The following is a 72,089-nucleotide window of genomic DNA, read 5'->3' as shown; positions in this document are numbered from 1 at the left end:
GGCTTGTATAGCCTGGGTAACATCTGCGGGAAGTGCACCCAGCTACAGCTCCTTGAAAACCGTGTTAGGGAAATGGAGCTGGAGCTGGATGAACTACGGATCATTCGGGAGGCAGAGGGGGTAATTGAGAGGAGTTATCGGGAGTTGGTCACTCCTAAGGCTCAGGACAACGATAGATGGGTTACAGTTAGGGGGAGGAAAGGGAACAGACAGACAGTGCAGAGATCCCCTGTGGGCATTCCCCTCAGCAATAAGTATACCGTTTTGGATACTGCTGGGGGGGATGACCGACCAGAGGAAAGCCATAGTAGTCAGTTCTCTGGCACTGAGCCTGACACTGTGGCAAAGAAGGGAAGGGGGCAGAATAGAAAAGTACTCGTGGTAGGGGACTCGATAGTTAGGGGAATCGACAGGAGATTTTGTGGGCAAGATCGGGATTCCCGGAAGGTATGTTGCCTCCCTGGTGCCAGGGTCCGGGACGTCTCCGATCGGGTGTATAAAGTTCTGAAAGGGGAGGGCGAACAGCCAGAACTCGTGTTACATATTGGCACAAATGATATAGCCAGAAATAGGTTTGAGGATATAAAAAGTGATTTCAGGGAGTTAGGATGGAAGCTGCAGAGCAGGACGAACAGAGTAGTGTTCTCTGGTTTACTACCGGTGCCACGAGATAGCGAGGTGAGGAACAGGGAGCGGGCGCAGCTGAACACGTGGCTACGCAGCTGGTGTAGGAGGGAGGGCTTCAGATATGTTGATAATTGGGATGCCTTCTGGGGAAGGTGGGACCTGTACAAGAAGGACGGGTTGCATCTGAACTGGAAGGGGACCAATGTCCTGGGTGGAAGGTTTGCTCGAGTAGTTCGAGAGGGTTTAAACTAGTATGGCAGGGGGGTGGGAACCTGAGCTGTATACCAGAGGTGAGCGTTGATGCAGGTGAGGCAGTAGCAAGAGGTAGACCAGCTAGTGGGAAGGATTTTCCTGGGAAGGAACCAAGGGATCGGTTAAAGTGTGTTTGCTTTAATGCAAGGAGTATCAGGAATAAAAGTGATGAACTTAGAGCATGGATCAGTACCTGGTGCTATGATGTTGTGGCCATAACAGAGACATGGGTTTCTCATGGGCAGGAATGGTTGCTGGATGTTCCAGGGTTTAGAACATTTAAAAAGAATAGGGAGGGGGGAAAAAGAGGAGGGGGTGTAGCACTACTAATCAGAGAGGGTATCACAGCTACAGAAGCTTCCTTTGTCGAGGAAGATCTGCCTACTGAGTCAGTGTGGGTGGAAATTAGGAACAGCAAGGGAGTAGTCACCTCGTTAGGGGTTTACTACAGGCCCCCCAATAGCAGCAGGGAGATTGTAGAAAGCATAGGTCGACAGATTTTGGAAAAGTGTGGACGCAGTAGGGTTGTTGTAATGGGTGACTTTAACTTTCCTAATATTGATTGGAACCTCCTTCAAGCAGAAGATTTGAATGGAGCTGTTTTTGTAAGGTGTGTTCAGGAGGGTTTCCTAACGCAGTACGTTGACAGGCCGACGAGGGGAGAGGCCATTCTAGACTTGGTGCTCGGAAACGAGCCGGGGCAGGTATCAGATCTTGTGGTGGGAGAGCATTTTGGTGATAGTGACCATAACTGCCTCACATTTTACATAGCTATGGAGAAGGAGAGGATTAGGCAGAATGGGAGGATATTTAATTGGGGAAGAGGAAACTATGATGCGATTAGACATGAGTTAGGAAGCATGGACTGGGAGCAGTTGTTCCATGGTAAGGGAACTATAGACATGTGGAGATGGTTTAAGAAACAGTTGTTGGGAGTGATGAGTAAATATGTCCCTCTGAGACAGGCAAGAAGGGGTAAGATTAAGGAACCTTGGATGACGAGAGCGGTGGAGCTTCTAGTGAAAAGGAAGAAGGTAGCTTACATAAGGTGGAGGAAGCTAGGGTCAAGTTCAGCTAGAGAGGATTACATGCAGGCAAGGAAGGAGCTCAAAAATGGTCTGAGGAGAGCCAGGAGGGGGCACGAGAAAGGCTTGGCAGAAGGAATCCGGGAAAACACAAAGGCATTTTACACTTACGTGAGGAATAAGAGAATGGTCAAAGAAAGAGTAGGGCCGATCAGGGATAGCATAGGGAACTTGTGTGTGGAGCCTGAGGAGGTAGGGGAAGCCCTAAATGAGTTTTTTGCTTCTGTCTTTACGAAAGAAACCAACTTTGTAGTGAATGAAACCTTTGAAGAGCAGGTGTGCATGCTGGAATGGATAGAGATAGAGGAAGCTGATGTGCTGAAAATTTTGTCAAACATTAAGATTGACAAGTCGCCAGGCCCGGATCAGATTTGTCCTCGGCTGCTCTGGGAAGCGAGAAATGCAATTGCTTCGCCACTTGCGAAGATCTTTGCATCCTCGCTCTCCACTGGAGTCGTACCTGAGGACTGGAGAGAGGCAAATGTAATTCCTCTCTTCAAGAAAGGAAATAGGGAAATCCCCGGCAATTATAGACCGGTAAGTCTCACGTCTGTCGTCTGCAAGGTGTTAGAAAGGATTCTGAGGGATAAGATTTATGACCATCTGGAAGAGCATGGCTTGATCAAATACAGTCAACACGGCTTTGTGAGGGGTAGGTCATGCCTTACAAACCTTATCGAGTTTTTTGAGGATGTGACTAGAAAGGTTGATGAGGGTCGAGCTGTGGATGTGGTGTATATGGACTTCAGTAAGGCATTTGATAAGGTTCCCCATGGAAGGCTCATTCAGAAGGTCAGGAGGAATGGGATACAGGGGAACTTAGCTGCTTGGATACAGAATTGGCTGGCCAACAGAAGACAGCGAGTGGTAGTAGAAGGAGAATATTCTGCCTGGAAGTCAGTGGTGAGTGGGGTTCCACAGGGCTCTGTCCTTGGGCCTCTACTGTTTGTAATTTTTATTAATGACTTGGACGAGGGAATTGAAGGATGGGTCAGCAAGTTTGCAGACGACACAAAGGTCGGAGGTGTCGTTGACAGTGTAGAGGGCTGTCGTAGGCTGCAGCGGGACATTGACAGGATGCAGAGATGGGCTGAGAGGTGGCAGATGGAGTTCAACCTGGATAAATGCGAGGTGATGCATTTTGGAAGGTCGAATTTGAAAGCTGAGTACAGGATTAAGGATAGGATTCTTGGCAGCGTGGAGGAACAGAGGGATCTTGGTGTGCAGATACATAGATCCCTTAAAATGGCCACCCAAGTGGACAGGGTTGTTAAGAAAGCATATGGTGTTTTGGCTTTCATTAACAGGGGGATTGAGTTTAAGAGTCGTGAGATCTTGTTGCAGCTCTATAAAACTTTGGTTAGACCGCACTTGGAATACTGCGTCCAGTTCTGGGCGCCCTATTATAGGAAAGATGTGGATGCTTTGGAGAGGGTTCAGAGGAGGTTTACCAGGATGCTGCCTGGACTGGAGGGCTTATCTTATGAAGAGAGGTTGACTGAGCTCGGTCTCTTTTCATTGGAGAAAAGGAGGAGGAGAGGTGACCTAATTGAGGTATACAAGATAATGAGAGGCATGGATAGAGTTGATAGCCAGAGACTATTTCCCAGGGCAGAAATGGCTAGCACGAGGGGTCATAGTTTTAAGCTGGTTGGTGGAAAGTATAGAGGGGATGTCAGAGGCAGGTTCTTTACGCAGAGAGTTGTGAGAGCATGGAATGCGTTGCCAGCAGCAGTTGTGGAAGCAAGGTCATTGGGGTCATTTAAGAGACTGCTGGACATGCATATGGTCACAGAAATTTGAGGGTGCATACATGAGGATCAATGGTCGGCACAACATTGTGGGCTGAAGGGCCTGTTCTGTGCTGTACTGTTCTATGTTCTATGTTCTATGTTCTAATATTACAGGACTCGTCGGTAACATGGGTAATGCACTAGACCCCTATACTAATACATAATCCACCTTGCTGAGCCAGTTGATAGCCCACTGCATACTGGGTTTGCTGAGCTTAGAGCCAAAATTCGGCTAATTCTTGGTTGGCTGCCCCCAATGCCTTCAATGTGCTGTTTCCCAGGGCGGTCAGTCCACATATAAGGTAATTTTGTTTTTTTTTTGCAGCCACCACCCCTGGGGATCCTCCCAAGCTGATAGTTCCCAGGAAGCCGTATCCCAAGCAAGAGCCCAAGACAAATGGATCCTGCCACTCAGCGTAAAACTCCTTGCTGATGGAGCGTGTGACAATTCACCACTGAGTCTGTGTCATTGGGGACAAGGGACTGTGAGGGGTCCAATGGTCCCAACAGCAAACAGCACCGGCAAAGTTGGAGTGGCAGTCATGAGGAGCCCATTAAGGTGGAAAACGAACCCCTTCATAGCCCAGTAGCAGGTAACAGACTCACGTATTCCTTGACAGCTATTCCAGGGTGACTGACCCAGATCTGGATGGAAATCTGTGGAGTTAAAAGGAAATGTCCTGTAGTCCATTTCTTCACGGGTGCCATTACAATACCCCCAAGTCCACTGTTTGCCCGGTGTCACAGTTATTGGCTTAGATTCTAAACAGGGGCAGTTCAACAGTCCTCCTTTAGTTGTGCAAGTTCTTTTTATGCTCCAATGCGGCCAGGAAACATTATGTAGATGGTTCGTGGCTAGAGCATGCACGCAGCCAGTCCCAGTTCCATTAAAGGAAAAAAGGATAGCTTTTGGGATTTGTACAGTTCACCCCTTTCTTCCCATGCCTAGGTCTTGTGCCAATACAATCCGAGTGGCCATTAACAACCAATTTCACACACTTACCCTGCACACCTCTCGTCCAAGTTCCCCTCTCCCCTCTGCAAGGTTTACCGGAATACTCTACTTCATAGAGCTGGCTAGGGTTCCACGCAGGTGTTGCCACAAATAAAGCCTCTACAGACCGTGCTAGCAGGTAACATGCTGTCTGATTCCCAGCTGGATGTGTGCTTTATAAAACAGATTGTCCTGCTGCCATGCGTGGTCAGAATTATACTCAGACCAATGGTTAAATATAAGCTGATGAGGAAATCCATCATTTGCAGTCACTTAGGTAGATCCAGCGATTCTGTCCTTGAACTTTACGAGCTGTTGGAGTTTGAAGGAGAACTTGAAATGGTCCTTTCCACCTTGGTCCAAGCTTTCGACGATACCAGTCCCGAACAAGTACAAAATCTCCAATCTGCGGCCACGGAGAGTAAGCCTGGTCCTTAAGGTCTTGGTCCGGTGTCTGCGGAGGCGGCCCGAAGATGCACTTCACCTGCGAATTGAGAAACTTTGGAGATGACGTGTGTCGCAGGAAGTACCTTTGCATTTCTTCTCCCATCACATTCAGGTCAGTTTGGGTGGGTGTGCTGGTATTGGCACCCCAGGGTGTTCTGCTGGGTCAGCCCCAGGCTATTTCTGCTGTCGAGAGCCCAGTAGTAGAGTGGGCTGTTATTCACATGTGGTACAGAGCTAGGGGAAAAACCTTTAACCAGTTGAGCCTGAAGTCTGCTGTCAACTTGGTCAATTTCACTTTGAGTGTTCTGTTAGCTCTTCCCACTATCCCTGCCACCTGCGGGGTTGGGGGCGGTGGGGTCAGCACAATGGAATTGCTGCTGGATACGTAATGCATCACGCAGTTCCTTATTAATCTTTCTGACAAAGTGAGGGCCATTGTCCGAACTAATTTGTTGAGGCACTCCAAACCTCGGTATTATTTCAGTTAGTAATAATTTTACTACTGTTGAGGCTTTGTTATTTGTCATTGGAAAAGCCTCTATCCACCTGCTGAATACATCTACAATCACAAGACAATATTTTTAACAGGTTACATGCCGTAATTCAATAAAATCCACTGAACACATTCAAACGGTCCACCTGGCAAGGGTGTTCTTCCTGGTGAGCTTCTCACCCCCTGACCAACATTGTTTTGCTGGCATTTTCGACATGATGCTGTTCGTGACTGGGCTGCCTCAGCCAGTCTAGGGTGCCACCAGGTAGAATTGTAGAGGGGGTAGTGGTCCCGAAATGAGAACTCATCAAATTTCTGCCAAATCAGGAATAACAGTGCAATCCCAATGCTTCTTTGGGGACTCAGCAGTTTAATCTGCCTCCGGACCGAGTGGAAAGCCAGTCCTGTGCGTGTGGCCACCGGAGATTCACAAGTACCTTTTACCATCAGAAACTCGTGGGGTGGAAGTTTGCCCCTTTCAGTCCCGGCTGGAGCATTTGGGAAAGTAATGGGTCTTTTGAAGCTGATTATTTTCGCTGACGGAAGGAAGCTTCCACCAAAATGTGTATGCAATCTCCAACTGGTGTGCCACAGAACCATCTGTTTTGCAGCTTGTGAAAACTCACAACTGCAAGAATTGCCTCCCTGATCAAATTTTCATTGGCAAGATCCCGTTGAGCGTCACACACCCCGCCGTGGTTTGCTTTGACAGCTTGGAAACTATCTTTACCTCAGAGATAGTTGGAAGTGCAGATGCTGCAGAATCTCAGAAAACAAAGTGTGGAGCTGGATGAACACAGCAGGCTAAGCAGCATCAGAGGGGCAGGAAAGCTGACGTTTCAGGCCTGGGCCCTTATCAGATATATATTCTGAACAAGGGTTCAGGCCTGAAACGTCAGCCTTCCTGCCCCTCTGATGCTGCTTGGCCTGCTGTGTTCATCCAGCTCTCCGCCTTGTTATCTCAACTGTCTTTGTCTGTCTCCTCCACTTCAGCAGGATTTCAAACACACTTTATGCTGTCTCTTTAGTTTTGTGATTCCGGTTGTTCTGATACTGCAGCGATGTGCTGAGTTGCTTTGCTGCTGCCTCATTGTTTGTGGGATCTTTAGTAGCACGAGACAAACTCATCTTCTGAGTTCAGTTTACTGGTGCCCTCTACTTTGGTGCGCAAACAGAACTTATCTTGTTGTAAACTGTTTGCCAGTTTCGCACCCCTTACAAATAAAACTGACCCTTTCTATTTCCCCAGCTTCATCAATGAACTGCCCCACATAGTTTCCATCCATCAATTCCATTGTCTTAATTTGTTGGCTCTATCAGGAGTTTTTTTTTAACTTCATTGAGCTTCTTCAAAGCTGCTGCAACTTTAGTTCTTGTATGTTCCCCATTTCCCACTGTCCTGTCTCTCTACCTTGAACTTGTCGTGTCACTTTCATGTTGATTTTGACCAAAGCTGTCTGATGAATCCCTGAATTCACCTCCATGTGCGCAGTTGTGTCTGTCAGTGAGCAGGGAGCAGTGTTACACCCCTGTTATCTCCACGCCAGAATCAGGATTGAGGATGAAGCTATCGTAGTCATTTCTCAATCACTTTCCATCATTTTGTCTTCCTTTGCCTCATGTGCGACCCCCATGTCAAAGGTGGTCCCATGGTGGAATGGTCAGCACTGTGGATTTTGAATCCAGCGATCTGAGTTCAAATGTCAGTGGGATCTGGTCACCGGAGATTCACAAGTACCTTTTACCATCAGAAACTCGTGGGGTGAAAGTTTGCCCACTTCAGTCCCGGCCGGATCATTTGGGAAAGTAATGGATCTTTTGAAGCTGATTATTTTCGCTGGTGGAAGGAAGGTTCCTCCAAAATTTGTATTCATACTCCACCTGGTGAGTCACAGAACCCCCTGTTTTGCAGCTTGTTAAAACTCACAACTGAAAACATTGCCTCCCTGATCAAATTGAGCTTTAGCAAGAAAATAGACAGTCTTGGACATGCTGGGGTCAGGGACAAGTCAGTGATGGAGCTGGAGGAACACAGCAGCGCAGGCAGCATCAGAGTAGCAGGAAAGTTAACATTAATTGGATTGTTTTCTTCAGAGCAGAAAAGTCTGAAGGGTTACATGATTGAGGTGTGTAAAACCATGAGGGCGATGGGCAGGGTGAGCGAGTATTTTGATGTTGTTGACTCAAACAAATTTGATAGTAACAGCTGGTGAGTTTTAGGCTACCTTCTTAAAGTATTTTGTGGAGGGGTTAGTTTAGTTCATAACAATCTAGATTTTAGTAAAGATTCAGATGAGGTCCCAGATGGGAGACTGTTGGAAATTATAAATAGATCAAATGTATGATGCTCCTGGAGAGAAAAAAGTACTTTGGAAGGGTTTAAAAATATCACTAATGAGAACTCATGTGGAAGAGCAGAGAGTTAGAACTCCAAGACTAGCTGCTGAAATGGCTGATGGTTATGGATTGTTTCATAAAACAATGTTTGGCTTCCAGCATCAATTTCAATCTGTGAGGGATAGAAACTGGGGAAAAGAGAAACTCTCAAGTGGTAAGGAAAAGGAGAGCTCATTGAAGACAATAAAGGTAGTTTACCGTGGGGTAAAACAGAATTCCCATGGGTTGTGGGGGGGGGGGGCAGAGAAATTAAAAATCTCAGGCGTTCTCACTGTGATAAAGTAGGCCGCATTTAGTCACAGTGCTGGTGGTTTTGAAAAGGCACCGGGCAGATGAATGTGGAAAAACAAGATAAGTCAAGAATATTGTTGGAGTGGCAATAAAAAGAACAGTGGAAATTAAATACCTGCAAAAGAATGTACAACCTGGTGAGGGGTTGAGTTGAAAATGAAGTGGCGGATCTCTTTGAAGAATTTCCTTCAGTGGGTGAGGGGCTCTCAGACATGGCAGGAGGGACTGGGGAAAGAATTTAAAATTTTAAGAGACATGGGACCAAGTCAACAGTCAAGAGATATGCAGTTCAGAGGGAATATTGCCAGAACCAATGGGAATATGTGGAATTTATGTTGAAATGAGTTTTGTGCCATTCTATAAGTTGAGGGAGGAGAGTCCAGTGAAAAATTGTGAAGTGGTGATGTGAGTAAAAGAAAAATTCTTGATTCAGGAAATACAGTTACTCCTTAGGAATGATAAAGCTGGATCACAGGTGGGAGTGATACCTCCGATGGTTGAAAGGCCAGTGGAAAATCTGGACAATGAAATGCGACCAGAAGTATATCTGAGGATTTTTCCTGACCATGTGGTAACAAGGTCACAAAGGCACAGATAGAAACAGGAGGATTATTATTGTACCCAGCTCAGGCAGGTGAGAGGGAGATTGTTTGTCTGTGTTTGTGGTTATTTCATGGCCCAGCAGGGGGACGTGGAGATTAAATTGTGTGTGTGTGTGTGTGTGTGTGTGTGTGTGTGTGTGTGTGTGTGTGTGTGTGTGTCTGTATGTGTATGTGTGCGTGTGTCTGTACGTGTGTGTGTGTGTGTGTGTGCGTGTGTGTCTGTATGTGTGTGTGTGTGTGTGTGTGTGTGTGCGTCTGTGTGTGTGTGTGCGTGTGTCTGTACGTGTCTGTGTGTGTGTGTGTGTGTGTGCGTGTGTGTCTGTATGTGTGTGTGTGTGTGTGTGCGTCTGTGTGTGTGTGCGTGTGTCTGTACGTGTGTGCGTGTGTGTGTGTGTGTGTGCATCTCTGTGTGTGTGTGCGTGTGTGTGTCTGTGTGTGTGTGTGTGTGTGTGTGTGCATCTCTGTGTGTGTGTGTGTGTGTTGTGCAATGTATTACAGCAGAGGTGGATGGTCTCATGGTGTTTTTAATACTTTCAGGGAAATATGTGTTTGACTGGCCCGGACAATACAAGTGTTTGTTGACTGAATCTTAGAGTCTTAGATAGAGCCACAGAGTGATGCAGTACAGAAACAGGCCCTTCGGTCCAACAAGCCCATCCCAAGCATTATCCCAAACTAAACTAGTCCGACCTGCAAGCTCCCGGCCTCTATCGCTCCAAACCGTTCCTATTCAGATTTCCATCCAAATGTCTTTTAAACTTAGCAATTATACCCACATCCACCACTTCATCATATCGTACTGTTTTAGCTTCCTTGGCCATTTCAGATGTAGTTAACATTCAAACTCCTTGCAGTGAGTGTGGAATCACATACATGTCAATCTGGATATCCCTGAGAGTTTACATCCGTCAGTGGTATTTTTTTCTATTTTTTTTTGTTGGACAGCCCAGTATTTATTGCCCATCCCTAATTGCTCAGAGGGCAGTTAAGATTCAAACACATTGCTGTGGGTCTGGAGCCACATGTAGGTCAGACCAGGTCAGGATGGCATTTTCCTTTCCTAAAGGGCATTAGTGAACCAGGTGGGTGTTTCCTGACAATTAACAATGGATTCACGATCATCATTAGATTCCTAATTCCAGATATTTCATTGAACTCAAATTCCACCATTTGCCGTGGTGGGATTCAAATCCAGGACCCCAGAACATAGAATCATAGAATTCCTACAGTGTGGAAACACAGGCCCTTTGGCTCAACAAGTCTACAATGGCCCAAGCAACACCCCAGCTAGACCTGTCCCCCTACAACTGACTGAAGCTATACATCCCTGAATGCTACGGGCAATTTAGCATGGCCAATCCACCCTAGCCTGCACATCTTTTAACAGTGGGAGGAAAGCGGAGCACATGGATGAAACTCACAAAGACATGGGGAGAATGTGTAAACTCCACTCAGGCAGTCACCCAAGGGTGGAATCGAACGCGGGTCCCTGGCACTCTGAGGGAGCAGTTCTAACCAGTGAGCCACCATGCTGCCACTGAAAAGTAGCAAAGGAAAACATGAGTTCCCTGACTAGAAACATTACCTGAATCTTTAGATTAACAGTGCAGCGATAATACCACAAGGCTATCATCTCTCCTATTAATGAGAGACGTTTTCCCATGCGTAAATGCAAAGCAATGTGGATGCTGGAGATTTGAAACTCAGAAAAGAGAAACTCAATGGATCTGGCAACATGTGTGGAGAGAGAAGGAAATGCAGAGGAAACGTTTCAAGTCCGGTACATCTCTTCATCAGAGCCAAATTTCTTCAGTATTTACCAAGATTGTCCCCCATCAGCTCACTGAGCTGCTGCATTCCCACCCAGTGATTTAGTTTTCCTTTATTCACTCACAGGATGTGAGCATTGCTGGCTAGCATTTATTGGCCATCCCTAATTACCCAGAGGGCATTTCAGAGTCAATCATGTTACTGTCTGAGGTCACATGTAGACCAGACACGTAAGGATGGCAGATTCTAGTGAAACAGATGGGTTTTCCATCTGAAAATTCACAATGGATTTGCGGTCATCAATAGAATGTCTTTTCCAGATTCTTTTTGAATGTCAGATTCAAATTGCAACATCTGACTTCGCAGGACTTGAACACATATCCCCAGAACATTGTCTGTGTCTCTGGATGAACAGTCTAGTGATAAAAACACTTGGCTATTTACCCACTGTAACATTGCCAGTACAAGGCAGGGTTGGAGTTTGGAAATCAGAACACAGTGCAGGATAGCTGAGTATGGTGGACATCACCAATGAAAAGTTGCTAATAAAACTGATTGCCCTGAAGATGGATAAATCACCTGGACCAGATAGACTACACCAAAGAGTTCTAAAGGAGGTAGCGGAAGAGATTGTAGAGACATTAGTGGTGATATTTCAGGAATTGCGAGAGTCCAGGAAGGTCCTAGAGACTGGAAAATCACTAATGTGACACCCATGTTGAAAAAGGGAGTAAGGCAAAATACAGAAATTTACAAGCCGATTAGCCTAACCTCATTCGTGGGTAAGATTGTGGAGTCCATCGCAAGAAATCCATCAGATTTCTGAATATTTGTGTGTGTGGTAAAATAGGGCAAAGTCAGCATGGTTTCATCAAGGCGAGGTCATGCCTGACAAATTTGCTGGAATTATTTGAGGAAGTTATGAGCAGGGTAGACCAAGGAGAACCAATAGATGTTATCTACCTGACTTCAAGAAGGCCTTTGATAAGGCACCAAACAGGAGGCTACTGACTAAGATGAGGGCCCATGGTGTTAGAGGCAAGCTGTGACCATGGATAGATGATTGAGTGTCTGTCAGAAAGCAGAGAATGCGGATAAAGGTGTCTTTATCAAGATGGCAGCTGGTGACAAATTGTGTTCCGCTAGGGTCAGTGTTGAGACCACAACTTTTCACTTTAGACATTAATGATCTACATGAAGGAACTGCAGACATTCTGGATAAGTTTGCAGATAATGCAAATATAGGTGGAGGGACAGGTAGTATTGAGGAGCTGGGAAGGCTGCAGAAGGATTTGCACAGGTAGGGAGAGTGGGCAAAGAAGTGGCAGATGGAGAGCAATATGGGAAAGTGTGAGGCCATGCAGCTTTGGTAAGAAGAGTAAAAGCATGGACTATTTTCTAAATGGGAAGAAAATGTAGAAATCTGAAGTCACCCAAGGGCACAGACTGATAGTAAAGGTAAGAGCTTTTAGAATGGAGAGAGTGCCAGAGAGTGGTAAATCTATGGAACTCACTGCCAGAGAAGGTTGTGGGGGCCACGTCATTGAGAACATGTAAGACTGAGATAGGCAGGTTCTTGATTATCAAGGGGATCAAGGATTACAGGGAGAAAGTGGGAGAATGGGGTTGAGGAACTTCTCAGCCATAATTGAATGATGAATCAGACAGGATGGGCTGAATGGCCAAATTTCTACTCCGATGTCTTATGGTCTTATAGAAAATATGAAGGAGCTGTTAGTAATGGTCGGGTCTTTAAAAATATACCCTTGAATGAGATTGTGTTCAGAATCACAAGCCTTCTTAAGTCAGTAATATTTAAATTAAGACCGGTTATATAGTACAGTCTCTTTATAGCACCAACTGGAAAATATTTAAATTTGAAATACTTAAATATTTTAATATTTAAATTAAAATATTCAAATTGGGACCGGTTGTACAGTACAGTCACTTTACAGCACCAACTGGAATGTAACAAGATGAAGTTTATTCTATGAAATGTTTATTATATGTCAAGGTTTAAGCATTTTTGCAATGAAAGTGACACAAAATTTAATGCCACTCATTAACTCATGTCTGACCTTACTCTGCGTCCCCGCATAAATAAATGGGTTTATACAGGAACTTAAGATCTGAAGCATATACCCACTTTCTTCCAGGATGAAATTCGACTCATTGTAATTGGAACCCGAGAAATAACTTACATTTTTAATTCGGACATAGAGAAATTTTAACAGGCTCGGTATCCATAACAGGATGAAACTGCCTGAGATACAGAACAGCAGGATGATCGACTTTCTCCGATTGTTCACCTCTGTATCATTCAGATTTCCTGCCTGTTTTCTGACACAGAGTTTTTTGCGAGTTTGAATGGCCTTTAGAATTTGTCTGACAGTCACAGCATTGAGCAGTAAGATCAAAACGAATGGGAGACAAGGGACTGAAATGCGATGGATCCAATCATATGCAGCCCATGCAGGTGATGTATAAAATATCGCCTTACTTTTACAATACCATGGAATATTATCGATTGTATATAATGGTTCATATGTGAAATACCAGAATAAATTTTTGAAACAGCTCATGCCACAAACTGCCCCTATAACCACAGCTGCTACTTTCTCTGTGCAATATCTTGTCTTCAATTTCAGACATGAAATGGCCACAAAACGATCAATAGTGAATACAACAGTTGTCCAGACAGAACAATCCCTGCTTCCATGCATTAGCACCAAATTGACACTACAGACTGGGGTAACATACAGGACGCTGGAAGGGAAGTAAATTCCAACAATACGGATCAATATTGCAGCTGTAACAATGACTAGTAGGTCTGTCGCTGCCATGGATACGAGGTAGTATGTGATACATCTGGAGAGACCGCACCTTCCTCTGGACAGGATCACAATCACTGCCATGTTAGCTGCAATATGAAAAAGATGTATCATCCAGAGAATAATGGAAATGTAAGAGTGCGTGAGACCGTGTGAACAGAACCAGAAGATTTGACTTCTCAAATAAAGTTTTATTATCATAATTTTATTTGAACTTATAACATCTGGCACCGAATAACAAAACCAAATCCCTATTCTGTCAACAGTAGTTGTTTGATTCAAGCAATCAACCAGACAAACATAAGCAGAGTAAAGATATCACAATGTGAAATTATATAACATTGTTCATATTAAATATGAGAGTTATGGATAAAATCTGAATGCATTGAAGAGTTTAGGTAAGAAAATAACATCAGGAAGACAACATTAAATTTGAAGCTGGCATGTAGTGACCACCATTCGAAATCTATTATGACACACAGTTCTCCAGTGCAGGGGAAGCAATCCTCACGAGAAGGTTCAGAGAGAGGAGCAATGAGGAGGCATTCACTGAAGCTCTAATGCAAAGATTTCTTGCTGTTTCACGTTTGAAATACTAAAAATCCTGATCTGGTGCAGTCTGTTTCCATTGTTCTAAGGCCTCTCAAACTGTTTGATTAAGCTGCCTCCAATAGCTGGTTTGGTACCTTTTCCTTCCAGCCTCTCTTAAAAAAAACAGGAGAAAGTAACCTCTTAAAGTGACAGCATCATTTCAGCACATTACAAGTGACAAAATGCTGACTTGCAGCTGGTGGTCATCATTCACTCAAATTGGTGCCTCAAAACCTGGAGAAATATCTGCAGTCACACTATTAAGAATGATAAAGGAAATAACTGAACAGAAAACTTGGCACATTAACTCAAAAAATTGCAAACACAACTCAGAGATGTATGATTCACTGTAGAAAGAGGACATTGGATGATATTTTAAAGGGAATGTTGTTATAGACAGCAAGCTATTATGCACAAGTCAATATAATATTCAGTTGAAAGAGAGAAATATTAGCATATCAAAAGCGATGGTACAGTTGAACAATGGAATTGAAGCTAAAGAGTTACATTAATATGTTCAAAGCAAGTATCTTTCCAGGAAAGACTTTATAATGCTGAAAGGGGAGGAGTTACTCAAAACAGACTTGTGATCACAGCAATTTTGTTTTGAGGGAACTAAAATCAAAATGGCTTTCAAAACATACACTAAATTCCAGTACTGTACCTGGGACCCCGATAGCTGCAAGGATGGGATAATAGATTGCAAAGAGCAGACCATTTGGTGTAGCGTGCATGTTGGTAAGATACACTACTCCACATTCAGTGTGTGAAACATTTCTAGTTGACTTGAGTCTCCCAGGAGAAATTAGGTGTTTTCAATTTGGAAATTAGTTGCAATATTGCAACAACCGAAAAGAAGCTGTTTTGAAATGTCTGTGAGTTGACATCACATGCACCAAAGGTGAAATGCAAAATACACCTGTGTGATCCCAGTCACATATCCACAGGAAAATAATTCAGGAAAAATAGAATGGAAATGTTACTTTGCAAACACAGGAAATGTTGGAGAAACTCAGCAGGCCTGACAGCATCTTGTCAGAGAGTTAATGTTTCGAACCTGGTATAACATTTTTTCAGAACTAAGATTTTTTGTTGAAACAGATTCAATGAGTTACTGCAGTGTGTCTGTTGGATGGTACACATTGCGGTCACCCTGCATGGTGGCCCAGTTCAGTATAGGGCAGTCAGAGAGCATTTAGTGATAAATAAATTACGAGTTGGGAAAGGCTGATTGACGGTAATATCAAGATTATGTGAATTCTTGCCCTGACCAGCTTTAACATCAAGGCCACATTTGACCAGGTCTGGTTTCAAGGAGTCCCAGCAAACCTGGAGTGAAAGGGAATCAGGGAGAAAGGTCTCCACTGGTTACAAATCATATCTGGTAGATAGAAAAATGTTGTGGCTGTTGCGGAGATGATTATGGGCCAAAATTGCAAATGTAGGTAATTCATACCGAGCTGAGGTAATAAATGAGAAATTAACATTTGTTTTATGGATGAACAGGATGCCATCGAGGAGCAGAGTCCGTGTGTATATTTAAGACTGAGATAGATAGAACCTTATCAGAGCTTCAATCTGCATTGAAAAACAAGTAATTGCTAGAAATTACATAGACTGAGAGCAATGTAATGTTTTGAGTTCATCTTCGTCAGAGATAGATCCTTGATTAGTCGGGGAATCAAGGGTTTTGGGGGAAAGGCAGGAAAGTGGATGTGAGGAATGTTGGGTCAGACTTGGTTCGATGGAATGGCAGAGCAGACTGGAAGGGCCAAATAAATGGTAGATCCTATGGAGGACTGAGGAACAAAGGGACCTTGTGTGACATCTCCAGAGATCCCTGAAGCTATTAAAACAGGAAGACAGGATGGTTAAGTACTCATATCGGGATGTTAGTCTTCATTCACCAGGAAACAGACTACTGGAGCAAAGAGGTCTTGTTACAACTTCATTAAACATTTCTTGGGCCACACATGGACTACTGTGTATAATTCTGTTTGCCAAATGATTGGAAAGGACATGATAGCACTGGGGAGATTGCAAGGGAGATTCATCAGGATGTTGCCTGGAATGAAAACTCTCAGTTATGAGGAGAGACTGGATTTGCTGGCTGTGTTTTCCCTGGAGCAGGGATGGCTGAGATGGGATCTGAGTGGGTTATACAACGTTGTACAAAGCCGTACACAGTGTAGATATGGAAAGCTCTTCCCCAAGGCAGATAAGAGGGCATGAGTCTAAGGAGAGGAGCAAGCCTCTAAGAGGACACCTGAGAAAAATGCAATTTCACCCAGAGGATGTGAGATACACAGAACCTGCTCCTTGAGTGGGTGCTGAGATAGGTACTCTCACAGCATGTAACAGACATTGGGATGGGCAATTAAAATGCCCAGGTATCACAGGCAGAGGGCCAAATGCAGGTAAAAAGGATTCGTGTGGTTTGGTGTTTGTGAGTCAACAGGGACATTGTGGGATCAAGGGCCTGTTTTCATGCTTTATGTCGCACCCACACATACACCCACACACACACACACACACACACACACACACACACACACACAGAGCCTCTCTCTCTCTCACGCACAAATTTCTACATCTACTCTGTGGGATTTGCTGGCAATGGCTTTAAACTGCTGTTCTCTGCTTCTTGATGTTTCTGTCCTCTGGAAACTTGCCCCTGCATTTCTCATTAAAACCTCTCTTAGCCTCATCAAACAGAAAATCAAGGCCATCTTTACCTGCTCCAACTGACATTGTTCATCCTTTGGAAATGCTTTACTTAATCTCCTTGCAAAATTCACAAGGCCACGAGTATTTTCTCACATAGAATGGCCAGGATTGGTCATAAGAAAAATAAAAACTACACAGTCAGTGATTATGAAGGAAATGATGGGGCCTTGGTCTACCCTAACTCTGCCAGTGAGAGAGTGCTGTATTTAACATCGCCTCAACAGTGAGGTAGGTCTCAGCTTTGCAGTACTCTGATTAAAAGTACAGAGTTTAATGTTTATCTGAAGAGCAGGGATATCCCAGAACATAACATCACATTTTATTCTCTCACTGTTTCTGTCCTCGGCCCATTGCAACGTTCCAACGTGGCACAACGCAAGCTTGAGCAAGAAAAGCTTATTTTCCATGGATACACATTATAGCCTGGAGGGCTCAACATTGAATCCCACAAATTCAGAGCCAGACCGCATGATGTGGGTTCCCCATTTTTCTTGGCTGGCCCCTCACAGCCTTGTCTGGTTAACAGTGTTGTAAGCAGGCAGGATCTGTTTTTCAACCACTCACACGTAAAGTTGCACCCATTAAAGATCTCAATTTCTCTTCCATCAGCATTTTCCAACCCCTTTTTGTCTTTCACAAGTGATTGATTGATTTATTTATTTTATTGATTGATTGTTTATTATTTATTGAAGTATTATTGTTTCTTATTTATTGTCACGTGTTCCGAGAAAGAGTGAAAGGCTTTGTTTACGAGTGTTACCCGACTTCATACCACCTGTTCACCTCCTTCCTATCTGCCAAAAAAAAATTCTGACGCCTTTAACTCCTAAAGAAGTGCCACACGAGACTTGAATCAATAACTGTTGTTCTCACTCTGTAGCTGCTGTCAGACCTATTGGGTGTTACCAGCAATTTAACGTCAGCAATGTTTCTGCTTGGCTCAAGCTTCCCCAAATCTATTAAACGATGAAGGAAATGGAAAAAGCCAAATCCACTCAACTCCACCCCGATCAGACACTCTGAGGAGAGTGGCAGCACTAAGATAAACATTTGCACATTCTCCGCATGTCTGTGTGGGTTCTCACTGGGTGCTCTGGTTTCCTCCCACAGTCCAAAAATGTGCTGACGTGGAGGATTGGTCGTGCTAAATTACCCATAGTGCTCAGGGCTGGATAGGTTTGGTGGGTTATCAGGCGGGTTCCTCAGGGGTCAGTGTAGCCTTGTTGGGCTGAAGGGCCTGTTTCCACACTGCAGGGATTCAATGATTTCCCTCAACTCTGCTCCCATGAAACCCCGCTGGGATAGGGACAACAGAAGGTTGAAATACAGCATAAAGTTGCCTCTACTTGTTTGAACTGAGAATAAAGTTCCCGTGACACTGTGCTTCCCCATTATATTTTACTAAAAATATATGAGCTAAAATGTTAAATTAAAAAAATGCATTTGGATTTTTAAAGTTTCTCCAAAATTTCACGTTGGATTTCTTAACAAGGACATTACATTTATGTCTCATAGTTTTAAACACATTTTAAGACCGAAGAGGGAGCATTTGCTCCAGTTGAGTGAACTGCAGGTAAATTGATGCCTCAGCTGGAAGGGGTAGACCCATAGAACCCAAACACATTTCCTACAGATTTACCCTTTGGTCTGGACTGGCAGTCTCTCAGTCACGCAGAGAGGTGGTCTCTCGGTCCAGCGTAGTGGTGTCGCAGTGACCCAGCATGGTGTTCTCTCAGACTGGTGTAGTGGTCTCTCAATGGCCAACTATGGTGGTCTCTCAGTCTGGTGTGGCGGTCTCTGAGTGACACAGTGTGGTGACCTCTTAGTGACACAAAGTGGTGGACTCTCAGTGTTCCAGTGTGGTGGTCTCTCATTGGCCCCTTGTGGTGGTCTCTTAGCCTGGTGTGGCGGTCTCTCTGTGACTGAGTGTAGTAGTCTCTCAGTGACCCAGTGTGGTGGGCTCTCAGCCTGGCATGGTATCTGCGTGGATTTCTAGTCTCGAGGTAATTCATTGAAGTGCGGTCCCACTGTAGTGAAGCATTTTAGAAAGACTGTGCCGATTGAACTCTCAACTTTATTTATTTATTTTCAATTAAAAACAAAAAGTTCTGCGATGTGTAACTTTTAACCCTGTTTCCTATGTTTTTCACTGGACTATAATTCCTGAAAAGTTTACCTGTTAACTTTGTTATTTCTTTCTCCCTTGTCCTTAAGATTCTGGAATTAGGTATTTGTACCGAAGATGGTGCCTTGCGCCGTGACATTATAGACTCTAGGCCCGAAACGTCAGCCTTCCTGCTCCTCTGATGCTGCTTGGCCTGCTGTGTTCATCCAGCTCCACACCTTGTTTTCTCATACACTTTTCCCTACTTTTGTACACGAGGACATGTGACAATCAAATCAAATCAAATATTTCACAGATTATAACATCAAATAATAATGGATTTTACAGTTACCAAGGTGATCAGTTAAGTATCTTTTGTACATTAGTTTTCAAACAACAAGATCTATCAACACGTTCCTCAACAAACACTGTCGTCGGACCAAACGTAAGTCATAGAGTCACACAGCACAGAAACTGACCCTCCAGCACAACACGTCCATGTCAACCAGGATTCCTCATCTGAATGACTCCCATTTGCTAGCATTTGGCCCATTTCCCTCTAAACCCTTCCTATTCATGTTCCCATGCAGATGCCTTTTAAAAGGTTTCATTGTACCAGCCTCCTGTGGCAGCTTGTTCCACACACGTGCCAACCTCTGTGTGGAAAATGTTGCCCCTCAACTCCCTTTTAAACATTTCCCCTCCCACCTTAAACTGATGTCCTGTCGGTTTTGACTCCCCTCCACTGTAGAGAAGACCTTGGCTACTCACCTTATCTATTCCCCTCATGATTCTATCGCATACTGGTAAATGTGGGGAGCTCTGAGGAGCCAAGTGGTTCTAACAAAATCTGGGCTGAGCAAGCTACTGGCTCAGTTGTGGAAGATAACTTAATTAACTGAAGCAGCAGGATCTTGTCTGAACAGATAGACAGCAGGTGATAGCCTCACCAACTGGAATATTCACTTTTTTCTGCGGAAGTGAAAGGAGTTGGCAATTTGCTACAAGCAGGTTCACTGTTGTAGAATCCCTACAGTGTGGGAGGAGGCCATTCTGCCCATCAAGTGTACACCAACCCTTCAAAGAACGTCCCAAACAGACCCACCCCCTCACCCTATACCAGTAACCCTGCATTTCCCATGGCTAATCCACATACCTTTGGACTGTGTGAGGAAACCCACGCAGACACAGAGAGAATGTTTCCCAACCCCACACTGACTGTCACCTGAGGCTAGAAACAAATCCAGGTCCCTCAGGCTGGGAGGCAGCAGGGTTACCCACTCAGCCACTGTGTCCCACACCTCCCTGAGAAGTAAATATACTGATGGACTGAACACTGGGCTAGAAACCCAGGAACAATCATCCTCAGAGGAATAAAGAAGAACACTGAGTTTGAAGCACTGAAGACCATAACACTAGTCATCAACCCCTGTCAGCTTGTGTCAAATGTAACTTAGACTTGGCTCACTCATCCGACCGAGGAAGATGAGTGTTGCTTAGTTTTGAGTAATAGATCATGGTACGTTAGAACGGGTGTTATTCACTTGCATTTTGTCAATTAAAGATTGGTTTTGATTGAACAAATTTGAAGTTTGTGAGTTTTTCTTCTCCAACAGATATGCAGGTTAGGGTGGAGTGGCTGTCCTAAATTGCCCAAAGTGTTCAGAGATTGCAGGCTGGGTAGATTAGCCATGGGAAATGTGGTTTTAGGGTGTGGTGCTGGGTTTGGGTGAGATACTCTTTCAGAGCTGTAGGGAATGGATGGGCTGAATGGCCTGCTTCCACATAATAGAGATTCTATTCTTCTGTGAAATTGATCAGGCAGCAGTGTTTCGTTCTCCCAACACTTCAGGTTTACTAACAAAGCAAGTGGTTTTGAGCCCTGTGTGGCAGGATGGCTCAGTGGTTTGCACTGCTTTTCCACAGCAGTAGTCCCTGGGTCCGAATCCAGCCTTGGGCATCTCTCTTGGGAAAACCAGAGTTTGCATGTTTTCTCCATGTCTGTGTTGGTTTCAACTGGGTGCTCTGGTCCCACAGTCCAAGGATGTGCAGGTTTCGGTGGATTGGCCATGCTCGGTTGCTGTTGATTAGTCACCGGAAATACAGGGTTATAGCATGGGCAGGGCGTGCTGTGACGCTCTTTGGAGGGTCAATGTGGGCCAAATGGCCTCTTTCTGCTCTGTAATGATTCTATATTTCAATGCAATATCAGCCGCTAGAGGACTGTGATAGTGTCCCTACCTCTAAGCCAGAAGGGTTAAGGCCCACTTGCTCCAGAAGTACGTTTTAACAGGTTGATTAAAATGCCCCTATGTAGTCTGTAATACAGTATTATATTTGATTATCCCCATAAAAATCTTCAAAATACACACATACTCTCTCTCAGGGAAAAGTAGTAGAAAAACATCTCCAGGCCTAGACCCTTCATTTCTGAAGAAGGGTTTAAGCTCTAAAAATCAGCTTTCCTGCTCTTGTGATGCTGCTTGTCCTGCTGTGTTTATCCAGCTCCTCGCTTTATCATCTTAGATTCTCCAGTATCTGCAGTTCCTACTATCTCCGAGAAACGTCTCCACTGGAATTAAAATTCTGAAATAAAAAAATCAAGACCACATTGGTAAATTGACTATTCTTAAGGGAACAAAAAGAGGGAAACCTGAGAATGTCGTAGAGTCTGATGTTCAGGGCCATGTAGTCAAGTTACTCTGAAGTCTTTATAGACACAGCTTTCTCCGAAAATACAGTCTCAAATTGTTCTTTCAATCACGCTTCAAAAGGACTATTACATCTGACATTGAACTCAAGTCGATCGTTTCCTTTTCAGAAAAAGGAAAGTCCAGTTGGAGAGCTTGTTATTAGCAGACTTTCCATCAACAGAATCTGATGAAACAATCCACACAAGCCACAACTTAAAACAACACTAGAAGTGGTTTGCAATAAAGCAAGCAGTTGTCACCAGCCATGGGCTTTAGATTCGATTATATTCCCTACAGTGTGGAGACAGGCCCTTTGGCCCAACAAGTTCACACCGCCCTTTGAAGCATCCCACCCAGACCCATGCCCCTATAACCCACACACCCCTGGACACTATGGGCAATTTACCATGGCCAATCCACCTAACCTATCCATCTTCAGACTGTGGGAGGAAAGCAGAGCACCCGGAGGAAACCCGCGCAGACACGGGGGGAATGTGCAAACTCTACACAGAGAGTCGCCTGAGGCTGGAATTGAACGCGGATCCCTGGTGCTGTGAGGCTGCAGTGCTAACCACTGAGCCACCATGCAGGAAGCCTTGTGACAAAATGCCTGTAAAAGTTCACTCAGAAATTCCAATGTCCATTTTAAAGAAACTACTCAAGGTATTTCAACAAAACTTGAAACAATCTCATTTTCCACACCTTCAAAACTTAAAACCTCCAATCAATCTGAAAAAAAAATGCATTTTCACAGCACATTACAACAGAAATACTTCTTTTCTAGCTCTGCTGTTTTTCGAGCTCCACTTTACTACACAAACCTTTTAACTCATACCAAGGGAAAGAAGCAAAGTTGTGTCTCAACCCTGTAATAGATCAAACCTCATGTCAGTAGTATCAAAGACTAAAAGTAACCGAGGCAGATCATTCATGACACTGCTGTTCAGTGCCTTTATCATGTCAAACCAATGTAACTTGCTGTAACCTGGGGCCGAACTTAATCGCAGGCTCTGAAGGGAACATTATTAGGTAAATACCAATTGGCTCTACATTTCAAAATCTTTTTCTGTGTTGTCGATCTCATCTATATATCTGAATTGACAAGGTGCACAGTTCAGTTGTGATATCAGATGTAAGGTCAGCTTAAATCAATGTTTTTTGGGTCTGCGAGTAATCGTTGTGTACGATCTGATCAAGCTGATAGACTGACAAGGAAGCCTGTGTTGCCAATTTATTTAACGGAGCATGATGCCCTGGTTTGATCAATTACCACATTCGGTTTCAATAAGTGATCTTAAGTTCATCAAAAAATGTTTGCATTCACAACTTATTGTTTTTTTTAACCTTGTACTGCATTTGTTGCCAAGATATGATGACTCTAACAAGTTATTATATCTTATCTCACAGCGTATTACATTTTAAATAGACGGCTCCATCCTTTTGAGTTAATGGATTAATGCACTAAAGATATTTCTAGATTGTTTTTAGCAGAGGATCCTCAGGGCCAAGAGCAATGCCACAATGTATGCTCCAATTAAAGTAATCTGAAGTTGAAAGTAAGACTCCCAGTGTTGGTATTGAATGCTGGGTCCCAGACAAGATTCACTCTTTCCTTTTGAGTCCACTTACAAACGATTTTTGATCTCACTCTGCCACCCTGAAGGAAAGGTGGTTACAACAAGCTAAAATGTCACTTTGAGGATGGACCTACATTCAGTACATACCCAAATAAGGGGTCAGTTCAGCTCAGCTGGGTTGGGAATCAGTGTACTACCAACAGCATGTTTTCAATTCCTGTATGAGCTAGGGTTAGCACAAAGAACCCTCATTCTCCACCTTTCCCTTGCCTGAGGTCTGGTGGCCCTGAGGTTAAAGTACCACTAGTCATCTCACTAGTGCAAGAGTAACTCTACAATCTGATATGACTATGGTATTTTGACACTAAAATAAAACAAAGAACTGTGGATGCTGGAAATCTCAAACAAAAACAGAAATTGCCAGAGGAATTCAGCAGGTCTGACAGCATCATTTTTAAAAAAAAACAAAGTGAACTTTTTGGGTGCAGAACAGGTTTACCAGGATGGTGCCTGGGTTAGAGGATAAGAGCTATAAGGAAGGGTTAGAAAACCTTGAGATGTTTTCTTTTGAGCAGCGCAAGATGAGGGGAGACTTGTTAGAAGTCCATAAAATTATGTGCTGCGTAGATAGGGTTGATGTTCAGAATCTATTTTCCGAGAGTTGAAATGTCTCATATGAGGGGCATGCATTTAAGGTGAAAGGGGGAAAGTTTGAAGGAGATGTGAGGGACACAGAGAGTGGGAGGAGTCTGGAATGCACTGCCAGGTGGCAGCGGCAGATAAGAGAGGAGCATTTAACGGATTTTTAGATTAACACATGAATATGCAAGGAATGGAGTGATATGGGGCATGGGCAGGAAGAAGGGATCAGGTTAATTTGGCATCATGTTCAGCACAACATCATGTGCTGAAGGCTCCATTCTTGCCCTGTACAGTTCTATGTTCTATGACCTTTCTTCAGAACTGATTATAGCTGGAAAAAAAGTGGTATTTAACTTGATGACATGGGATGGGGGTGGGGGAGCGAAAGGAATATGCACCTGGGTTAACCAGTGCATCAAGTAAACTGCTAATGCCTCCTCTCACTTTGCTCAGTGTATCAATGTGCCTTTTTTCCATTTTTGGCAATGTTTCAGGGTTGACTAACAGCAATTGTTGCATTTGCCCTGTGTTTCTGCTCAATCCGGTCTAGAATGAAGCAGCTGTGCTTAGTCAGGTTTCCAGCTTGGACCAAAAGGCTCAGTCAGTCTTGAAGCCCATGAATCTTCCTGTCTGCCTGGAATGGAAAACATTTGTGCCCACACAGTAGAATTTTCTCCTTCATTGCCTTCTTGTTTCAAACACTGATAACACATCTGAGCAAACTAGTGAATTGCAAATGGTGCTTTCAGAGTTTCTTCCTTTCTCATGCAATGTCCATGTGGGGTCACTAATGCAGCTGGCTCGCACGATCTTAGCGAGAAACCAGCCTCATACTTAGACCTCACACCACTCCAGGCCTATTTTCACTTCCCATGCAGCGCGCGATATGTTTTTGTTTCGACCCTAAAGACAGGGGTGAGTCCTGAGACTGTGAAAACAGGCTCCGATTAATTGCAATATCTTCCACAGAAGCAGTTGTAGGCCATATTTTCCTCTCAAGCCTGTCCTGCCGTTTAACGATATTGTGGCTGATCTGTGATATAACTCCATTATGATTTGGAAGGGACATTTGTCTTCAATAGTTGTGGTATAGATTATAGGAGCAGAGGAATTATATTGCCCTAATTGCCCAGAGGGCAGTTAAGTGTCAACCACAATGGTGATGGTCTGGAGTCACATGTAGGCCAGACCAGGCAATGATGGCATGTTCCTTCCATAAAGGGCATTAGTGAACCAGATGGGTTTTTCCTGACAATTGACAATGGATTCATGGTCAGCATTAGATTCTTATTTCCAGATATTTTGTTGAATTTAAGTTCCACCATCTGCCATGGCAGGATTCAAACCCAGGTCCCTAGAACATTATCCAGGCTTTTGGATTTAACAGTCCAGTGATAATACCACTGGACAATCGACTCCCCCATTTTCTCATGCCACAGCGGTCACCTTACTACAGGAATGATGTGATTGGACTGGAGGAGGTGCAGAGGAGATGCTGCCTGGGATGGGGCTGTTCAGCTACAAAGAGAGTTTGGACAGATTGGGGTGGCTTTCCTTGGAGCAGTCGTGATTGAGAGGGGAACCTGGTTCAGACAGGCTCAATAGGAAGTGGCTTTTCCCTCAGTTAAATAGTCTTTAATGAGATGTTTAGTTTTGAAGCAAAGGGAAGGAGGATGAGAGAGAATCCGAGGAAAAACAAATAATACCCAGAGGGGTGGTGGGAATCTGGAATGTATATGCCTGGGAGGGCAGTTGAGGTGGGAAACTTCATAACTTTGAAAAAGTATGTGGATGCGCACTTGAGATGTCATAACACTCAAAGCTGTGGTGCAAGAGGGTTTCATGTAGGTAGGTTAGCACAGATTAAATGGGCTGAATGGCGTTATATGACTCTATGATTCCATGAATTGTACTTGCTATTCTTGTGTTTGAAACTCAAAGGCCAATTTACAGGCAAGTGGTTGTCAGGTTACAGTGTGGCCACTTTCTTCAGTGATGTTAGTTGAATCAAAAATGTCAGTTAACACATCTCACCAGTTATTCTTCACATTTTATCGTGGGATCCTTTGCAACACCAGTGATGGAAAAAGACAGACGATGGATGTGGAGAGCAGGCCTCCATCAGCCCTGCACTGAAGTGTTAACTTCTTATGTGAAATTAAATGTTTTCTGACCCAGGGGCAAGATATACTGAACTGAACCTGAGCTAAAAGACATTGGATCTGGGACCTACGTACAAGATTTAAAAATGCTAGAAGTTAGATTCCCTGCAGTGTGGAAGCAGGTCATTTGGCCCATCAAGTGCACACCGGGCCTCTGAAGAGCATCCCAACCATCCCAACTCCATCCCTGTAACGCTGCATTTGCCATGGCTAACCCACACAGCCTGCACATCCCTGACACTGCAGGCAATTTAGCATGGCCAATCCACCCAGCCTGCCCATCGTTGGACTGTGGGAGGAAACCAGAGCATCTGGAGGACACCCAGACGGACATGGGGAGAATGTGCAAACTCCACACAGACAGTCACCTAAGGGTGGAATTGAAATTAGGTCCCTGGTGCCATGAGGCAGCAGCGCTAACCACCGTGTTCCCCTTAATTGATCATCAGTGAGCACTGGGTCATCAGTTAGTGCTGAGAGGTAGCAAGCAGTAGGGTTTAGGAATGAACATGTTGTGTTGTTCCCTGGCAAGGCTGGTTGGTGTGTCTCTTTGGGACGTATTCTCCCCAAGTGCTTGATCAATATCAACAACTCTGATGCAAAAGTTGGATTTCACAATCTCTTCCAATATGGCAGACGGAATGTAATGTGGGAAAATGGCTGGGAGAATAGATGAGCAAAATGTTATTTAAATGGAAGAAGGATGCAGAAAGCTACAATACAGAGGGATTCGGGAGTCCTGATGCATGATTTACAAACAGTTACCATTCACCTCCAGTTGGTATTACAGAAGGCAAATGGGATGTTGGCCTTTATTCCAAAGGGAATGGTGTGTAAAGAGATCGTGTATCACAACTGGAATACTGTGAATAGTTTTGGCCCACCTATCTAAGGAAAGATATTTTGGTATGAGAGACAGTTAAGAGAAGGTTCATTTGGCTGATACCAGGTATTTTATTTCTATTCATTTGTGGGATGTGGGCATCGCTGGCTGGTCTCAGCATTTCTTGCCCATCCCTAGTTGCCCCTTGAGAAGGTGGTGGTGAGCTGCCTTCTTGAATCGCTGCAGTCCTCCTGCTGTGAGTTGACCCACAATGCCATTAGGGAGGGAATTCCAGGATTTTGACCCAGCAACAGTGAAGTAACGGCAATATATTTCCAAGTCAGGATGGTGAGTGACTCAGAGGGGAACTTGGAGGTGGTGATGTTCGCATATGTCTGCTGCCCTTGTCCTTCTGGATGGAAGTGGTGATGGGTTTGGAAGGTGCTGTCTAAGGAACTTTGGTGAATTTCTACAGGGCATCTTGTAGATAGTACACACTGCTGCTTGTCGGTGGAGGGAGTGGACGCTTGTGGATGTGGTGCTAATTGAGTGGGCTGCTTTGTCCAGGATGGTGTCAAGTTTCTTGACTGCTGTTGGGGTGGCAATCATCCAGGGAAGTAGGAAGTATTCCATCAACCTCCAGACTGTGCTTGTAGATGGGCAGGCTTTGAGGAGTCAGGAGAAGAGTTACTCAAAGCTGTATTCCCAGCTTTTGGCCTGATCTTACAGCCACTGTGTTTATGTGGTGAGTCCTGTTTGGTTTATGGTGAATGTTAACCCCCAGGATGTTGACAATGAGGGATTCACAGATGGTCATGACATTGAATGTCCAGGGATGGTGTCAGATTGTCTCTTACCGGTGATGGTCATAGCCTGGCATTTGTGTGGCACGAATGTGACTTGCCACTTGTCATCCCAAACCTGGATATTGTCCAGATCTAGTTGCATGTGAACATGGGCTGCTTCAGTATCCGAGGAGTCATGAACAGTGCTGAATATTGTGCAATCATCGGTGAACATTCCCACTTCTGACCTGACTGTGGAGGGAAGTAGATGTAGCAGCTGAAAATGATTTGGCCTAGGACACTACCCTGGGGAACTCCTGCAGAGATGTCCTGGAGCTGAGAATGATTAACCTCCCACAACCACGACCATCTTCCTATGTGTCAGGTATGACTCCAAACACCGGAGAGTTTGCTCCCTGATACCCAGTTTTTCTCAGGCTTGTTGATGCCACACTCAGTGCAATGCAGTCTTGATTGCAAGGCCTGTCCCTCTCACCTCCCCTCTGGAATTCAGCTCTTTTGCCCATGTTTGAACCAAGGCTGTAATGAGGTCAGGAGCTGAGTGGCCCTGGCGGAACCCAAACTGGGCATCACTGAGCAGGTTATTGCTAAGCAGGGACTGCTTGATAGCACTGTTACTGACACCTTCCATCACTTTACTGATGATCGAGAGGAGACTGATGGGGCGGTAATTGGCCGGGTTGGATTTGTCCTGCTTTTTACGTACAGGACAGACCTGGGTAATTTTCCATATTGTCAGGTAGATACCAGTGTTGTAACTGGACTGGAACAGATTGGCTCGGGGAGCAGCAAGTTCTGGAGCACAAATCTTCAGTCCTATTGTTGGAATATTTCCAGGGCCCACTGCTTTTGCCGAATCCAGTGTCTCCAACCATTTCCTGATATCACGTGGAGTGAATCGAATTGGCTGAAGACTGGTATCTGTGATGCTGGGGACCACTGAAGGAGGTCGAGATGGACTGTACACTCAGCACTTCTGGCTGAAGATTGCTGCGAATGCTTCAGCCTTATCTTTTGCCCTGAGGTGCTGGTCACTTTCATCATTGAGGATGGGGTATTTGTGTAGCCTCCTCCTCCAGTGAGTTGTTTAATTGACCACCACCATTCACAACTGGATTTGGCAGGGCTGCAGAGCTTATATTTGATCCGTTGGTTGTGGGATCGCTTAGGTATGTCTATCATGAGCTGCTTTTTGTTGGTTCCCTCACCACCTGCTGCACACCCAGTCGAGAATCTATGTCCTTTAGGACCCAACCAGCTCGATCAGTCGTTCTGTTGCCGAGCCACTCTTGGTGGTGGATATTGAAATCCCCCACCCAGAGTACTTTTTGTATCCTCAGTCCTTCCTCTAAGTGTTGTTCAGCATGGAGGAGCACCGATTCATCAACTGAGGTAAGCAGCAGGTATTTTCCTTGCCCATGTTTAACCTGAAGCCATGAGAGTTCTTTGGGTCCCATGTCAATGTTGAGGACTCCTTGAGCAACACCCTCTCGACTGGATACCACTGTGCCACCCCCTCTGCTGGGTTTGTCCTTCTGTTGGGACAGGACTTATCTAGGGATGGTGATGGTGGTGTCTGGGACACTGTCTGGAAGGTATGATTCTGTGAGTATAACTATGTCAGGCTGTTGCTTGACTAGTCTGTGAGACAGCCCTCCCAATGTTGGCACTAACCCCCAGATGTTACTGAGGAGGATTTTGTGCGGCCATCAGGGTTGTCTCTGCCGTTGTCTTTTTCAGTGCTGAACTTTTACCCAAAACCTAAGGTCTATCTATCCTCCACCACTACATTATATTATCATCCATATGCCTTTCTAATAGCCTCTTAAATGGCCCGAGTGAGGCCGCCTCCACTACCCTCTCCGGCAATGCATTCCATGCCGCAACCACTCTCTGAGTAAAGAACCTACCTCTGACATCTCCCCTATATCTACCTCCACTCACTTTAAAACTATGCTCCCTCATAATAGGTAGCTCCACCCAAGGAAAATGTCTCTGGGTGTACACTCTTCCTGTATCTCTGATCGTGTTGTACACGTCTATCAAGTCACCTCTCATCCTTTGTCGTTCTGCAGAAATAAAAACACTAGTTCTTGCAACCTTTCCTCATAAGACCTTCCTCTGTTCCGGGCAACATCCTGGTAAATCTCCTCTGCACCTTTTCCTACGCTTCCACATCTTTCCTGTAATGATGTGACCAGAATTGAACACAATACTCAGATATAGCTGAACCAGGATTTTGTGTAGCTGGAGCATAATTTCACGGCTCTTGAACTCAATCCCTCTGTTAATGAAAGCTAACACACCATACACATTCTTAATAATTCTATCCACCTGGGTGACAGCTTTCGGGGAACTGTGGTCATGAACCCCAAGACCCCTCTTCTCCTCCTCAGTTGGTACACCTGCGGGGCATGCTTGGCCATTTCAGAGGGCAGTTGAGAGTCAACGGCATTCCTGTGGTCTGGAGTCACATGTCAGCCAGACCAGGTGAGGGTGGCAGATTTCCTTCCTGAAAATATTAGTGAACCATGTGGGTTTTTCCTGATGATTGGCGATGATTTCATGGTGATCAGTAGATTCTTAATTCCCAACTTATTTTTTTTTAAATTCAAATTCCACCACCTGCGGTGGTGGGACTTGAACATGTGTCCCCAGAACATCAGCTGGGTTTCTGGATTAATAGTGTAGCATAGTGATAATACCACTGGGCTATCACTTACCCAGGAGGCCTAATGAGGAGGGATTGAGTTGGTTGGGCCCGTACTTATTGGAGTTTTGAGAATAAAAAGTGACCTTATCGAAATAGTCAAGATTCCCAGAGGAATTGACAGGGTAGATGTGGAAGGTTGTTTCCCTGGTGGGAAAATCTTAGATCGGCGGCGTCATCTCAGAGTAATGTGTTTCACCTTTAAGACAGAGATGAGGAGGAATTTCTTCTCCCGAAGATTCTGAATCTGTAGAATTCCTTACTATAAAGAGCTGTCAAGGCTGGATCATTAAGTATGTTCAAGAATGAGATAAGACAGATTTTTAATCAGTCTGGAAATGGGAAATGAGTAAAAGGCAGGGAATTGGAGCTGAGGAATATCAGATCAGCCACGATCTCACTGAATGGTAGAGCAAACCTGATGTGCTGAATGGCCTACTTCGGCTTCTATGTTTTATAGTCTTGTGGTTTAAACAACTATGAGTGAAGAAGCAGTGCTCTTCACAGGTTGGTGGTTCCCGATTCATCATGTCCCGAGATAGCACTGCAGCAGCTGTCAGTAATGTTCTCAGCAGGTGGGTTCAAATGTGTTTTGATTATGAAAATTTGAAAACAAGCATTGATTTTATAATCAAAAGCTAGTCTGTTGTCAACTCTTTTCTTAGAAATAAAACCATGTGATTCCTTTTAGGGAAAGAATGCTAACCCATCCTGTTTTGGATGTGAGGTACTATTAATCCCACAGCAATGTTATGCCTTTACCTGCCCTCGGACATGTCACACCAAGCCAAATCAGTTGCATCAAACCCAGCAAAAAGTCTCCAGAAAAGAATGGGGGCTCAATGGGCCGAGCATAGATAATGGAGACAGTGAGGACCACAGATGCTAGGAGCCAGAGTTTGTAGGTGTGAGGCTGGAAAAGCACAGCAGGTCAGACAGCATCCAAGGAGCTGGAAATTCAATTTTCAGGCCAAAAGCCTTCATCAGACAGTCGGCAGGCTTTGGGGAGTCAGGAGGTGAGTTACTCATTGCAGGATTCCCACCTGTTTTGTAGACACGGAAAATTGAACAATTGTTTCATCCCATGCATTAGTGCAGCAAGCATTCACAGCGCGACCTCCTCTCCCTGTTCATTCATGTGGTCTCAACTCATTTGGAGCTCAGCTTCCTTACTTTAGCACTCCGCCTCCCCCTGCTGTAAACATCATGCCTTTCTTTTGCAGTGAGTGAACTTTGAAGTAGGATCCCTGTCTTGACATGTTAACTCTGTTTCTCTCTGCAGATATTGCCAGCCAGACCTGCTGAGTTTTTCCAGCAATTTCTGCTTTTGTTCCAGATGTCAAGTGAGTCATTGTCCGTATTTGAACAACAATGTAGGTCGACAAAGGGGATGAGTTCCTGCACAGTGGTGTCAGGCAGGAGATTAAAAAGCAGGACCTTGAGAGCAGTAATCTCTGTATTACTCCAGATCCCACAAGACGAGTGGAGATGAATACATGGCTGAGGAACTGGTGCAAGGAGGCAGGGATTCCAACTTTTGGATTATTTCGATGCAGTCTGGCACAGAAGTGTATCATATATTTGAAACCATCCTATCTGTGTATTCCAAAAGTGGCCTAATCAATGTCCTGTACAGCTGTAACATGACATCCCAACTCCCATACTCAATGCTCTGACCAATAAAGGCAAGCATACCGAATATCTTCTTCACTACCCTGTCTATCTGGGGCTCCACTTTCAAAGAACTATGAACCTTCTGTACAAGAAGGACAGTTGCACCTGAACATAAGGGGACTGATATTCTGGTGGGGAGATTTGCTAGAGCTGTTCGGGACGGCTTAAAATACTCTGGCATTGGGGTGGGTCCCTGGGGGGTCGTGAGACAAGAGAGAGAGGTGAGGTTGGTGTGGAAGTTAAAGCAGGCAAGTTAAACAGACCAGGCAGGCTAAAGCACATCAGGAAACAAGGGAAGACTGAGGAATTAAAATGCATTTGTTTCAATGCAAGAGGCCTGACAGCTCGGGCAAATGAGCTCAGGGCATGGATTGGAGCATGTGACGGGGATGTCATAGTTATTACAGAAACATGCCTGATAGAGAGGCAGGAATCCCTAAAGGAGTATGAAGGCAGCAGGAGTATAATTAAGAGGGAAATCAGGAGGGCAGCAAAGGGCAAGAGATAGCTTTGGCAAGTAGAGTTACGGAGAATGCAAAGACAGACTTGAAGTGCATAAAGGGCAAAGGGGCACCAAGGGAGAGAATAGGGCCCCTTACACAATCAATGTGGCTGTCTACATGTGCAATCACAGGAGACGGTGGTGAGATTTACATTTTGGAAAGGCAAGCCAGGGCAAAACATATGCACTTCATGGTAATATCCTGGGGAGAGTTGCTGAGGAAAGAGACCTTGGAGTGCAGGTTCATAGTTCTTTGAAAGTGGAGCACCAGGTAGACAGGATAGTGAAGAAAGTATTCGGTATGCTTGCCATTGTTGGTCAGAGCATTGAGTATGGGAGTTGGGATGTCATGTTACAGCTGTACAGGACATTGGTTAGGCCACATTTGGAAAGCTGCTACTTCCAAATACACGAATAGAATGGTTTCAAATCTATGACTCGGATGGGAATAGAGGGTTACAGTCCCCAGAAGTGTTGGGGGTGTTAGTTGTGAGGGGCAGCATGTCGGTGTAGGCCTGGAAGGTCAAAGGGCCTGTTTCTGTCCTGTATTTTCTTGTTCTGCTACGTACAATTCAGTTCTCCCTGCTCTAGGAAGGATATTGTGAAAATTTGAAAGGGGTTTGAAAAGATTCACAAGGATGTTGCCAGAATCGAAGGGTTGGAGCAACAGGTGAATCAGCTGGGGCTGTTTTTCCTGGACCACCAGAGGCTGAGGTGGGGTGTGTAGGCTTATAGAGGTTTATAAAATCATGAGGGGTATGGATAGGGTAAATAGACAAGATCTTTTCCCTGAGGTGGGGGAGTCCAAAGCCAGAGGGCATTGGTCAAAGTTGAGAGAGAAAGATTCAACAGGGACCTAAGGGGTCTATGTATGGAATGAGCTGCCAGAGGAAGTGGTGGAGGCTGGTACAGTTACAACATTTAAAAGGCATCTGGACGGGTCTATGAACAGGAAGGGTTTCGAGGGATATGGGCCAAATGCTGGCAAATGGGAGTAGATTGTGATCTTTCTCAATGACTTGGATGAGGAAGTGGGAGTATGGGTTAGTAAGTTTGCCGATGATGCGAAGGTTGGTGGTATTGTGAACAGCACGGGGGGCTGTTGTTGGTTGCAAAGGAGCATTGACAAGATGTAGAGCTGGGCAAATAAGTGGCAGATGGAATGCAACCCCGAAAAGTGTGATGTGATTCATTTTGGAAGGTCACATTTAAATGCAGAACACAGGGTTAATGGCTGGATTCTCGGGAGTGTGGAGGAACAGAGGGATCTTGGGGTCCACATCCTTAGATCCCACAAATTTGCGACCCAAGTGAATAAGGTTGTAAAGAAGGCGTTTGGTGTGTTGGCTTTCATTGGCAGGGGAATTGAGCTTGAGGGCTGTGAGATGTGGATAATTCTCCAGGACCTGATCAGGTGTTTCCCAGAATTTTGTGTGGGATGTGAGGGAAGAGATTGCTGCTCCCCCTGCTCAGATATTTGTATAATCTGAAGCCACAGACGAGTTGTCACAAGATTGGAAGTTGGCTCACGTCGTGCCATGAATGCCATGCTTCTAGGAATTAGAATTCTAGAATGTTGGCTAGAATGGTGACAAAACGTCTGAAAACTAACCTTCCAGCTCAGCGAACAAACTCACATCCAAATTTAATTGCTTTTTGGTGACAAAGTGCTTGGTTTAAATTAATTGTCTGAATTTAAACCTATTGCCTTGTGAAGGAAACAAAACTGAGGCTCGGACTGCTAACTTTCCAGCCTGCAATACAAGTGTTACTTTCAGACATTCAGTGTACCTGCAAACCTAGAACCTCCCCACAGGCGTTCCTTTTCACTAAGCTGATGAATAGTACGTCATGTTCTAAGGGGAGCATACACTGCTTTCGCCAAATCATTTTGTAAATATCAATATTTTATAATCACGAAAGTGATGCCAATGAATCAAGCTTAATTTTCCTGACTGGTGCCCAGCTTCCTGAATGTTGTTCGAGCTGAACTCGTTCAGGTAAGTGTGGAGTATTCCATCACAGTACAGACGTTAATCAAATTTTGCTGAGTAAGGAATTGATTTGCTTCCTGCAGGATGCCAAACCTCTCAACTGCTTTTGTCCATGTGCATCTACTTACAGCACATGGACTGCAACGATTCAAGAAGGCAGCTCACAGCCACGTTGTCAAGGGTATCAAGAAGGAGAAATAAATTATGCCACTCCCAGAGAAACCTACATCCGAAGTGATGCTAAATAAAGCCACAGGAACGATGTAGCCAGTTCAATTCAGTTGCACATTCTCCCCATGTTTGTAGGTTTTCCTCCAGGTGCTCCAGTTTCCTCCCACAGTCCTAATGTTTGCATTTTTGGGTAGATTGATCATATGAAATTTCCTCTTATTGTCCAAGGATGCTCAGGGTATGTGTATGAGCAATGGAAAATGCAGGGTTACAGGGATAGGGTTGGAGGATATCCTGAGTGGGTATACTCTTTGGAGGATCATTATAGACTCGATTCACCCAAAGGCATGCTTGTGTAGTGAAGGACGCAAAGATTGTATGCTTGCGGTCAAAGGTCCCAGATGCCACTCGAGGGGAAATCAGTGATGATAGTCTCATTGAATGCTCCCATTGAATTATGCCAATATTGTCTCTTTAAATCCTGACAGTTGAACTCCCCCATTATAATTATTGTGTAATTTTATTTTTCTTATTTCCCACTGTTAATTTGTTTCAGAACATACCTCTGTTTGAATTGTCGGACATGGCCTATTCTGTTCATGTGCAGAATTTGACTAATTTTGGGGGCTCAGGAGAAGGGATAGGATGAACTGGTCAGGACATGCAGTGCTTACGTAAAAATTTCCCTTACACTAGTTGTTAATTTTATTACTTGCGTTAATGGTTGTAATTAGACTCCATTAACTTGGGAAATGTTTTTCTGCTCTGATGAATTCTCCGTCCTATAAATGAGGGAATTTTCCAAATCTCTTAAAGAGAGAACAGTCTAATCCTTGACAAGAATCGTCAAGAATAACTATTATTTATGAAAGGGAAATCATGTCGCTGAGTTTTTGGATCAAGCTGATGTTTCTGTGGGCAATTACTGGCATTCAGAGGATCTACTACCCAGTCTTAGCCACATTTGGTGTCCCACGTAAGGTACACCCTGTGAATAATGTTTCAAAAAGAGAAATATAATTATTTGTTTCAATGTAACTTTTCTGACAGTTTATTTTAGTGATCTTCCTTACATTTGAGAAATGAGTGCACATCAAGAAGCATTCTTTGACATTGTAAGACATGCGAGGCAAAAAATAACATTCTTTTTATCCTACTGAAGGGTGGAAATCCAAACATTGATTCTCCTGCTCCTCTGATGCTGCCTGGCTGGTTGTGTTCCTCCAACTACACACTGCATTGACTCTGTTTATCTATCTAGCTGTCCTTCTTTCATTTTTTTAACTTCTTTCTTTCTTATTTTCCTTCTTTCCTTCTTTCTTTCTCTCATTCTTTCCTGCTTTCTTTCTTTCCTTCTTTCTTTCCATTTTTGTTTTCCATTGCTCATTCCTCCTTTTACCCTTTCCCGGTATTTCCTCTCTCCTTTATCACTGGATTTAATTCCATTCTTTTTCCTTGTTATTTTCTAAATTGCCACGAAAAGCGTTTCCTCCAAAGCAGGGTGACGATTGGGATTGTCGAAAAAACTAATATTAATTAATAAAATGTACACATGGCCCAACAGTACAGAACCAGACATCGTAGAGTCTGAATAGTTCATTTCTCTCCAGCATTTCTGTGCTTGTTGGAAAATGTGGCTCCAAACTGCAAAGTTATTCCTTTTGTCTTTCCTGAAAATCCTTTTTGCTTGTTTTAACATTGTTTCACCGATCTATATGTTTGTGGTAAACAATTTATCTTTCATTCTGATACTTATTACGAATTCTCACAGAACCTCAAGTGCTGAAAGAATAATTTGAACTTTTTTATACCCTCAATGAGCAAGTCGAGGTCAAACAACCAAGTTTAGGTATTATCTGAACGGGTGTTAGGTATTATCGGGACAGCACGGTGGCTCAGTGGTAAGCACTGCAGCCTCACAGCACTTGGGACCTGGGTTTGATTCCAGCCTCGGACGACTGTCTGTGTGGAGCTTGCACATTCTCCCTGTGTCTATGTGGGTTTCCTCCGGGTGCTCCGGTATACTCCCAAAGTCCAAAGATGTGCAGGCTAGATGGAATGGCCATGCTAAGTTGCCCATCGTGTTCAGGGGCGTGTGGGTTATAGTGGGATGGGTCTGGGTGGGATGCTTCAAAGGGCTTGTTGGGCCAAAGGGCCTGTTTCCACACTGTAGGGAATCTAATCTAATGGTGAGGGCTGCCTCGGATTTGAAATGACAGTGGTCTGTCTCTGAAAGTGCCCAGGGTTCAAACTTTGAGCAGTGTTGTTCTTTGAAATGCTGCTGTTGTTTTGGTCTGCTATTGGATTCTTAACGTAATTTTATGTTTTATTAATCTTTGGGAAATGGCATTATTGTCGATTTGAAAGATTCTTTCATGTTTATCATGGATGACAATTTGGGAGACCTCAAGCCTGGAGCATGCCTTCTTACATAATGTCACACCATTGTCCCTTGTTACATTCGGCGTTGGCTGTCTGTCTATGAAACAGCTTTCCCTGCAGTTGGCCCCTTTAGTTCAGCACATTATTGTTGCAGACAAGTCTTAGTTACTTATTTATTATGAAGCAGCAGTTTGTCAAGCAAGTGCTATGTCGTCTCTCTAAGGGATAAGATTGTTTGCATTTTTTTACGGAAACTCCTTTTTACAAGGAATGGTTCATTGGAATGTTGTTGTAACTGCTTTTATGACGATTTCTCCTTGTCCCTTTTATTTTAAGAAACACTGTATTCAACAGTCATTGCTGCTTTTCTCCTTGTGTAGCACATTATTGTTTGTTGATTCTTTCAAACCTTGAGCGGTTACAAATGTTGTGATGATTATACTGTCAAATATGGCAATGCAGTTTTTTTTTGTTTGCATCGTTATCATTGACTTGGGCTGCTGTGATTCCATTCTCTGACGGTAGTACATTTAGATTCATTTCTGGATGGAACGTTAAACAGCAAATTTCTGATAAGGTTTCACATTGATGCAAATACTTTAAATACGCATTCGGAATTAGCTTCAATATTTTCCTGGATATTAAGCAAACATAAAAGAAAAGCATTCCTGTGTTATATCTGAGCTATAATTGATCATTTCAACCAACTTTTTCAAGTTAACGTGATTGCAATAACGATCCTGGTTCGGGGAAAGTGTGGCCTTTCCAAATGTGTCACTCATTACCTGGTGACCATGGCAGCAGCGGATCTATTGATCATTATCTTCGATCTGATACTACGACAAATTCCTATCACATATCGGGCAGAGTTTCTTTTCCTGCATTATGTCCATGTGTGCAACATCCATGCTGTTATACTTTATGCTGCCTCAGACTGTTCTGTCTGGTTCACCGTCATGTTCACCTTTGATCGATTTGTTGACATATGTTGCCAAAAGTTGAAAAGAATACATTGCACCAAGAAAACAGCGCGTGTGGTTCTAGGAACAGTGACTGTGCTGAGTTGTTTGAAAAACATTTTCTGGTATTTCATGTATTACGATCAATATTGGCTTTCGAATAGTCCATGGTTTTGTAAAATAGCTAAACATGTAATACGTTCAATTGTATGGACTTTTGTCGAAATAATGCATTACATAATAACACCATTCATTCCATTTATTTTGATTCTACTGTTGAACACATTGACTGTCAGAAACATTTTATTAGCTAACAGAGCTCACAGGAGACTGCGGGGTCCAACGACTGGGGACAGTCCCAATGATCCAGAGATGGGCAGTCGTCGGAAATCCATGATTATGTTATTTATTATATCGGACAATTTCATCGTATTATGGGTGCTGTTCATTGCTTATTCCATATTGAAACGATTTGATTTGTTGGGATATCCAGTTCCTCTGCCCACATTTGTGAGAGAGATTGGCTTCATGCTCCAGCTCCTGAGTTGCTGCACCAACACCTTTATTTATGCAGTTACCCAGAGGAAATTCAGAGAAGAGTTAAAGAATGGGATAATGTGTCCCTTCACAAATTTGGTCAAAGTAATTTGATGCAACCTCATGCTCCCAACTTATTTGTGCAATAATTGGAAATCTGGGTGCACACAGCGATCAGTGCTGGGGTCCTGTCTGCTCCTGATTTATGTAAGTAACTTAGATTCTAGAGTCGAAGGGATGATGAGAAAGTTTGCAGATAATACATTAAATTGGTGAGTGGTAGATTGTGCCGAAGATAGCTGTAGATTACAGGAGAATGGAAATGCTGATCAGATGGGCAGAGCGTTAGAAATGGAATTCAATGTGAGTTTTTATTTTTATTTCATTCACGGGATGAGGTATTGCTAACCAGGCTGCATTTATTACCCATCACTAATTGTCCAGAACGCAGGTCAGAGCCAGCCACATTGCTGTGGGCCTGGAGTCATATGTAGGCCAGACTAGGTAAGGATGGCAGTTTCCTTCCCTAAAGGTCATTAGTGGGGTTTTCCTGACAATTGGCAATGGATTCATGGTCATCATGAGATTGTGATTTCTCAGATATTTTATCGAATTCAAATTCCACCATCTGCCACGGTTGGATTTGAGCTGTGGTCCCCAGCACATTATCTGGTTCTCATGAGTTAACAGTCCAGCGATAATACCACTAGGCCATCTCCTCCCCTGCTGATGTAACAACTGGGTAAACAAGGAAAGTGATGGCATGATGAACAGTTGGACCTTGGGGAACACCGAGGATAAGAGAAGCATTGATGTGAATCATCATTACTCCCTTAACGTGTCAGAACAGGTGGGTAAAGTAGCTGTGAAGACACACTGGTTACTTGCCATTCACATTCCTGATTTAGAGTTTAATAGCAAGCAGATGGTGCTGGAACTGTGTTAAACACTGCTACACCCTCAGCCTGTGCATGGTGTGCAGTTCTGGAATCATATTTCAGGAAAGATGGGTTTACACTGGAGAAGGTGCAGAGGAGATTCACTTCCAGGATGTCGCCTGGGCTGGACAGCTTCAGTCATCAGAGGAAGTTGAACAAGGTTTGGAGTTGTTTTCCTATGAGCAGGGGAGATTGCAAGGGCCCATGACTGAGATATATCAAATTATGAAAGGTATGCATACAATAGACTGCAAGAAAGGTTTTCTCCTTGATGGAGATATCAATGACCAGTCACATTGATTTATGTCAATGAGCAGCAGGTTTACAGGAGATGTGAGTAAAAACTTTTCACCCAGTGTTTGGTGGGAATCTGAAGCTCGCGATCTGTACCTTTGCTGGGCACAGAAATCCATATAATATTTAAGCAGTATTTCAGAATTAGATATGACCTTGCAGTGTCCAGGCATACAAAGACATGGACCAAGGGCAGGAAAATGGGGTTATTAATGCCTTTTCTTATGCTGCAAATCTCTGAGATTCAATAACTATTAAAATGACTGCATGCAATGTGAAGCCAGATTTCCGTTCCGTGACAGTCTGGCAGCAAGCTGTGGCTCTGACACGGTCAATGCAACACAGCCTGAGTTTATACTGTCCGTGCTCACTTTGGGCATTTTCTACACGACGTGATGAAAATGACCTTGAAGAGGGATTTGTTGTGTTCTGTTTCCCTTGGAGGCGGGTGTTGAAAAGGTGTCAAGGTATCTGCTTCATGTAAAGCTGCGTAAACAGCTTTGTTTTGTTTTTAAAGTAAACAAGAGAAGCATGTGTTGGTGGAGTCAAGCTCACAGACCCAGGGTTTTATTATCTTAAAACCAGGTGCTGAAGATGGGCTTTTTGGATTTGAATCTGCGAAATACAGCTGTACCTCTGCTGCTGCAAAAAGTTTGAGTTCTTTCTCTGCTGCTAGAATCATTCTGTTGATATTCCTTCTCTTGGAAAGGGGGAGATAACAGTTGTGGAGAATCTATTTTCCTGAATGTGCCTTTGTTTATGTGATGCTGCCATATTGGAACAGTTGATAACTACTCGTTAAATAATATTTCATCTTGTAAAACATTTTCACAGAGTTAAACTTCCAGCAATTCTTCTTCTTTAGTTTGTATTTTCATTGTAGTGTGAGAACAAAGTGATTTTTGCTCAAAGTCTAAGAGTTTGATGAATTTACTCAAAACCCAAGTACCTTACAGTTGCAAGTGCTGGTCCCCCGCAGAACGGGCAGCCCTCCGCTCCCTCCACTCCAACCGCAACCTCACCATCAAACCCGCAGACAAGGGTGGTGCAGTGGTAGTATGGCACACTGACTTCTACATCGCCGAGGCCAGACGCCAACTCTCCGACACCACCTCCTACCGCCTCCTCGATCATGACCCCACACCCGAGCACCAAACCATCATCTCCAACACCGTTCATGACCTCATCACCTCAGGGGACCTCCCACCCACAGCCTCCAACCTCATTGTTCCCCAACCCCGCACGGCCTGTTTCTATCTCCTTCCCAAAATCCACAAACCTGCCTGCCCTGGTCGACCCATCGTCTCAGCCTGCTCCTGCCCCACCGAACTCATCTCCACCTATCTGGACTCCATTTTCTCCCCTTTGGCCCAGGAACTCCCCACCTATGTCCGTGACACCACCCACGCCCTCCACCTCCTCCAGGACTTCCAATTCCCTGGCCCCCAACACCTCATATTCACCATGGACGTCCAGTCCCTTTACACCTGTATTCCGCATGCAGATGGCCTCAAGGCCCTCCGCTTCTTCCTGTCCCGCAGACCCGACCAGTCCCCCTCCACCGACACTCTCATCCGCCTAGCTGAACTCGTCCTCACCCTCAACAACTTCTCTTTTGACTCCTCCCACTTCCTACAGACTAAGGGGGTGGCCATGGGCACCCGCATGGGCCCCAGCTATGCCTGCCTCTTTGTAGGTTACGTGGAACAGTCCCTCTTCCGCACCTACACGGGCCCCAAACCCCACCTCTTCCTCCGGTACATTGATGACAGTATCGGCGCTGCCTCTTGCTCCCCAGAGGAGCTCGAACAGCTCATCCACTTCACCAACACCTTCCACCCCAACCTTCAGTTCACCTGGGCCATCTCCAGCACATCCCTCACCTTCCTGGACCTCTCAGTCTCCATCTCAGGCAACCAGCTTGTAACTATGTCCATTTCAAGCCCACCGACTCCCACAGCTACCTAGAATACACCTCCTCCCACCCACCCTCCTGCAAAAATTCCATCCCCTATTCCCAATTCCTCCGCCTCCGCCGCATCTGCTCCCACGATAAGACATTCCACTCCCGCACATCCCAGATGTCCAAGTTCTTCAAGGACCGCAACTTTCCCCCCGCAGTGATCGAGAACGCCCTTGACCGCGTCTCCCGCATTTCCCGCAACACATCCCTCACACCCCGCCCCCGCCACAACCGCCCTAAGAGGATCCCCCTCGTTCTCACACACCACCCTACCAACCTCCGGATACAACGCATCATCCTCCGACACTTCCGCCATTTACAATCCGACCCCACCACCCAAGACATTTTTCCATCCCCACCCCTGTCTGCTTTCCGGAGAGACCACTCTCTCCATGACTCCCTTGTTCGTTCCACACTGCCCTCCAACCCCACCACACCCGGCACCTTCCCCTGCAACTGCAGGAAATGCTACACTTGCCCCCACACCTCCTCCCTCACCCCTATCCCAGGCCCCAAGATGACATTCCACATTAAGCAGAGGTTCACCTGCACATCTGCCAATGTGGTATACTGCATCCACTGTACCTGGTGCGGCTTCCTCTACATTGGGGAAACCAAGCGGAGGCTTGGAGACCGCTTTGCAGAACACCTCCGCTCAGTTCGCAACAAACAACTGCACCTCCCAGTCGCAAACCATTTCCACTCCCCCTCCCATTCTTTAGATGACATGTCCATCATGGGCCTCCTGCACTGCCACAATGATGCCACCCGAAGGTTGCAGGAACAGCAACTCATATTCCGCCTGGTAACCCTGCAGCCATATGGTATCAATGTGGACTTCACCAGTTTCAAAATCTCCCCTTCCCCCACTGCATCCCTAAACCAGCCCAGTTCGTCCCCTCCCCCCACTGCACCACACAACCAGCCCAGCTCTTCCCCACCCCGCCCCCCCCACCCACTGCATCCCAAAACCAGTTCAACCTGTCTCTGCCTCCTCAACCGGTTCTTCCTCTCACCCATCCAGCCTCACATTTTATTATCTTGGAATCCTCCAGCATCTGCAGTTCCCATCATCTCTGGAGCTCCACTTCCTTACTTTAGCACTCCGGCTCCCCCTGCTGTAAATGTCAAACATTTCATCTGCAGTGAGTGAACTCTGAAGAAGGATCTGGGCTTGACATGTTAACTCTCTTTCTCTCTCCGCAGATGTTGCCAGACCTGAATCCAAAGACAGACTATAAGTGCATAAAGGGTAATGCGGCACCAAGGGAGAGAATAGGGCCCCTTACACAATCAATGTGGATGTCTACATGTGCAACTACAGGAGATGTGTGAGATTTACATTTTGGAAAGGCAAATCAGGGCAAAACATATGCACTTCATAGTAATATCCTGGGGAGTGTGGCCGAACAAAGAGACCTTGGAGATAATAAAATGAGAGGCTGGATGAACACAGCAGGCCAAGCAGCATCTCAGGAGCACAAAAGCTGACGTTTCGGGCCTAGGCCCTTCATCAGAGAGGGGGATGGGGAGAGGGTTCTGGAATAAATAGGGAGAGAGGGGGAGGCGGACCGAAGATGGAGAGTAAAGAAGATAGGTGGAGAGAGTATAGGTGGGGAGGTAGGGAGGGGATAGGTCAGTCCAGGGAAGACGGACAGGTCAAGGAGGTGGGATGAGGTTAGTAGGTAGATGGGGGTGCGGCTTGGGGTGGGAGGAAGGGATGGGTGAGAGGAAGAACCGGTTAGGGAGGCAGAGACAGGTTGGACTGGTTTTGGGATGCAGTGGGTGGGGGGGAAGAGGCCCCCACCACCCAGATCTTGGAGAGTGGGTTTGTAGTTCTTTGAAAGTCTCAGGTGGACAGGATAGTGAAGAAGGTATTCTGTATGCTTGCCTTTATTGGTCAGAGCATTGAGTACGGGAGTTGGGACGTCATGTTACAGCTGTACAGGACGTTGGTTAGACTTCTTTTGGAAAACTGCGACTTCCAAATACACGAATAGAATGGTTTCAAAACTATGACTAGGATGGGAATAGAGCGATAATGTCCCCAGAAGTGTAGCGGGTTATAGTTGTAACGGGCAGCGTGTCGGTGCAGGCCTGGAAGGTCAAAGGGCCTGTTCCTGTCCTGTAATTTTCTTTGTTCTACTGCGTGCAATTCAGTTCTCCCTGCTCTAGGAAGGATGTTGTGAAACTTGAAAGTGTTTTGAAATGATTCACAAGCATGTTTCCAGAATTGGAGGGTTGGAGCTACAGGGAGAGGGTGAATAGGCTGGGGCTGTTTTTCCTGGAGCACCAGGGGCTGGGGATGGGTGGTGGGGACCTTATCGAGGTTTATAAAATCATGAGGGGCATGGATAGGGTAAATAGACAAGATCTTTTCCCGGAGGTGGGGGAGTCGAAAGCGAGAGGGCACAGGTTAAAGGTGAGAGAGAGAGATTCGAAAGTGACCTAAGGGGCAACATTTTCACATAGAGGGTGGTGTGTATATGGAATGAGCTGCCAGAGGAAGTGGTGGAGGCTGGTACAATTACATTTAAAAGGCATCAGGATGGGTATATGAACAGGAAGGGTTTAGAGGGATATGGGCAAAAGCTGGCAACTGGAGTAGATTGTGATCTTTATAAATGACTTGGATGAGGAAGTGGAAGAGTGGGTTAGTTAATTTGCCAATGACACGAAGGTTGGTCGAATTGTGGACAGTGTGGAGGGCTGTTGTCAGTTGCAATGGAGCATTGACTGGATGCAGAGCTGGGCAAAGAAGTGGCAGATGGAATTCAACACAAAAAAGTGTGGTATGATTCATTTTGGAAGTTCAAAACTAAATACAGAACACAGGGTTAATGGCAGGATTCTCAGCAGTGTGGAGGAACAGAGGTATCTTGGGGTCCACATCCTTAGATCCCTCAACGTTGCGACCCAAGTGAATAGGGTTGTAAAGAAGGCATTTGGTGCGTTGGCTTTCATTGGCAGGGGAATTGAACTTGAGGGCTGTGAGGTGTGGATAAATCTCCACGACCTGATCAGGTGTTTCCCAGAATTTTGTGTGGGATGCGAGGGAAGTGATTGCCGGTGCCCCTGCTGAGATATTTGTATAATCTGAAACAGCAGACGAGTTGCCACAAGATTGGAAGTTGGCTAATGATTTGCCACCGTTTAAGAAGTGTTGCAAGGAAAAGCCAGGGAAAACTGAGACCAGTCAGACTTACATCAATGGCAGGAAAATGGTCGGGGGCATTGTGAGGGACAGGATTCATATGCATTTGGTAAGGTGGGGCTGACTGGGGACAGTCAACATGGCTTTCTGCAGGGAAATCGTATCCCACCAACTCGAGTGAGCTTTTTGAAGAGGTACAAAGAAAATGGGTGAAGGTAGAATTGTGAGCGTTGTCTACATGGACCTCAGGGAAGTGTTCACAAGGTTCCACATCGTAGATGTTTAGTAAGGTTAGAGCACATGGGATCCAGGGAGAGGTAACCAATTGGATACAAAAGTGGCTTGACGATGGAACAGAGAGTGGTGGTGGCAGGTTGCTTCACAGATTGGAGACCTGTGACAAGCAGTATGCTGCAGGGATTTTTACTTGTTCCTCAATATTTTCCCATTTCTATAAATGATTTGGATGTGAATGTACGAGACATGGTTACTAAGTTTGCAGTTGACACCCAAATAGGAGGTGTAGTGGACAGTCAAGAAGAGGATTATTTCAGCGTTGAACCGGACCCTGATCAGATGGGCCAATTGGCTGAGGACTTGTCGGAGGCAGCGCAGACTGAGATTAATTTAGATAAATGTGAGGTGCCGCATTCTGGTAAGACAAACCAGGGCGGGACTTACACAGTTAATGGTAGGGCCCTGGGGAGTGTTGCCAAACAAAAAGACCTAGTATTATAGGATAGAGTTGGATATTTCCTTTGAAAGTGGAGTTTCAGGTGGACAGGGTGGTGAAGAAGGCATTTGGTATGGTTGCCTTCATTGGTCAGAACATTGAGTGAAGAAGTTGGAATCTCATATTCTGGCTGTACAGGGCATTGGTGAGGGTATTTTTAGAATACTGTGCACAATTCTGGCCAACATTCCATAGAAAGGATGTCACTAAACTTCAGAGAGTGCAGAGAAGATTTACTGAGTTGTTACCGGGGTTGGAGGGTTTGAATTATAGGGAGAGGGTGAATAGGCTGAGGCTTTTCTCCCTGGAGCATTGGAGGATGAGGGGTGCACTTATAGGCGTTTATAAAATCATGAAAGGCATGGACAGGGTGAAGAGCGAAGGTCTTTTCCCAAGAGCTAGGGGAGTACAAAATGAGAGGGCATAGATTTTAAAAACTGACAGAACTGCAAATGCTGTACATCAGGAACAAAAACAGAAATTGCTGAAAAAGCTCAGCAGGGCTGGTAAAGAGTAATCAGAGTTCGTGTTTCGTGTCCAGTGACCCTTCCTTAGAAACAGGCTCATCTATGCTTTCCTTATAGATCAATTTCTCATCCCAGACAACATCCTGGTGACCCTCTTCTGTACTCACTCCTCTGTACTCTGGAGTACAGAGAAGGGTCACCTGGATCCTTCCTGTGGTGAGGTGAGCAGAGCTGCACACAATACTCTAGCTGTGGCCTGACCAACTCTGTACAACTCGCCAGTTTCGCATCCATTTCCGTGTGTGCAGTTGTGTCTGTCAGTGAGCAGGGAGCAGTGTCACACCCCTGTTATCTCCATTCCAGAATCAGGATTGAGGATGAAGCTATCGCAGCCATTTCTCAATCCCGTTCCATCTTTTCCTCTCCCACTGCCTCGTGTGCAACATCTGCAGGAAGCTGGTCCCATGGTGTAATGGTTAGCACTCTGGACTTTGAATCCAGCGATCTGAGTTCAAATCTCAGTGGGACCTCTAATTTTCATGTCCCTGCCAGTTGTTTAATTTGGGGCACAATAATGAAATCTGCTCAGAATCCCGGCCTTATAGCACTGACACATCGGAGCTCATCAAATTTCTGCCAGAACCAACAGCACAGTACGATCCAAAAGCTTCAGTGGGGACTCGGCAGTTTAATCTACCGCCGGACCAAGTGGAAAGCAAGTACCTTTTACCATCAGAAACTCGCGACGTGGAAGTTTGCCCCCTTCAGTCCCGACTGGAGCTTTTGGGAAAGTAATGGATCTTTTGAAGCTGAGATAATGGGAGCTGCAGATGCTGGAGAATCCGAGATAACAAAGTGTGGAGCTGGATGAACACAGCAGGCCAAGCAGCATCTCAGGAGCACAAAAGCTGATGTTTTGGGCCTCGTCCATTCATCAGAAAAGGGGGATGGGGAGAGTGTTCTGAAATAAATAGGGAGAGGGTGAGGCAGATCGAAGGTGGATAGAGGAGAAGATAGGTGGAGAGGAGACAGACAAGTTAAAGGGGTGGGGATTGAGCCTGTAGAGGTGAGTGTAGGTGGGGAGGTAGGAAGGGGATAGGTCAGTCGGAGAGGATGGACAGGTCAAGGGGGCGGGATGAGGTTAGTAGGGAGGAAATGGGTGTGTGGGATGAGGTGGGAGGAGGGGATAGGTGAGAGGCAGAACAGGTTAGGGAGGCGGGGATGAACTGGGCTGGTTTTGGGATGCAGTGGAGGAAGGGGAGATTTTGAAGCTTGTGAAATCCGCATTGATACCATTGGGCTTAAGGGTTCCCAAGCGGAATATGAGTTGCTGTTCCTGCAACCTTCGGGTGGCATCGTTGTGGCACTGCAGGACACCCAGGATGCACATGTCGTCTAAGGAATGGGAGGGGGAGTGGAAATGGTTTGCGACTGGGAGGTACAGTTGTTTATTGTGAACCGACCGGAGGTGTTCTGCAAAGCAGTCCCCAAGCCTCCGCTTGGCTTCCCCAATCTAGAGGAGGCCACAACTGGTGCAGCTTGAAGCTGATTACTTTTTGCTGGCAGAAGGAAAGTTCCACAAAAATTTGTATTCAATCTCCACCTGGTGAGTCATGGAAACACCCTGTTTTGCAGTTTGTTAAAACTCACAACTGAAAGAATTGCCTCCCTGATCAAATTTTCATCGGCAAGCTCTCATTGAGCTTCACAAACCCCACTGCGGTTTGCATTGAAAGCCCTGGAGCTGCCTTTGCCTGTCTCCTCCACTTCAGCAGGATTTCAAACACACTTTACGCTGTCTCTTTAGTTTTGTGATTCCGGTTGTTCTGATACAGCAGCGATGTGCTGAATTGCTTTGCTGTTGCCTCATTGTTTGTGTGATCCTTAGTAACGTGAGACAAACTCATCTTCTGAGTTCAGTTTACCAGTGCCCCTTACTTTGGTGCGCAAAGAGAACTTATCTTGTTCACCGGTTTCTCACCCATTTCAAATAAAACTGACCCTTTCTATTTCCCCAGCTTTGTCAATGAACTGCCCCACATAGTTTCCATCCATCAACTCCATTGTTGTAGTTTATGGACTCTGTCAGGGTTTTTTTTGTTAAACTTCAATGAGCTTCTTCAAAGCTGCTGCAACTTTAGGACTTGTACGTTTCCCATTTCCCACCGTCCTGTCCCTCTACCTTGAACTTGTCGTGTCACTTTCATGTTGATTTTCACCAAAGCTGTCTGATGAATCCCTGATTTCACTTCCGTGTGTGCAGTTGTGTCTGTTAGTCAGCAGGGAGCAGTGTCACACCCCTGTTATCTCCACGCCAGAATCAGGATTGAGGATGAAACATTCGTAGCCATTTCTCAAACATTTTTCACTGAAACATTTCCATCGTTTCCTCTGCCTTTGCCTGATCTGTTCACAAAATGACCCGTCTCCTTTTTTTACCCCAACTACAGCCCTCAGCGGAGTCTCTGTTGCCTGTGAAATGTTTTATCCGGCTCTGAAGTCAGATAGTCACTGGGTTAACTACGATGAGATCATACACAGTTAGAAATAACAGCAGGAGTAGGCCATTTGGCCCCTCGAGGACAATCCAGCAATCAGTAGTGTCACGGATGGTCTGACTCCCCCAGAGACTGCCCTTCCTGCCTTTGACTTTTGATTCCCCGCGCAATCACAAATCTATCTTAAACAAAAACACAAGTTACAGTCTAAGCTCAGCAGGTCTTGCTTCTCCTCAACCGAAAGATGCCGATGTATGGATGGTCCCATCAGTGCTGCTTCCCTCACTCGTCAGAAATTGCAAAAGTTCCTCTGTTTCTTCCCCGTCCTCATTTTCACCCGAACTATCTCTGACCTTCCTCCACATCTCTCTTTCCATTTCTGGATATAAATTAGCCACTAATATCCACCCACCAACTCCCGCAGTTACCTGGGCTCTACACCGTCGCACCCTGCTTCCTGTAAAGACTCTAGCCCATTCTCTCAGTTCCTCTGTCTCCCTCGTATTTGTTCAGATAAGACCAACTTCTACAAGAGAGCGTCCGACATGTCCACCTGCTTCCTCACCCGTGAAACAGGCGCTACCAGACCTGCTGAGCTTTTCCAGCAACTTCTGCTTTTGTCCCTGATTTGCAGCACCTGCAGTTCTTTCGGTTTTTGTCAAGAATCTATCTTCACTTGAACATACATGTGGACCGTGCTTCATACCTAACCATGGCAATGATTTTCAAAGCATCACGTTCCTTCTCATTTGAGTCTTTAATTGTCATCCATTTATTTGAAAACTGTGCCCTCTGGTCCGAGGCTCACTTGAGGTGAAACTTTCTTTCACTGTTTACCCTGTCAAACCCCCGGAGAATCTGATTTGTTTCAATGAGATCACCTCTCCTTCCTCTAAATCCCAATGAGCAGAGTCCCAACCTGCTTAGCCTTTGCTCATAAGAGTTTAGGTAGGCCGCGCTTGCTTCAAAGGACTTTAATCGGGCCACATTTGGCAGATTGTGCGGATTTCTGGTCCCCTAGCGTAAGGATGATGGACCTTTGGAGAGGGTGTGGAAGAGGTTTCCTAGGATGTTGCCTGGATTGGAGAACATGAGCAGGAAAAAAAAGGGAGGTTGGGCAAAGTTGGAGTGTTTTTGCCAGAGTGTTGAAGCCTGACGGGATATAGGATTGTGAGAGGCGCGGATGGCTAAGTTTAGGGTCAGGGTTAGGATCAGTAATGGGGTTAGGGTTGGGGTTGGACTGAGGGTTCAGGTTAGGGTTAAGGTAAGGGTTATGGTGACGGTGAGGGTGAGGGTGAGGGTTAGGTTTAGAGTGGATATTCGGAGTGTTTTCCCCAAGAGTGGAAATGGTAAATGCGAGGAGGCATGGGTTTAAAGTGAGAGGGGAAATGCTTAAGGGAGATTTTCGAGGAGAGATTTTCACACACAGGGTGGGACGTGTTACTGGGGTTGAGATCTGTATAGGTACGATAGCAAAGATGCACTTAGACACACATGTGACCAAGCAGGGAATAGATGGTTACAAAGCATGTGCAGACAAATGGGATTAGTTGAGAATGGCATCATGATTGGCACAGACACAGTGGGCCAAATGGCCTGTTCCTGTGCTGTACTGCTCTGCGTCCTATGTTTAATGTTATATGTTCTAAGGAATTCCTCCATACAAGGGATCATCCCACTCTGAACTAATGAAACAATATTGTTATCTATGGCAGAGCAGGAGGCCATTCACCCGACCCAGCCCATGTTGCTGTATCATAACGCGTAACCTGAGGCGATAAGGCTCTCAGACTCCATCTTAACCAGGGCTGCTTGAAGCATGACACGGTGATAAAACTGTGTGATTGTTTGTAATCCAACAGCTTCACTGTAGCCCAGACTCTGAAGTTCCTGTGGCTATATCATACATAGATCCAAGGCAGTGTCATAAAATTCTGTTGAATCTTTCAATAACATGTTACTCACCTGTTCCGGGAGTTAGAGTAAGCATTACTGTGTTTGGAGCATGCCCCCATGTGCTTGCAAATATGCACACCATACAGATATTTCACCTCCTGCTTTTCCCATCAGCTGGAGGGAAGGGTTTTCTGTTGTTGGTCTAGCTTCAGCCTGCCACCATTTTTCTCAAAGTGCGTTGACAGGATGAAGGGTGTCCTTAGGCGAGTGAAGTGGTTCATTTTAGCTCTGACCCGTGAGTCTGATCAGATGTGAGTGAAATCCAGATGTGGGGAATTGAGCTCTGGGACTGAGAGTGTTAGTCACTGCCTTGTATTCTGAGCCGCCCTCAGAGTAGACACAGAGCAGGTGAGAATGAGACATCCTCGGGAACGGGACACGTGCTGCCAAGATGCTGTTAAACACCTTCCATCAGAGTACAAAACTCTGGTGTGGCTGCACTTGGAGTATTGTGTGCAGTTCTGGTCACCGCATTATAAGAAGGATGTTGAAGCTTTGGAAAGGTTGCAGAGGAGATTTACTAGGATGTTGCCTGGCATGGAGGGAAGGTCTTACGAGGAAAGGCTGAGGGACTTGAGGCTGTTTTCGTACCAGAGAAGAAGTTTGAGAGGTGACTCAATTGAAACATATAAAATAATCAGAGGGTTAGATAGGGCGGATAGGGAGAGCCTTTTTCGTAGGATGGGGACGGCGAGCACGAGGGGGCATAGCTTTAAATTGAGGGGCGAAAGATATAGGACAGATGTCAGAGGTAGTTTCTTTACTCAGAGAATAGTAAGGAAATGGAACGCTTTGCCTGCAACGGTAGTAGATTCGCCAACTTTCGGTACATTTAAGTCGTCATTGGATAAGCATATGGACGTACGTGGAATAGTGTAGGTTAGATGGGCTCGAGATCGGTATGACAGGTCGGCACAACATCGAGGGCCGAAGGGCCTGTACTGGGCTGTAATGTTCTATGTTCTATGTAGACCGCGCTTTGGTGACGCGCACATCGCTTCGCAGTGGGAGTCACGTGCACGCGCACGGTGATGGGCACTCAGGGAGCGAGCCGGTAACTGTGCCATTTGATTGGACGGCGGTGCTGCAGCGGTTTGATTGACAGCACGGCCGCTCTGAGCAGAAAGCTGTGCCTGACGTGTGAAACGCTGAGGGTGGAGAGTGAAGCCAAGCATGAGAAAGCTGGAGCCAGGGCGGAATAGTGGGGGGTGCAATTGTCTAGCCGGTTGAAAGTTTGCCGGTGAGGGAGGTGAGAGGGCAGTACCTCTGCTCGGTCAGGTGTTTGGGAAACAGCGAGGCCACTCCCGCTGAGAAACTGCATTCGCTGGAGAAGAAGGGAGCTATAGCACGGCCCCGAGTCACTTTCTAAAGCATTCTGAATGTGGATTTCAGAGGCAAAAATGACATGATTCGTCAAAACCATGGAGCCGCGCCTGTGAAAGACGTGCTGCATGAGCCACCGGTTCAGGTGACCACCAGTAGGCATCCTGATTCCTGGCCTTGCTGTTTACACGTTTGACAAAGGAGACCAACATTCTTGAACAAGGGCCCAGGTCCGAAACGTCAGCCTTCCTGCACCACTGATGCTGCTTGGCCTGCTGTGTTCATCCAGCTCTACACCTTGTTATCTCAAATGTCTTTTCCTTCCTCCTCCACTTCAGCAGGATTTCAAACACACTTTACGCTGTCTCTTTAGTTTTGTGATTCCAATTGTTCTGATACTGCAGCGATGTGCTGAATTGCTTTGTTGCTGCTTCATTGTTTGTGTGACCTTTAGTAGCATGAGACACTTATCTCCTGAGTTCAGTTCACCGGGGCCCAGGACTTTGGTGAGCAAAGAAAACTTATCTTGTCGTAACAGATAGTGAGTACTGCAGATGCTGGAGTATCTGAGATCACAAGGCATCGAGCTGAAAGAACACAGTAGGCCACGCAGGATCTCAGGAACAGCAAATTTGACGTTTCAGGCCGAGACCTTTCTGTAGAAAGTTGAATCTTCATTTCTGGATCAGGGTCTCGGCCCGAAACATCAGCTTTCCTGCTCCTATTATGCGGCTTGGCCTGCTGTGTTCATCCCTATCTTGTCATAATCTGTTCGCCAGTTTCTCACACCTTTCAAATAAAACTGACCCTTTCTATTTCCCCAGCTTTGTCAATGAACTGCCCCACGCAGTTTCCATTCATCAACTCCATTGTCGTAGTTTGAAGACTCTGTCAGGGTTTATTTTAAACTTCATTTTGCTTCTTCAAAGCTGCTGCAACTTTAGGACTTGTACGTTTCCCATTTCCCACCGTCCTGTCTCTCTCCCTTGAACTTGTCGTGTCACTTTCATGTTGATTTTGACCAAAGCTGTCTGATGAATCCCTGATTTCACCTCCGTGTGCGCAGTTGTGTCTGTCAGTGAGCAGGGAGCAGTGTTACACCCCTGTTATCTCCACGCCAGAATCAGGATTGAGGGTGAAGCTATCGCAGCCATTTCTCAATCACTTTCCATCTTTTCCTTTCCCTCTGCCTCATGTGGAACCCCCTTGTGAAGCTGGCCCCATGGTGTAATGGTTAGCACTCTGGACTCTGAATCCAGCGATCTGAGTTCAAATCTCAGTGGGACCTCCACCTTCTGTATCTCTGCCAGTTGTTTAATTTGGGACATGACAGTGAAATCTGCCTCTGACCCAGGCATTTTCGCACACGCTTGTCAAATTTCTGCCAGAGCACGAAGCACAGTACGATCCAAATGCTGCACTGGGGACTCAGCAGTTTAATCTGCCTCTGGACCAAGTGGAAAGCTGGTCCTGTGCGTGTGGCCACTGGAGATTCACAAGTGCCTTTTACCATCAGAAACTTGCGGGGTGGAAGTTTGCCCTCTTCAGTCCCGGCCGGAGCTTTTGGGAAAGTAATGGGTCTTTTGAAACTGATTATTTTCACAGGCGGAAGGAAGGTTCTACCGAAATTTGTATTCAATCTCCACCTGGTGAGTCACGGAACCCCCTGTTTTGCAGCTTGTTAACGCTCACAACTGAAAGAATTGCCTCTCTGATCAAATTTTCATCGGGAAGGTCTCATTGAGCTTCACAAACCCCCCTGTGGTTTGCATTGACAGCTTGGAAACTATCTTTGCCTCAGGGGTAGTCGGAATTGCAGATGCTACCTCTGAGTTAACAAGGTGTAGAGCTGTATGAACGCAGCAGGCCAAGAGAGGAGCAGGAAAGTGTGTGCGTGTGCCTGAAATCTTTCCAAAGAAGGTTCCAGGGCTGAAACAACAGCCTTCCTGATCCTCTGATGCTGCTTGGCCTGCTGTGCTCATCCAGCTCTACGCCTTGTTGTCTCAAGTGCCTTTGCCTGTCTCCTCCACTCCAGCAGGATTTCAAACACACTTTATGCTGTCTCTTTAGTTTTGTGATTCCGGTTGTTCTGATACAGCAGCGATGTGCTGAATTGCTTTGCTGCTGCCTCATTGCTCGCGTGATCTTTCGTATCTTGAGACAAACTCATCTTCTGAGTTCAGTTTACCGGTGCGCTCTACTTTGGTGCGCAAAGAGAACTTATCTTGTTGCAAACTGTTCGCCAGTTTCTCACACCTTTCAAATAAAATTGACACTTTCTATTTCCCCAGCTTTGTCAATGAACTGTCCCACGTAGTTTTCATCTGTCTACTCCATTGTCGTAGTTTGTCGGCTCTGTCTGGGTCATTTCCTTCTTCAAAGCTGCTGCAACTTTAGGTCTTGTGCGTTTCCCATTTCCCACCGTCCTGTCTCTCTCCCTTGAACTTGTCGTGTCACTTTCATGTTGATTTTGCCCAAAGCTATCTGATGAATCCCTGATTTCACCTCCGTGTGCTCAGTTGTGTCTGTCAGTGAGCAGGAAGCAGTGTTACACCACTGTTATCTCCATGGCAACATCAGGATTATCACAGCCATTTCTCAATCCATTTTCACCCTTTCCTCTCCCTTTGCCTGATGTGAAGCAGGCTCGCGCCGCCGCTCCTGTGGTGTTATGATTTATGAAAGTGGGAGAATGGGGTTGAGGAGATGACCAGACATGAATGAATGACAGAGCAGAGTCGATGGGCTGAACAGCCTAATTTCTGCTCCCATGTCTTCTGATCTTATGGTCTTATCTTCTGTCGATGCAGTTCACTCACTGCCAATATTTATAACCTTGAAAACATATCATTTCTGAGAACAGGATTGGTCTTATGCGGTCAAAGGTATCAGTTTTAAATTTAATTGTGTCTTGGTGACAAAGTGTCTGGTTTAATCTAACCGTCTGAATTCAAACTTGTTGCCTTGATAACGAAATAAAACTGTGGCTTGGACTGTGAGCTATCCAGCCTTCAATACAAATGTTACTTTCAGACATTCTGTGTACCTGCAAACCTACAACCTACCCACAGACATCCCTTTTCACTAAGCTGAGGAACAGCACATCATCTTTTAAGGGGGCCACACACTGCTTTCCCCCCCGTCATTTTATAAATATCAATACTTTACAAACACCAAGTGATGCCAATGAATCAAGCTTAATTTTCCTGACTGGCGTCAATCTTCCTGAATGTTGTTCGAGCTGAACTCGTTCACGTAAGTGTTGAATATTCCATCTCAGTACAGAAGTTAATCAGATTTTGCTGAGTAAGGAATTGATTTGTTTCCTGCAGTATGCCAAACCTCTCAGCTGCTTTTGGCCGTGTGCATCTACTTACAGCATATCGACTGCAACAACTCAAGAAGGCAGCTCCCAGCCACATTGTCAAGGATATCAAGAACAAGAAATAAATTATACCACACCCAGAGAAACATGCATCCGATGAGATGCTAAATAAAGCCAGAGGAATGATGTGGCCAGTTCAAATCAGTAGCACATTCTCCCCATGTCTATAGGTTTTCCTCCAGGTGCTCCAGTTCCCTCCCACAGTCCCAATGTATGCATTTTAGGGTAGATTGATCATGTGAAATTCCCCCCTTCTTGTCCTAGGATGCTCAGATTATGTGTATGAGCAATGGAAAATGCAGGGTTACAGGGACAGGGTTGTAGGATATTTTGAGTGGGGATACTCTTTGAAGGATTGTTATGCACTCGATTCACCCAAAGGCATGCTTGTGTAGTGAAGGGGCACGAAGATTGTATGATTGCAGTCAAGGGTCTCAGACACCACTCGAGGGGAAATCAGTGATGATAGTCACATTGAATGCTCCCATTGAATTATGCCAATATCGTCTCTTTAAATCCTGACAGTTAAACTCCCCCATTATAATTGTTGTGTAATTTTTGTTCTTATTTCCCACTATTGATTTGTTTCAGAAGATACCTCTGTTTGAATTGTCGGACATGGCCTATTCTGTTCATGTGCAGAATTTGACTAATTCTTGGGGTTCATGAGAAGGGACAGGAGTAACGGATCATGACATGCACCGCTTATGTAACAATTCCCCTTACACTAGTTGTTGATTTTACTACTTGCGTTCGTGGTTGTAATTAAGCTCCATTAACTTGGGAAATGTTTTTCTGATCTGATGAATTCTCCGTCCTATAAATGAGGGAAGTATTCCAAATCTCTTAAAGAGAGAACAGCCTAATCCTTGACAAGAATCGTCATAAATACTTATTATTTACAAAAGGGAAATCATGTCGCTGAGTTTTCTGATCAAGCTGAAGATTCTGTGGGCAATTACTGATATTCAGAATATCTACTACCCAGTCTTAGCCGCGTTTGGTGTCCCGGGTAAGTTACACCCTGTGAATAATATTTCAAAAAGAGGAACATAATCATTTGTTTCATTGTAACTTTTCTGACTGTTTGTTTTAGTGATCTTCTTTCCATTTGAGAAATGAGTAGACATCAAGAAGAATTCCGTTTTTCTGTAAGAATTCATTGACATTGTAAGACATTTGAGGCAAAATAAAACATTCTTTCTCTCCTGCTGAAGAGTATAAATCCCAACATTGATTCTCCTGCTCCTCTCATGCTGCCTGACCTGTTGTGTTCCTTCAACTACACACTGCGTTGACTCTGTTTACCTATCTAGCTGTCCTTTCTTTCTTTCCTTCTTTCTTTTCTTCTTTCCTTCTTTCCTGCTTTCTTCCTTCCTTTTCCTCTAAAGCAGTGTAAAGATTGAGATTGTCGACAAACTAATGACAATTAATAAAATGTATACATGACCCAACAGAACTGAACCAAACATCGGACAGTCTGAATAGTTTATTTCTCTCCAGCATTTTTGTGTTTGTTCGAAAATGTAGCTCCAAACTGCAAACGTATTCCTATTGTCTTTCCTGCAAAACCTTTTTGCATGTTTTAACATTGTTTCACTGATCCATATGTTTTTGGTAAACAATTTATCTTTCATTCTGATACTTGTTACAAATTCGCACAGAATCTCAAGTACTGAAACAATAATTTGAACTTTATTGCACCCTCAAGGAGCAAGTCTAAGCCAAGTAACCGAGAATGATCTGAGTAATGGTGACAGCTGCACAGGATTTCAACTGATAGTGGTCTGTCTCTGGAAGTGCCCAGGGTTCAAACTTTGAACAGTGTTCATTGAAATGCTGCTGTTTTGTTCTGCTGTTGGATTCTTCCACAATTTTCTCTTTTTTTAAGGTTTAGGATATGGCATTATTGTTGATTTGAAAGATTCTTTCATGTTTATCATTAATGACAATTTTGGAGACCTCAAGCCTGGAGCATGTTTTCTTACATAATGTCACACCATTGTTCCTTGTTACATTCGGAAGAAAGCAGGAAAGAAGAAAAGAAAGAAGGCCTGCAGTTGGCCCCTTTAGTTCAGCACATTATTGTTGCTGACAAGTCTTAGTTACTTATTTATTAGGAAGTAACAAATTATCAAGCAAGTGCTATGTACTCTCTCCAAGGAGTCAGATTGTTTTCATTGTTACAGAAACTCCTTTTTATCAGGAATGACTCATCGGAATGTTGTTGTAACTGCTTTTATGACAATTTCTCCTTGTCCCATTCAGTTTAAGAAACATTGTATTCAACAGTCATTGCTGCTTCTCTCCTTGTGTAACACGTTATTGTTTGTTGATTCTTTCAAACCATGAACGGTTAGGAACATTGCGAAGTTTCTACTGTCAAATACGGCATTGTAAATTGTTTTTGTTTAAATAGTTGTCATTGATTCGGTCTGCAGTGTTTCCATTCTCTGACAGGTTGCACATTGAGATTCATTTCTGGATGGAATGTTAAATAGCAAATGTCTAATAAGATTTCATATTGATGCAAATACTTTAAATACTCATTCAGAATTAGTTTCAATATTTTCCTGGAAATAAAACAAACATAAAGAAAAACATTCCTGCATTATATCTGAACTATAATTGATCAATTCTACCCTCTTTTTTTCAAGTTAACATGATTGCAATAACGATCCTGGTTCGGGGAAAGTGTGGCCTTGCAAAATGCGTCACTTATTATCTGGTGGCCATGGCAGCAGCCGATCTATTAGTCATTATCTTCGATCTGATACTACGACAAATTCCTATCACATATCGGGCAGAGTTTCTTTTCCTGCATTATGTTCACTTGTGCAACATCCATGCCGTTTTGCTTTATGCTGCCACAGACTGTTCTGTCTGGTTCACCGTCATGTTCACCGTTGATCGGTTTGTTGCCATATGCTGTCAAAAGTTGAAAAGTAGACATTGCACCAAGAAAACAGCGCGTGTGGTTTTAGGAACAGTGACAGTGCTGAGTTGTTTGAAGAACATTTTCTGGTATTTCATGTATTACGATCGATATTGGCTTTCGAATAATCCATGGTTTTGTAAAGTACCTCAACATGTATTTACTTCAATTGTCTGGGCTATTGTCGAAATAATGCATTACATAATGACGCCATTCATTCCATTTATTTTGATTCTACTGTTAAACACTTTGACTGTCAGAAACATTTTATTAGCCAACATAGCTCGCAGGAGACTGCGGAGTCCAACGGCTGGGGACGATGCCAATGATCCAGAGATGGGCAGTCGTAGGAAATCAATGATTATGTTATTTATTATATCTGGCAATTTCATTGTGTTATGGGTGGTGTTCATCGCTTATTCCACATTGAAACGATTTGATTGGTTGGGATATCCAGTTCCTCTGCCCACATTTGTGAGAGAGATTGGTTTCATGCTCCAGCTCCTGAGTTGCTGCACGAACACCTTTATTTATGCAGTTACCCAGAGGAAATTCAGAGAGGAGTTAAAGAATGGAATAATGTATCCCTTCACAAAGTTGGTCAAAGTAATTTGATGCAACCTCATGCTCCCAAGTTATTTGTGGCAGAATTAGAAATCTGGGTGCACACAGCGATCAGTGCTGGGGCCCGGTCTGTTCCTGATTTATGTAAGTAACTTAGATTCTAGAGTCGAAGGGATGATCAGTAAGTTTGCAGATGATACATGAAACTGGTGGGTGGTAGATAATGGCAAAGACAGTTGTAGATTACAGGAGAATGGAGATGCTGATCAGAAGGTCAGAGCGTAGGAAATAGAATTCAATCAGTATCAATGTGACGTTTTATTTTTATTTCATTTAAAGGACGCGGTCATCGCTGACCAGGCTGAGTTTATTGTCCATCACTAATTGCCCAGACGACAGGTCAGAGTCAACCACATTGCTGTGGGCCTGGAATCACATGTAGACCAGACCAGTGAACGATGGCCGTTTCCTTCCCTAAAGGACATTCGTGAACCAGATGAGATTTTCCTGACATTTGGCAATGGATTCATGCTTATCATTACGTTGCGATTTCCCAGATATTTTATTGAATTAAAATTGCACCATCTGCCGTGGTGGGATTTGAACCCTGGCTCCCAGAACATTATCTGGGTCACATGAATAAACAGTCCAGTGAGAATACCACTAGCCATCTCCCCCCCGCTGATGTAACTGAACTGGGGAAACAAGGGAAAGGATGATATGATGAACAATTGGAGCTGGGGGAACGCCGAGGATAAGAGGGACCGTGATGTGAATAATCATTAGCCCCTTAACGTGTCAGAACAGGTGGATAAAATAGCTGTGAAGACACACTGGTTACTTGCCATTTACATTCCTGATTTAGAGTTTAATAGCAGGCAGGTGGTGCCGGAGCTGTGTTAAACACTGCTACACCCTCAGCCTGTGCATGGCTTGCAGTTCTGGAATCATATTTCAAGAACGATGGGTTAACACTAGGGAAGGTGCAGAGGAGAATCACCAGAATGATGCCTGGGCTGGATAGCTTCAGCCATCAGAGGAAGTTGAACAAGGTTTGGAGTTGTTTTCCTTTGAGCAGGGGAGATTGCAAGGGGACATAACTGAAATGTATCAAATTATGAAGGGTATATATACAATAGACTGCAAGAAAGGTTTTCTCCTTGATGGAAATATCAATGACCAGTCACATTGATTTATGTTAATGAGCAGCAGGTTTACAGGAGATGTGAGTAAAAACTTTTCACCCAGTGTTTGGTGGGAATCTGAAGCTCGCGGTCTGTACGTTTGCTGGGCACAGAAACCCATATAATATTTAAGAAGTATTTCAGAATTAGATATGACCTTGCAGTGTCCAGGCATACAAAGACATGGACCAAGGGCAGGAAAATGGGGTTATTAATGCCTTTTCTTGTGCTGCAAATCTCTGAGATTCAATAACTATTAAAATGACTGCATGCAATGTGAAGCCAGATTTCCGTTCCGTGATAGTTTGGCAGTAAGCTGTGGCTCTGACACTGTCAATGCAACACAGCCTGAGTTTATACTGTCCGTGCTCACTTTGGGCATCTTCTACAGGTTGTGATGAAAATGACCTTGAAGAGGGACTTGTTGTGTCCTGCTTCCCGTGGAGATGGGTGTTGTTAAGGTGTCAAGGTATATGCTTCATGTAAAGCTGAGTAAATAGCTTTATTTTGTTTTTAAAGTAAACAAGAGAAGCATGTGTTGGTGGAGACAAGCTCACACAGACCCAGGGTTTTATTATCTGAAAACCAGGTGCTGAAGATGGGCTTTTTGCATTTGAATCTGCAAGATACAGCTGTACCTCTGCTACTGCAAAATTTTGAGTTCTTTCTCTGCTGCTGGAAGCATTCTGTTGATATTCCTTCTCTTCGAATGGGGGAGATAACAGTTGTGGAGAATCTGTTTTCCTGAATGGGCCTTTGCCAAGGCTTTGTTTGTGTGATGCTGCCATATTGGAACAGTTGATGAGCACTCGTTAAATAATGTTTTATCTTGTGAAGTATTTTCACAGAGCTAAATTTACATCAATTCTTCTTCTTTTATTTGTATTTTCATTGTAGTGTGATAATAAAATGCTTTCTGCTTAAAGTTTAAGAGTTTGATCAATTTACTCACAACCCAAGTACCTTACAGTTGCACATGAGGGTCGAGACTAAACACTTCATCTGTTTTGAGAGTGTTTGCTCTGGCCCATTACAAAAATTATTGAATTACTACAGAACAGACAGAGACCATTCCAGTGTTGTGCCCGTGCTGGCTCTGAGAATGTGCAGGTCACTTATTCTTTTTATCACCGAATGAGCCAATTCTTTCACAAATGCCTCACATGAATTTGCTTCCACCATTACCTGAAGCAGTACATTCCAATTCAAATGTTTAGCTGCAAGTTCGGTCTTTTCCTCATGTCGATGGCGCATAAAACAACCAGGTAATGCACATTGTGCCAGGAGACAACGTGTCAAATAGATATTCAACATGACCTCAGTGTTTCTCACGTAGTGCCGTATTAAAGCCTTGAATTTCCAATCACAATGTGAATGACACTCTGCCTCTCACCCTTTCACCTCTGTTTAATACTGGCCCAGTGAGACCAATCTCTCCTCATGCAAAAGCTCCCAATATCAGCCTCGTGTACATTTTCTGCACACCGTCTTTCACTTTTAATGAGAAATATTCAAATCGACCCACCCCTGCTTCTCCTTGTGACTATTTTGAATTGAAAGCTTTTAATTATATTATCTCTGCGTTTATTCTGGTCAAAATGAACCGCTTGATACTTATTACAACTGCAGTGTTTTCAAATTCCCTTCGACTTTGCTCTCCCCTCAAGGTGATGTTTTGAGTTTTTACGAATCAGAAAGAACTTGATGTAAAGTGTCAAGGCAGCTGGGAGACTGGGAATGATGAACATTTCTACAACTTGACCGGGTCAGTCTCCCAAATGAACGAGTGGCCCAGATCCTGTGATCCCAGTCACTGTGTGACACTTGGACAGCAAATGGAGAGCTGAGTTCCCTTGGAGCCCGGAAATTGCATGACAATACATTCGAATTGTCTCTCTGATTGGACCAGGCTAACAGCCCCAATCAGCACACTCATTTTCCATGACGACTATGTTGCTGCCCTTGTTGTGATCATGATACCCAGGACATTACCTGGGTCTCTGGATGAATAATCTTGTGACAATACCACTAGGACCATGATTTCCCCAGATCTGCAGAACCAATAACTAACATTACCTGCATTTTTGACTCTTCGCAATAGTGTTCCTTCCTGCCCTCTCTACCTTCCTGCATTAGTCCCTTTCCCCATTCCTTTATAAACAATCCTCCCAATGTTTGAGAAAATTCAAGCGACAGTGAGCATATGATGAGTGAATAACTTACTGCAGTTGTGCAGGACATTGGTAAGAGCACAGTCCCAGTATTTTATGCAGGTTTGCTGTCCCTCCCTGAGAGGTGTATCCTTGACTTAGAGGGAGTGAAGCAACGATTTGTGAGGCAGGTCCTGGGACTGGCAGCATTGTCCAGTGAAAGGAGACAGGTGACCAATTTTGACCAAGATAAGGAAATATTTCTGCATTCAGAGGGTGATCGAGCTGTGAAATTGTCTCCCACAGAAGATTGCAGAGGCCGGATCACTGATACATTTGATAAATGGATGCATAAATGTGATTTAAGTGCATCAAATATATATGGGAGAAGGTGGGAATATGCCATTGACAGAGAGGATCAGAAATGAGCACATGGAAAGGTGGGGCCAAAACAGAAGTTTCTGGAAGAGCTCAGCAGGTCTGGCAGAAAAAAATAGAGTTAACATTTACAATCCTCTGAGACAGGAGGTTCTTCCTCATCTCTTCGTCTGAGTTGATATGCTCTGTTAGTAGACTCTCCCGCAAGAGGAAATAATTTCACCAAATCCAACCTCTCAAAAACTCTCCTAGTCATGTATGTTTCCACAGCTATGCATCTCATTTGTCTAAAATCCAATGACTACCGGCCCAAATCCGTCAACATGCCCTCAGAAGACAGTATCAGCCGAGTCAACCTCCTCTGGGCTCTCTCCAATACTCGAATATTTTTCCTGATACAAAGGAACTCAAAACTGTTCACAATATTCCAGGTGCATCCTGACCAGTTCCTTGTACAGTTTTAATGAAACCTCTCTTTTTTTTAAATACTCCATTCTGAGCAATAAAAAGGCCAACAGCTGATTTCCTTCCCCTGTTATGCATTGAATTTAGCTTCTCCCTTTTTTGTGATACATGCCTGATGACTCCTGAATCCTTCTCTGCTGTAGCTTTCTGCAGTCTTTCTCCATTTATACAACATTCAGTCCTTCTATTCTTTCTATCAAGGAATCTCAAGTTTCCCTGACCAAAGGCAGATCATGCAGTGGGTTGGTGGAATGCACTGCCAATGGTGGCCATTGAGTCTGACATGTTAGGGACATTTAAGCGTCTCTTGGGTAGGCACATGGATGACAGAAAAATGAAGGGTATGCAGGTTAGTTTGACTTTAGAGTAGAACAATAGTTTCACACAACAGCTTGGGCCGAAGGACCTGCCCTGTGTTGTAATGTTCTATGTTACATATCCCATGTCAACTCAAGTGAAAATAAATGCTTTCACTCAGACCCTGCTGACCGTGTGGAAATCCCCGACACATAAAGCTGTGGAGCCAATGAACTGAACAGAGGAGCAGCTAGATTTCTTGATATTAAAGGTGTCAAGGGATATGGAAGACAATGGGAACATGGTGTTGAGATAAAGGACAACTCGTGATTAGGTTGAATGTTCCAGCAGGCTCGATGGGCTGCTTTCGACATTTCCTTAGTATTTTAATAACCTAGCGATGACACACTCGGCCATTGCTGACCTCAGATAGCTATCAAGTTGGGTGTACTAAATATATTCAAGGTTGTGACAGACAGAGTTTTAATCAGTTATGAAATAAAACAGAATGGGGAAAAGATGCAAACGGGGAATTCTTGGTTATCCTGATCCAAACTTCTGGAATGAAGAAACATGACAAATTTCCCAAGGCTGTGATGCTTAAGCCCCACAGAAATCATTGTCCATGTGATGGAGATCACAGGCAAGATCTTGATCTGCACATGCTGAAACGAATTTCCCAATAGTCTCTGACTGAGAGATTCTAATGAGTATCATCCCAATCTTTGAAATAAAAAGAAACAAACACTGAAGCTGTGATCCTCAAGAAATTCACCAGCCCTGGTGTAAATATCAGCGTATAAATAGAGTGGTTAAAAAGGCATTTGGCACACTTGCCTTCATTGCCCAGAGCTTCGGCTATAGGAGTAGGGATGAAATGTTAAGTTTGTAGAGGACATTGGCGAAGCATCTTCTTTAATACTTTGATAATAAAATGTGAGGCTGGATGAACACAGCAGGCCAAGCAGCATCTCAGGAGATGCTGCATGGCCTGCTGTGTTCATCCAGCCTCACATTTTATTATCTTGGAATTCTCCAGCATCTGCAGTTCCCATTATCTCTTCTTTAATACTGTGTCCAGTTTTGATCGCCCAGTTTTAGACAGGATATTATTAAGCTGGAAAGGCTTCAGAAGAGATTTACCAGGATGAGGCAGGGAAGGACGGTTTGAGTTTTCAGGAGAGACTGGATAGGCTGGGAGTTCTGTTCACTGGAGTATGGGAGGTTGAACAGTGACTGTAGAGAGCTTTATAAAATCATGAGAGGTCGAGAGTTGATAGTAGTTGTATTTTCTGATGGGCCATTTCAAGACTGGCAGCTCACTTTTAAGGTGAGGGGGAGACACATATTAAAAAATAGAATTTTTTTTTCACAGAGGGTGGATCGCGTGTGGATTAAACTTTCTGATGGAGTGGTGGATGCAGGTACAGCAGTTAAAAGACATTTGGATAGGTACATGAATAGGAAAGGTTTGGAGGTTTGTGCCAGGAGCAGGTAGGATGGGCTAGTTTATTTTGGGGTTCCGTTTGGCATGGGCCCATTGGACCGAATGCTCCGTTCCCATGCTGTATGACTCTGTTTGTCATCATCGTTACAGTTGACCATAGGGATGCTCTGTCATCAGAGAGAGAGACACAGAGAGATGACTGGTGGAGGATTAACCTGAGGGTGACTGCTCATCAGGTGAGGGGAGAGGTTGAGAAGGTAAGACAACCCACTTTGCACTGATACGGTCTTCCAATGCTTTCCAAATGCATAAACCGTGATGAGACGTGTTTCAGAGAAAACAGACAACAGGGAAACGCCGTTCCTTGTGAGACAAGTTATCCTAGAATTTCTATTGTCAAAGGCCTTGGGAACAGGAGGAGGCCATTCAGCTCTGACAGTGGGGAGATGGGGAATGTCTTCGTCATGTTATTGGACTGCGAATCCAAGACCCAGGCTAATGTTTGGGGGCTTGAGTTTGAATCCCATTATGGAAGGTGGTGAAATTTGTGCTCAACAGAATTTGAACGAGTCAACTCACCTAACGGTGACCATGTAACCAATGATTGTTGTAAAGACTCGTCTGGTTCATTAATGTCCTTTTAGGAAGGAAATCAACTTTCCTTGTACAGCCTGAATGTTCTCCAGATGTAATCCAATACGGTAACACCTAACTGCCCCCTTTGTCAATGTGGGAGAGGCAATAAATACCAGCCTAACCACAAAAACCACATCCCATGAATGAACTTTCTTTAAAAAAAGTTCCTTCTCTTTCATAGTAAACCTGGTGATGAATATCATTGCTTCGAGGGGACATAGTAGCCTCTCAAATTGTATTTCTTGATCTTGGCCCTGGGCAACCAGGAATGTCTAACAAATGCTGACACAGGTGGCAATGTTCACACTCTTTGTTTTCTTTTAAATCAAATATATTATGTTTCCACAATGTTTCCATATCCATTGTTGCCATGAGCCTGCAATGAAATTGAGCTGCCATAACTCTCTGGGATAAAAAATTGCAAAGTTTCACCGTAACCCATCTACCACTCACCAACCCCACCCTCTGGATGACAAACTACCCTCCCTCCCGACCTCAGCTCAGTCCGAAGTGGTCTATCTCCTTATTTTCAGTCGCCAGGTTCAGGAAAATGTGAGGTTACCATGTATGCCCTGCCATCTTTGTAACTTTTATTGAGAGTTCTGGCCTACAACTGGAAATTTCAAAAGAAATGGGACAGCACAGCCCTTATTTTAGGCTAACATGAGTGAAGTTAATCCTTTTAAATAATTCTGATTGTTCCAGTTAATGACAAAGTGTTTGAACACAGTCATAGCTGAGATTGAAACAGCTCCTGCTCAACCTGTCTCAAGAAATATGCCAGGATCACAAAATACGGGTCTTGTTAAGATCTCTGTCACGAAAATTATTTCTTTAAAAAAAAACTAATAATACATTTTTGGTAAATGGCTGAAAGAATGCATGGCATTTATTTTCACATTTTAAAACATTTGCCCTGCAAAGAAATAAAAACATAACACGTTTGCCTGAAGATTTCTTCTGAGGGCGGGTTCTTCTGTAACCTCCAGAATGTCGCCCCATTTTTCTCTTAATGCTGATTAAAAACAAGACTCCATACTTATATTTTGCTTTCTCTTTCAACAGAGTTTTATTTTATGTGAATAGCACACAACATTTATTCGATTGCAAGGACTGGACACCCCTTTCTTTTCCCCCTCCCTGTTAAATTTTTTCATCAAGAACTCTCCTTCACACGGAAAGTTTTCATTCGATATTCTTCCATCAAACTCATTTCAACCCCACACAAACTTGTCAGGCTTTTATTTTCAATGTGAACTTAACCCACTATATCCATTTCTTGGTTGCATTGCATTTTGCAGCAGGATCATTTTTCCTTGCTGTAATAATTGTGTAGCACCCTGGTGAAGTCACACCTGCAGTGCCACGGAGACATTTCGTCACCTCATATCAGGGAAGATACATATCCACAAACGTGAGCAGCATAAATTCCCCAGTCTGCTCTCTGAGTTGCATGGATAATCATTTGGTGAGAGATTGAACACAGTGAGACTACAGAGCCCATTTTCACCCTTTCATACCTTACAGTACATCCTGTTTACCTCTCCTGTTTCTCTTCCATGACAGTTAACAACCCTCATGGGATATACTGGAATTCTGAACAAAAGAGAAGTTATGGAAATCTCAATACGTCTGGCAGCATCTGTAGAGAGAGAAATTGAGTTAATCTTTTGAGTTCTATGATCTTTCTTCAGAACTAGAGTTGAAAAATTAACTCTGCTTCTCACTTCACAGACACTGCGAGACCTGCTGAGTTTCTCACGAAATAAAAAAAAACAAAAACGAACTGTGGATACTGTAAATGCTCTGAGGAAGGGTTTGAGGAAGCATCACCAGACCCGAAACATTAACTCTGTTTTCTCATCCACAGATACTGCCAGACCTGAGCTTTCCAGCAACTTTGTTTTTGTTACTGCTGAGTTTCTCCATCAGTTTCTATTTATTTTTTTTCAATTTCCCAACACATTGTACTTCTGAAGTTGAGCCAAACTGGACTTGAATCATTAACCTCGCTTCTCTTTCTTCACAGATACAGCCAGACCTGTCAAGTTTCTCCAGCGTTCTCTGTGTTTAGCTTCAGGGACCCTGTTTTGTATGAGCAATAGCTCCTTCTCTGTTATAAAATTGCAGTCCCTGTATTTGTTTCACAGTCACTGTTACTGACATTAGCTTTATATTCAAAACATAATGAAATGAATTTCGATTGTCCGAGATGCTAAAGTAAATCGTTAGCCTGAATTATATAGTTACCGTAGCTGCAGAGAATCGTTGAGTTTTTATCTCATTAGAAAGAGATGGACATCACCAGTTGTCAGTTTAACCTGGAGGTAATCACATCTCAATTGAGGGGAAATTTGACAAAGTACAACTTTCATACTGGCATCAGCTGGTGCGGGAATTGAAACTTGTTGGCATCCTTTGCATTACAAACTGGCTACCCAGGCAACTGGGATATCCCACCCCTTCCCTACAACAGCTACTGCCCTGTTTTACAGGGTGCTGTGTTTTCATTGTCCCCCTTCAAACACCCAAGTATCTGCACAGTGTCCTTAAGATTTTTGGTGATAATTTAGATTTTATTGACTTAACTTGAAGCCAAAGTTTTACCCACTATCCCCTTTCCCTCTCACCTACCCCACCCGCTGGGGACAAACTCCCTCCTCAGCTGAGCCCGAAATGGCCAGTTTCATTACTTTCAGGAGCCAGGTTCGGGGGAAATTTGTTTTTCTGTGCGTGCCCTGTCATTTTTGTAACTTTTAATGAGAGTTCTGACCTATTGCTGGAAAGTTCAAAAGCTTGGGGAAACCATCGCCGTTATTTCATGCTAACACAAGGGAACTTAATTCCTTGAGATAATTATGATTGTTCGAATTGACTATTTAGTGTTTCAATACAGACATAGACAGGACTGAAACAGCTCGCACTCAAAGTGTCTCAAGAAATACAGCATTGTTAAGATCGCTGACAAGGCAATTATTTCTTTTGGAGAATATTAAATGATGAATAGCTAAAAGGATGCATGGTGTTTATTTTCACAACCTTGTCTATTGATAAGTTTACTGCCTGCAGTGCGAGCTTTGGATGTAGCCACTTCGTGTTGGCATGAAGCATGAGATACTTGCATTTTAAACACAAACATTTCTCATTAGACTGCTAGCCACGTTCAAGTGATGGAAATGATTGTCTGATTTTTTTTTTTCTAAGCCAGGGTAAATTCATCCTGCCAGAAGGGAGAAATAAACATGTTGACTTGGTTTCGATCAAAGCCATTGGTTTGTCTCAAATTCGAACACCTGTGAAACCAGTTTGGGTGATAATTTTAGGCCACCACAATGCTCAAAAGCGTGGAAGTAACATTACTGCTTCTGCTGGGTCGTACCCCAAGGGACATTGTCCTCTGTTATAAATTAGTACCTTCTCTGAGTCACTTATCTCTCAGAGTCAGTTGGAACATTGTACCCAGATAGAATGAGATCTCCATTCACGCTCTATCCATTCCTGGAGCTACCACTGATGATACAGATAGCAATGGTTTACTATCCAGCGATAGCAGCCTTTGCCATTCCAGGTAGGTGGTTTTAAACAGTTACTAAATCTAAAGATATTTAACTGTGTTAATGTCCTTGTGAAAATTAATAAGATTCGACTGTTTAGCTTTAATTCAAAGGCAAACTATAGTCGATTGTGATTATTGGCTGCTTAACAGTGTTGTTTAAATGATCTTGTTGATTTCTTTGCAATCTCAAACAAACAGTGCCAACTATTTTAAATTATAAAAAAAAAGCGCTGTGGAAACACAGCAGGTCTGGTCACATCAGTGGAGAAACAAATTGATCCTGTTTCAAGTCCACAAGACTTGTTTGCAGCCCTGAATAATGCAGCTATTCTCTTTATTTATTGTGAACCAAGCTGACATAGGGTTCAGAAGGATGGCACAGGCATGGCCAGCTTAACAGTTTAATTCTGTGTGTTACATCTCAAAAAGTTGAATAAACTCATTCTTTTAAACATCTTGCCCTCCTAATTGTTCTTTGTCCATTCATATCCCATTTCTGAGGTTCGCAAAACATCCAGCTTAGAATAATACAGCACAGGAATGGACCCTGCTGACCACAGTCTTGTGCTAAACATGACACCAAATTAAACTAAATCCTCTGCCTGCTCTTGGTGCATATCCCTCCATTCATTGCATATCCATGTGCTGATCGAAAACTGTCTTAAATGCCCCTGTCATATCTGCCTCCACCCCACCCCTGTCAGTGTGTTCCTGACTCCAACCATTGTTTGTGTCAAAAATTGCCCCTCACATCTCCTTTGAACTTGCCCCCTCTCAGCTTAAATGTCTGTCTGTTGTGTTAGATATTTCGCCTTTGAGCAAATGCTTCTGACCCTCAGTCCGATCTATGCATCTCATAAATTGATAGACTTTGATCATTTCTTGCCTCATCCACCTCCGCTCCAGAGAAAACAACCCAAGTTTTTCTAGGATAGCAGGAACTGCAGATCCTGGACAATCTGAGATAAGAAGGTGTAGAGCTGGTTGAACACACTTCCTCAGAATGAAAAAGGGTCAAGGCCTGAAATATCAGCTTTCCTGCTCCTCTGATGTTGCTTGGCCTCCTGTTTTCATCCAGCTCTACACCTTGTTATCCGAGGTTTTCTAGCCTGTCTTTGTCGCTCATACTCTCCAATCCAGACAGAATCCTGGGAAACCTCTTCTGCACCCTCTCCAAAGTCTCCACATCCTTCCTGCAATGTGGGGACCAGAACTGAATGGAATACTCTCAGTGTGGCCTAACCAAAGCTGTGTAAAGCTGCAGGCACAGGACACCAAGTCATGGTCCAACAGGTATATTCAACATTTCAAGCTTTCAGAGTGCTGTCCCTTTGTCAGGTGATTTTGAAATCGGTAGAGAGGCACACAGTGCTTCCATTACACCTGACAAAGGGACAGTACAGAGAAAGCTTGTGATTTTATAGAAACCTCTTTGATTATGGCCTGTGACTTCCGATTTCCACCCCTCACCTCAGCCCAACAGCGGCATCTCCATTTTATAAAGCTGCAACATGAGATCCTGACACTTGTACTCAATTCCTTGACCAATAATGACAAGCTTGCCAAATACCTTCTTAACAAACTGATCTATTTGCACGGCCACTTTCCAGAAGCTGGGGACTTGGACCCCCAGGTCGCTCTGTAAATCAGTGCTGTTCAGAGTCCTGCCTTTAACTGTGCAGTTTTCCTCAACAGCTGATCTCCCAAACTGCAGAACATCAAATTTTGCTGGATTATACTCCATTTGCCATTCCTCTGCCCATATCTGCAGCTGATCCATATTCTGCTGTATCCTTTGACAAACTTCTAAACTATCCACAACTCTACTGATCTTTGTATTGTCCACAAACTTACCAACACATGCATCTACAATTTCATCTAAGTCATTTATATACAGCACAAACAGCAGAGGTCTTACTACAGATCCTTGCAGCCTTTTGAGTGATTGGAAATGGGCAATCAATGATTTTCTTCCGCACTGATGCGTCTATGTCTTGAATAAACATCTTAAAATGTGTCCTTCTCTTTTACAGCCAACCTAATAACAATTGTGATTCTCTCCAGGGGAAACTGTGGTCTTTCCACCAGTGTGACTCGATATTTAGTAGCCATGGCAGTGGCAGATCTACTGGTTGTTATCAATTACGTGATACTGACTCGAATTAGGGACTTCTATTTCCCTAATAATTTCCTCTTCATGACTCCTTTCTGTTCTTTACAATCTGCTCTGAATCATGCTTCCACCGACATTTCAGTCTGGCTAACAGTTGCATTCACTTTTGACCGCTTTGTTGCCATTTGTTGCCACAAACTGAAGACTAGATATTGCACCGAGAGAACTGCAGCCACAGTTATAGGAACTATCTGCCCCATCTTCTGCTTCAAGAACATCCCGTGGTATTTTGCATATGAAGGCACCATTACAACTGGCCTGATACAATGGGGTTGTAATAGAAAGCTTGAGTATTATACTGTCGCTGCTTGGATAGCATTTAATTGGATTCACAGGTGGTTGACACCATTGATCCCAATATTTCTGATATTTCTCTTCAATGCTTTCACTGTAGGACACATTTTGGCAGCGAGTAAGACCAGCAGGAGACTCAGAGCTGGCCGGAATGATAGGGATCAACGTGATCCCGAGATGCACAGCAGGAGGAAGTCTGTCATCTTGCTCTTTGCAGTATCCAGCTACTTTATAATCCTCTGGGTGTCATATGTTGTCTATTTTGTGTTACTCCGCATTACAAGCCATTATTACTCAACATGTTTCAATGATCCGATGTATATCACAGATCAAACCAGTCACATACTGCTCCTTCTGAGTTGCTGCACAAACACATGTATTTATGTCATGACCCAAAGTAAATTTCGAAAGCAGCTGACCAATAGGGTGAAATATCTGCCGACGATCATCTTTAAATGCCTTAAATAAAGAACAAATCAGTCATTCCCAGAATTATGTCAGTGATAATGGGAACTGCAGATGCTGGAGAATTAAAGGTAATAAAATGTGAGGCTGGATGAACACAGCAGGCCCAGCAGCATCTCAGGCCCTTGGGTCCAGGCCCAAAACGTCAGCTTTTGTGCTCCTGAGATGCTGCTGGGCCTGCTGTGTTCATCCAGCCTC

The 72,089-nt window shown here is 44.3% G+C and overlaps 1 protein-coding gene and 2 non-coding genes across 3 annotated transcripts; all 3 read left to right on the top strand.

Moving 5' to 3' along the window:
* The first annotated feature begins 46,643 nt into the window (after positions 1-46,643).
* trnaq-uug (transfer RNA glutamine (anticodon UUG)) lies at positions 46,644-46,715 on the top strand. Its single transcript has one exon. It is a non-coding gene; the product is annotated as a tRNA-Gln (tRNA).
* Positions 46,716-53,178: 6,463 nt separating this feature from the next.
* Positions 53,179-53,250, top strand: trnaq-cug (transfer RNA glutamine (anticodon CUG)). The gene has a single exon. It is a non-coding gene; the product is annotated as a tRNA-Gln (tRNA).
* A 17,819-nt stretch (positions 53,251-71,069) lies between these two features.
* Positions 71,070-71,894, top strand: LOC132207346 (probable G-protein coupled receptor 139). The gene has a single exon (XM_059642687.1). The coding sequence runs from the start codon at positions 71,070-71,072 to the stop codon at positions 71,892-71,894; it is 825 nt and encodes a 274-aa protein (XP_059498670.1).
* Positions 71,895-72,089: the final 195 nt, after the last annotated feature.

The sequence above is a fragment of the Stegostoma tigrinum genome, chromosome 45 (genome assembly GCF_030684315.1).
Source record: "Stegostoma tigrinum isolate sSteTig4 chromosome 45, sSteTig4.hap1, whole genome shotgun sequence".
Lineage (NCBI taxonomy): Eukaryota > Metazoa > Chordata > Chondrichthyes > Orectolobiformes > Stegostomatidae > Stegostoma > Stegostoma tigrinum.
The sequence above is the reverse complement of the archived record's forward strand: the minus strand, read 5'-3'. Positions and strand labels throughout refer to the sequence as shown.

What these genes read in the sequence shown, in the direction of transcription:
- LOC132207346 (XM_059642687.1), top strand. Translation starts at nt 71,070, where the DNA reads ATGGCAGTGGCAGATCTACTGGTTGTTATCAATTACGTGATACTGACT.